Genomic DNA, 72,089 nt, shown 5'->3' on the forward strand with positions numbered 1-72,089 from the left:
TTGGGTCACGCGCGTCGCAATACAGACTCCTTTTTATCCGGCTGACTGATATAGCCGGGTATAGCCGGGTAATAACTTATACAGGCCGCGGCTTTATTTGATGTCGAACCGGCTTTTTGTAGCCACTATTATAGTAATTGCTTGACCATGAACGTTTTGTAATAACTCCTATTTTTCTGTGAGGGATGGACAGTGTTAAATTGTATGATTCCTTTGTACTAAAGATAAAAACTTATGCTCTAGTAGTAACTTTGAATGTAGTACCTTGTTACCAAATAAAACTTTTCTAAAATACCATGAACTTCGTTAAAACATGTACCTAATGATGTGACAAAAAATAACAATTTTGAGCCATTTTATTCCTATCAAAAGATAACTAAAAATCTCCTTCTCCGTGTGAGAGGAGGCCTGTGCCCAGCAGTGGGACGATAAAAAAAAGGCTGTAACAGGTAACAGGTAAATGATAACTTTAACAGAAGGTAATTAGGTATATTCAATGTTCACTGATAGCCATTTCCTAACAAGCTCAAAAGCATTCCTGGAAGCAAAGTTTATTAGTCACAGCAATACTAATACTGCTCGAGGCAAATACAGACTACATATTAATAAATTAAATTACAATGGAAACGGGCACCTTTGATGTCACAATGGTGGATACTAATTTACAAGAATCTAAATCAAATTATACTTAGCTGATATACCTACTCGTTCACACAACTTTAACAAGTTTAGGTAAATAAATGAATAGGTAAAACAGAAAACTTGCTGAACACAGCAACAACCTATAATGGGTCTCGGCTCACCTCTGTCCATACCCCATTAGGCACACGAAACTAGTAAACTACCCTCCATTTGATGGTCGCTCCTTAATCTTACCCACAAGAAACAATGATATCAAATGAAAGGTTGCACCGGGTCACAGGCCACCGTCAAAGGGTTATAATTATGAGCAGTAATTAATGGGCCGAAACATCTTCTCAGAGAATTTGACCAGTGAACTCAAGGTTCTGTAAAATTGAATTAATTTGGTGTAATGGTTTCTTGAGCGGATTTGATTTTAGTGAGCAGATTGGTTGCTTTGATTTCTATTTAATGAACTTTAGGAAAATTATTTATTTAATATAAATATTTTTTTAATGAATAGCTCAAAATGTTTACTCTAATTGGCAAATGTTGCTGAAAAATACTCTGCCGTGTCCTCTATCCTTATTTTGCAAACACAAAGTACCTACTTAGGTATAGTCAAACTAAAATAAATATTTCTAACCTTTTAACGAATTCCCTAAGACAAACAGTAACTAATTATGCGGAATCATACAAAACAAACTCTCATCAAACGCTTTCTAATTCCGCTAGCAAGATAAACTATTCGAAGTAGTACAGTAATAAATTCAGTAAAACTAACTTTGAGTTCAAACACTCCAACTAGGGTTTAACGTCGCGTCCAATTTATTCGTACGAGTGCGGTCGCCCACTGCCCAGTGCCCAGTGTCCAGTGCCCAGTAGTGGGCTTACGAACTGCGACTGTCGAGGACACCAGGTATTATATTCAGTTGAAACGATAAACTTTTGGAAACTATACTTCTAGTTTTAGGGCCGACACGCTAACTTACAGTAGGTACATTGACGTCAATTTTAGTCACAGACCTGCCTGAAAAAGTTTTTCATTCAATTACTTATGATTTTGGACCAAAAAAAAAGCAATGATGAATATAAGCATGGAATTTGATAACATGGATTAAGTCTTATTTATATCTATACTAATATTATAAAGCACCGAACCTGAGGTCCCGGGTTCGATTCCCGGCTCGGTCGACATTTGTGTGATGAGCATGCTTGTTAGCCGTGGTCTGGGTGTTACAATATGTATTTATAAATATGTATATGTGTAGCTATATGTAGTTTATCAGTTGTGTTAGCACACATAACACAAGTTAATTAATAACTTACCATGGGGCTAACCGACACGGTGTGTGAAAAGGTGTCCCGACATTATTTATTTATTTATTTTTATTTGTTTGTTTGGTTGTAATGGATAAACTCAAAAACTACTGGACCGATTTTAACAATTCTTTCACCATTAGAAAGCTATATTATCTGCGAGTAACATAGGCTATGTTTTATCCCGGTGCGGGCAGTAGTTACCACGGGACGCGGGTGAAACCGCGGGAAAACGGTTATCAGTGAATAAAGACATACATAAAATTAATAAGTCCCTACTATGTCCTATCATTACAAAATACATGAATAGTATCATCACAACTGCACAACATGGCTTTATAACCGGCCGCTCCGTTCAAACCAACCTTGTGTCTTTTGTGTCGGATCTGTCTGTGGCTGTTGACAACGGGAAACAAATTGATGCTATATACACAGACTTTTCTAGTGCTTTTGAAGTCAGTCATCCCCTTTTGCTGAGCAAACTTGAATCCCTTGGCATACACGGAAGTCTTTTAAATTGGTTTCAATCCTACCTATTCCAAAGACCACAAACAGTATCAGTAAAGGGGTATGACTCAGAAATATACTTTGCCAGGTCTGGCGTGCCGCAGGGCTCTCATCTCGGACCCACTTTATTCACTGTTTTTATCAATGATATCACAAATCAAATTAAACACTCAAAATTGTCCCTATACGCAGATGATCTAAAGATATATCGAGAAGTAAATTCTACATCCGATGTTGATCTTATTCAAAAAGACCTTGACCGAATTCGAGACTGGTGTCAAAAAAATTCAATGACTCTCAACGCATCTAAATGTTACCACATCAAGTACACAAAAAGAAGAGCTCCTATACACTCGAATTACAATATTGACGGAACAATATTGCAAGAAGTCAATGAAATTAGAGATCTGGGTGTTATTATAGACAGTAAATTAACCTTTTCCTCACATATTAATGCGGCAGCAAAAAAAGGAGCTCGGATGTTAGGATTCATAAAAAGAAATACCAAAGAGTTTCGTCTTATACGGACAAAAAAAATATTATATTATAGTCTTGTACAAAGTCATCTGGAATTTGCCTCTGAAGTGTGGAGTCCCATATATGCTGTGCAATCTCAGAGGATTGAGAGTATCCAACGAGCGTTTACCAGACATCTGGCGTATATCTCGTCCGGAATTTCACATAGGGTCCCATACTATCAAAGACTAAATTTCTTTAAAATGAATACTCTCCATAATCGTCGCAAAATTCATGACATTCAATTCTTACACAAACTCATTAATGGAAAGACAGATTGTAGCGAATTAGTTCATCACATTAAACTTGCTGTTCCCACCAGAATACCGCGATACCCAATCACCAAACCATTCCACATTCCATTTTACAGAACCAATGTTGGTAAACGCTCGCCTATGGCACGAATTTGCAGTGAATATAACTCTTTGTGCGGGAGCTCGGACAATTTTGACATTTTCCATGATTCCTATAATAAAGAAGACGGATCACAATCCATACAAAATTTCCTCACGTCCTATAACAATGTGACGTATCTCAAAAAAAAGATAAAAATGTTAAAAAAAATATGGCATACTCTCTAATTTATTTTTTTCACACCTACATACGAAAAAACTGCTTTAAAGGTGGTCCCATAATCATCAGGTCAGGATCTGATGATGGAAACCCTGAGAAACCCAGGGCAACTTTTAAAAGTTGTAGGCATGCGCAGGATAAAAACTTGACTATGAGGTGTATGTCTGGTAACACTATGCAACAGTGAAGGTTTGGAACTGACCTGATGATGGAGACGAAAAAAGATCGAGGGAACTCAACAACTGAATATGTAGGTAAACTACCTCGTGTTTGGGCTTATATTATTCGAATTGATGAGAACCTTCTACTAAAACGAAAAAAATACTATTCTTAGGTGCATCGGCCTAGAAGTCAGTGTCTAAGTCCCCAACGACTTCTAGGCCGATGCACCTAAGAATAGTTTTATCTTGCTTTTAAGTGTTTTTGGGAGTCGGTTTTATTTTATTGTAAAAAGTTTTTTTTTTTTGGCTTTTCTGTGACAAGCATAGTTGTCACTATCCGGATTTGTAGAAAGTTCTCATCAATACGAATAATAAAAGACCAAATACGAAGTAGTTTACATATTCAGTTGTCGAGTTCCCTCGACCTTCTTTGGTCTCCATCATTAGGTCAGCTCCAAACCTTCACTGTTGCAAAGGTCTATTCAATACAAATAATATAAGCCCTAACACAAGGTAGTTTACATATTCAGTTGTTGAGTTCCCTCGACCTTTTTTCGTCTCCATCATTAGGTCAGCTCCAAACCTTCATTGTTGCATAGTGTTACCAGACATACACCTCATAGTCAAGTTTTTATCCTGTGCATGCCTACAACTTTTAAAAGTTGCCCTTGGTTTCTCAGGGTTTCCATCATCAGATCCTGACCTGATGATTATGGGACCACCTGTGTGGTATACCCTATCAAACAAAAAACATATTTAATAAAATGGTCCATAAATAGTCCTACGAACGATGTTTTCATAACAGCGCCTGAACAATTTTTAAAGCAGTTTTTTCGTATGAAGGTGTAACCGTTCCACGATAACCCTAGGCTGTAAAAATTTTCGTTTTTCCTAAATTATAACTACAATCGGCTTCCCTGAGGGGGAAGGGGTTGCGCCCCTCCTGTTCCGCGCAACCCTGTAGAGCTCGTCTCCTTACTGGTCACTCTCCCACCGATATTGTATGTGGAAATGTATCAGTGCTATCCCGACTTATACAAGCTAGGGGATAGGACTGGAAAGGAAGACAATGAAAGAGAGCAGCGTACAAACACTGGGTAGTGACAGGGTATGTTTGTAAAGCAAATAGTGATAATGGAGGATTAAGGAATGGAAAGGACCTACATTATGTATTATACAGATGAGTACAACGCCGTTTCTGATAACCCAGTTGAAATATAAGTCATTCTTAATGGAAGGACATTTCCAATAAGACAGTATATAAAATAAGTATGGTACTGTAATATCGCCTCTTGTGAATCTATTAATCAAACAGCCGTAACTCACAAAATGTCTTGCATGTGCTCCTGAAGCACGCGAGGTCAACCTTCCAGGATTCCCTAGCCATCCCAAGTCGTGACGCTGCGGCTTTCGTGCTTTCACTTCCGTGCGACCGTCCTTGTCTAACAACGGCGTGGCCTACGGCTCGCATAACGTCTGCTCCGTGATATTTGAGTCACGGTCCCTAGCAGTCTATGTAGGACTGGATATCGTGACGCTGCGGCGCGGCTTGCCGGCACGAGTCGTCTTCATCATACTCCCGTCGAGTCATGGTCCCTAATAGTATTGGTATGATATAGTGAGCCCCCCATCACTGGATGTGCACATCGCGTTCAACAAGTACAACTGCAAGGCATATGCTCGTGACGATCAGTCCGAGAAGTCAAAGATAATGATACGCCTAGGCGTAATTTGATATAGTTTCGTTGGCGTTGTTGTACTTATTCGAGACACGAGTGATAGAGGCATATACTTCGGTAAATCCGAGATGACAATTGTGAGTGTTGGCCGAAGCCCAGTACATTGTACCATTATTTAATGTTAAAGCTGTTGAGTGTGTGAGGGCAGATTGGAACATAGAATGCAAGGTATATAATTGATTCGATCAGCTCGATCACATCATAGTAGAAGTACGCCTAAGCGTCGGTAAGTATTATACCTGCATTGAGAAGGTTATCATGGATACAATGGGTTATAATTTCAGCCTGAGGTAACGTTCATAAACACTCACCCGCACTATCAGCAACACTCACCCAGTCATGCACCATCACTTACTCTTAGATTCACTTGGCTTTCATGACTCACTATTACTTCACAACTTAGCTCTAGCCTCCATGAGGCGTCTCCTAATTTCGGTCAGAGTACTAGCCTACTGCGCGACCTAGGACCAACTGTCCCTGCTTCAGTTCCCTGAAAACCCTTGTGGCCTGCTATCCCTTCCTACATCCTCGCAAGTCCCACCTTCAGCGCTGACTCCACCCTATTCTTAAGGTCCTGTTTCGCGTATTCGTCTATTTGTTATAAGATAGATTTATTAGTCTTTTTGTACATATTCTCAATTGTTCTAAGCATCGCTATCGGGGTCCGTTTGGGATTTGGCACATGTGCACTTCTATTCAATATTGAGTCCTTTGTCTCAAGGTCCTAATTGCCTTAACGGTTGGCAACGGCTTGTAAGTCCTGCTTAGCAGATGTTTGATTGCTTTGCTGTGAGAAACTTTTAGACACTTAAAATATTTTGTTAAGTATTTATTGCACTCCATGTCAGCCGTCAAATATCCCTATCCATAAAATAGAAAGTTAATGTGTTCTTAAGAGGCCCGTCATCGTGGCGCCTTGTAAAATAAATTAATATGATTTGATAATAATTAGGGCTAGGTGACGACTGTCACATTCCCCCCTCTGAAAATCAGACGCGTGACGCAGTACAGCGTATGAGATTTCACAATAGGCCGGAGAGCTCCTAGCATCAGTCAGTTAAAACATAAGGCTTGTCTAACGGAATATTTCCACCAATACGATTCTTACTAGATGCAACAACGTTTTGATGAAATCACTCTGGTTCCGGTCTAGTAGAAAAACCCGCGCATGCTTATAAGTTGATTATACATACCAGAGTTTCTTCTACTAGAGTATTTCATTATGGAGTCGCGTTACCTCCCCTTATCAACATAGCCTACTACAGCTGCTGAACTTAGGCCTCTCCATCGCCGCGAATCAAATCGTGTTATGTCGGTAACTATCGCAGCATTTTTACCCTGGAATAGTTCGCACACTAATTAGAATTTGATTCTAACTGGAAGTTAATCCAAATATTGCCATGCAATTCATTTATAAGAATGGAAAAGTTTGTTCCAACTGGGTGTACCCCCCTCCGATTCTAAGAGGATAGAGCAGGTTGTAAATCAGCCAATAACTGATGATGATGATGTCCTCCTAGCCGATTATCGGCTACGGCGGCTGTTCTCATGTAAGGAGATAAGCCAACTACGCAGGACATATTATAGTGCACGAGCATTTGCGCAGACACAGGTGCACTCACTATTCCTTAACTCTCATAGCCCGATGGGACGGTAATCCGACACGACCGGAGAGAGATCAGGCGCAGGACCGACATTTACGTGCTCTCCGATGCACGGGTGCATCAATCACCAGCTTCCAGGCTCCGGGCTGCTTTGTGAAAGTCTTCTAAAACCCACAAAGCGATTTCGGCCCGACTCGGGAATCGAACCCGAGACCTCGTGCTTAGCAGCCGCACTAGCGACAGCTAGACCAACGAGGCAGTTAATCAGCCAATAAGACAGAACATTGAACTAGCATTAATTTAGTGCACATTTTTTTCAACCGATTTAAGTGCAAATGCCAATATACATATTTCTGTGAGTAAAAGATACACTGTGCTATACACACAGTTGTGATAGCCCACGTGCACATAGATCCAATTTCCACTTGCTGGAATATGATTTAGTAGGATCGATTAACTTAAATAATTTCAAAACTTAGCTTCGCAACTGCATCCACACTAGGGCTACTAGTACGTAGGTACATCAGCCGACGTACGCGCACGACGATTTTGATGAAACTTTGAACCCAAGCGACGCAGAAAAATGATGTCGAAACTGTGTAGGCTCGTACATGAAGTCTGTTAGTGTCCTGGAATTTAAAACAAAACCAGCCAAGTATCTATTTACAGAAGACAGAGGCTTTACAAATAGCCACACAATATATTGATTCCTATGTGTGAAGAAATTTCAAAGATGAATATTTAAATCACACGTAAATACAACCTAGAGGAAGTTGTCGGTTCGTCAGTTAAACTAAAAGTAATTATAATTATATTTTTATGAACTCGTGTAAAAATATAGATTAGTGTATTAACCACACAGACCGAAGCAAAGTGCTAAGGTTGTGACAAAATGATATCGCAATGATTTATCAATGCGGTTCTGCCTTCCAGATGTGTATTTTATAAGCGCATGCCCCTAGTCCACGGCAAATTTGTGGGTGTGTAACTGTATTATTACCTACTCCAGTGTAATTTCTAGAAGGCCTTCTCCGCAATGTAATCGGGAAAATATACGTCGTTATATACTTATATAGAAGCGGGGTTTACAGCCATGACGTTTATTTTCTTTAAAGTACGCTCAGTATTCTTACACTAATTCTATCCTTACGCTTATGCAAATACGCTTATTGCCATTATACAGTTTTACGCTTATAGCAAAATTTCAGAACCAACATCCTACCTCTAGCCATCTGCCCATTTCTTCTATCTTAGTATTTCACATATTCATTTCTTTCATACTTAAAACCACATACATAAATACCTCTAGGCTGCACACTTTTGTTAGGGACTCGAACCCACAACTGTATTTCCAACTGTATTAATCCATCCATAAGGATATGCAGTTCACGCCCTTGGGACATATGGGAATCGAACCCATTACCGTAAATCATAACCGTAGTTAACTCTTAATTCTTGCATCATCTTTCACCTCTAGCCAGAGTCTAGGTCTTCGTTAGGGAATCGAACCCATAACTAGAATCCGTCGTAATTATGACTCGTTTTATACAACACTTCAGTTAGGGAGTCGAACCCGTAACCGTAATCATCGCCATATGAACTCACAGTTCATCACGTTGTATAAAAATCACAGGGAATCGAACCCAATGCTGTTTTATTGCCGTAATGCCTCGTCAAGGACCATAAGTATGAAATCAAATCTACGTTGTGTTTTTGTGTAGTAACCGATTTAGTTCTTTTATTCTCGTTGTACTGAAGTGAATCAGTACATTTAATGACGAGAATCCTGGTCACGCAGCGCCAAATGTAACCGTTCCACGATAACCCTAGGCTGTAAAAATTTTCGTTTTTCCTAAATTATAACTACAATCGGCTTCCCTGAGGGGGAAGGGGTTGCGCCCCTCCTGTTCCGCGCAACCCTGTAGAGCTCGTCTCCTTACTGGTCACTCTCCCACCGATATTGTATGTGGAAATGTATCAGTGCTATCCCGACTTATACAAGCTAGGGGATAGGACTGGAAAGGAAGACAATGAAAGAGAGCAGCGTACAAACACTGGGTAGTGACAGGGTATGTTTGTAAAGCAAATAGTGATAATGGAGGATTAAGGAATGGAAAGGACCTACATTATGTATTATACAGATGAGTACAACGCCGTTTCTGATAACCCAGTTGAAATATAAGTCATTCTTAATGGAAGGACATTTCCAATAAGACAGTATATAAAATAAGTATGGTACTGTAATATCGCCTCTTGTGAATCTATTAATCAAACAGCCGTAACTCACAAAATGTCTTGCATGTGCTCCTGAAGCACGCGAGGTCAACCTTCCAGGATTCCCTAGCCATCCCAAGTCGTGACGCTGCGGCTTTCGTGCTTTCACTTCCGTGCGACCGTCCTTGTCTAACAACGGCGTGGCCTACGGCTCGCATAACGTCTGCTCCGTGATATTTGAGTCACGGTCCCTAGCAGTCTATGTAGGACTGGATATCGTGACGCTGCGGCGCGGCTTGCCGGCACGAGTCGTCTTCATCATACTCCCGTCGAGTCATGGTCCCTAATAGTATTGGTATGATATAGTGAGCCCCCCATCACTGGATGTGCACATCGCGTTCAACAAGTACAACTGCAAGGCATATGCTCGTGACGATCAGTCCGAGAAGTCAAAGATAATGATACGCCTAGGCGTAATTTGATATAGTTTCGTTGGCGTTGTTGTACTTATTCGAGACACGAGTGATAGAGGCATATACTTCGGTAAATCCGAGATGACAATTGTGAGTGTTGGCCGAAGCCCAGTACATTGTACCATTATTTAATGTTAAAGCTGTTGAGTGTGTGAGGGCAGATTGGAACATAGAATGCAAGGTATATAATTGATTCGATCAGCTCGATCACATCATAGTAGAAGTACGCCTAAGCGTCGGTAAGTATTATACCTGCATTGAGAAGGTTATCATGGATACAATGGGTTATAATTTCAGCCTGAGGTAACGTTCATAAACACTCACCCGCACTATCAGCAACACTCACCCAGTCATGCACCATCACTTACTCTTAGATTCACTTGGCTTTCATGACTCACTATTACTTCACAACTTAGCTCTAGCCTCCATGAGGCGTCTCCTAATTTCGGTCAGAGTACTAGCCTACTGCGCGACCTAGGACCAACTGTCCCTGCTTCAGTTCCCTGAAAACCCTTGTGGCCTGCTATCCCTTCCTACATCCTCGCAAGTCCCACCTTCAGCGCTGACTCCACCCTATTCTTAAGGTCCTGTTTCGCGTATTCGTCTATTTGTTATAAGATAGATTTATTAGTCTTTTTGTACATATTCTCAATTGTTCTAAGCATCGCTATCGGGGTCCGTTTGGGATTTGGCACATGTGCACTTCTATTCAATATTGAGTCCTTTGTCTCAAGGTCCTAATTGCCTTAACGGTTGGCAACGGCTTGTAAGTCCTGCTTAGCAGATGTTTGATTGCTTTGCTGTGAGAAACTTTTAGACACTTAAAATATTTTGTTAAGTATTTATTGCACTCCATGTCAGCCGTCAAATATCCCTATCCATAAAATAGAAAGTTAATGTGTTCTTAAGAGGCCCGTCATCGTGGCGCCTTGTAAAATAAATTAATATGATTTGATAATAATTAGGGCTAGGTGACGACTGTCACAAAGGTGTGAAAAAAATAAATTAGAGAGTATGCCATATTTTTTTTAACATTTTTATCTTTTTTTTGAGATACGTCACATTGTTATAGGACGTGGGGCAATTTTGATCCATCTTCTTTAAGCGCAATGTAAATGCCTCATATAAATTAAATTTTGCACAAAATTGACCAATTTGAATAGTACCTTGTCATTTACCTCTATCGATTCTTCTTCTTTTTTTTTATTATTATTTTTGTTATGCATAGTTTGGTTTAGTTTAATTTAAGTTATTTTTAATTTGAACGTTGTGCGCACCGTTAAATAACATATTTACGCAGGACTTATTACAATAGTAAACTTATATATGTGAAAGTATTTGTAAATAAGTTGTTGGTGTGCCTAAATAAATAAATAAATAAATAAATAATTAACAAAAAATGTTGCAGCATTATTAAGGCTTGAAAGTATCATTTAACCCTTCTACAAATAATCATGCACTTGACTAGTTTTTAATCAAGTAACACAAGGAGGCAACCCTAGTAATTTCTGGTCAAAATGTCCTTATCTTTGGGAAAATTTCTTTAAAACCAGTCAAAGGTAAGGAAAGAACATTAGGCAGTTGTGACGTCAGTGAGAAGAAACGCTGTTAAAGGATTATAGGATTACCAATTATTAAAGCGCTTTATTTTTTCGCTTTTCGTAGAATAAGTAATGGCTTGGAGGCTGTGATCAGCGGTATTTAAGGGTACAATTTAAATTAGAGATCGTTAACTTTTTTCTGTATTTTATAGCGAAAATTTCATTTTACGTGGTAATTCTTGCTCATATTATTTTTATTTTTGTTGCTAATTGTGATAAGGAAAATATAAAGCAGGATAAATATATAAGGTTTACAAAAGCAGTTTTGAAAACGATCCCCGTTATTACTTGGAACACTCAATAAGCGTTTGTAAAATAAAACATAACAAAATACATTGGCAGCCGCAACACGTGCCGTTTACAAAACACCTCAAAATTGTTCAGTAATTTTGTATAAAAGGTAATTTAAGTCCGGTCCAATTTGTATTCAACAATATCCTCACGGATCAAGCATCAAAGCTGGCTATTTTTACGCGCCAATTTATGAGTTTTTTTTAACAAAAATATCTACTGTCTATTGGACACAAGGTTACTTCCTCATTTGATTCAAGGATCCTACACAAAATTACTGGCTTTTTCAACCTTTAATTCTAACATAATAGTCTAAGCTCATGCCTGTATATTTTCATCATAAGAGCCGCAAGTTTTGTGTCTCTATTTTCAAATATTTGCTCAACCTCAAATTAGACCAAACCAGCATTTCCACGGAATTCGTGAGCATTTCCAAAGCAATTCAATGTACGATTCCCGTTACTATTGATTCCGTGATTAGCCGCTATCAAAAAGCGTGGCCACACGTCAATATGACGTTAACGCGATTACAGTGTTCACTGGCGGCACCTTTGCCCGTAATCACTGGCCTAATTACCGATCCCGGGTTAATTACACAACATTAATCCGCTGGGAGCACACTAGAAATTATGCTAATTATACATATATATTGTCATTGGTATTCCTGTGGTTCCAAAATGGGGATCATTAGGATTTTGTTTACCGGCTGTCAGGTTATTTATTAATGATACTATGGTGCTATGTTAGTCTGATTTATTACTAACTAGCTTCTGCCCGCGACTTCGTACGCGGATAAAGTCCCTTATGCCAGCGACTACGGGGTCAGCAAAATCAAAGATCTGAACCGTCTGATATTGAATTTTAAGGGCCCGTTGACTTGAAAACAACGGAATACGCATAGCCATTAGAAACGTTCCATATATTTATTTTTTGTACTTCAACGGCAAAAGCACAGCAGACTAAACAAAACGCTGAGAACTGAACCGCAAAAGACGTGACCATAGGGATAAAAGTGGTGATTCTAATTAGTCCGCATTTAAGTTGTGTGTGACAAAAATATTACACGTATTAATACGTTAAAAACCATTAAATGTTACTGAGATGACCAAGTCGTGATGACTTAGTGGAAGTCGTGGTGGTTTAGTGGGTAGAGAACCAATCTCTCAAGTATGAGCGTGCGTCTTTGATTCCAGGTCTGGCAAGTACCTGCCAATGCAACTTTTCTAAGTTCGTATGTACTTTCTACGTATATTTTGGATACCAATGACCGTTATTTGGAGGGGATGTTAAACTGTAGGTTCCGGCTGTCATTGAACATTCTTGGCAGTCATTATTGGGTTGAGCGGGTATCTGGGTTGTGGAGCTCAGATAGGCAGTCGCTCCTTGTAAAACACTGGTACTCAGTTGCATCGTGACTGGAAGTCGACTCTAACATAATTGGGATAAAGGCTCTTGAGATAATAACGACAATAATAATGAGATATAAGCACCGCAGGACATCTGAGGCTGATGACGGGGAGTAGCGACCCCGGTGGGCTATATATACTGAGTTCTCCAGGGAGAGTATACTGTCTCCCATCTCCGGCCGGTCGGAGTGAACCATGACGGGGGTAGGTCTCACGCCTCTGGCTTGGCTTGGCCGTCCAGAGTGGAGTCGCTAGAGCAGGGTTAGTAGCCCTGCTCGGAGGATAGGTGCCTCGTGGTAAGTGACCCACAGGGAGCGCGTAATCTGCGTTTAAAATCCGCCGAGGTATCCTCACACTTCAGCAGCTCATGTCGATGTTGCCCTCTTGTTGCTATTCAGTGACTGATTCCCGGGGGCCCAGTAAGTGAGCTGGTGAGTCTCCACCTGCCATTTTTACCATTTCACCATTTTTACATGTATCTAATACACTGTCATCGGCAGGTGCCATAGTTCCCGTAGTTTCAACATTCCTAGTCCATTAGCATCCCATCACAATAGCCCAAGTAGTTTTCATCAACAGTTAGCAATGGTATAGCACAGAACCGGGATTGTCTTTTTTTAACGACGTCCACCGGGGATTGTCCTTGGGTTCATTTCTATACCTCTAGTGTTTAAAGGAATAATCGTCGGTTTTGTTTCACCGTTTCATTAAAGTTGTCTCAAAAGGGCTTCAGAGTGTTGGCTTCGGCCCCACGTTTGCCTCCCAAAAATTCGGAACTCTGTAGTCCCGAGGTCTGGAAGAGACATACAAAATAATAATGAGATATAACGCAACAAATTCGGAGAGTGGGGGCTCGTGACGCCACGTCTAGGTATGTAAAATTTGTACTAAGCAGTGACTTAACACAAAATTCAAGCGTGTTATATCTTCGTTATTATTTGTTTGTGAGAAGGAAAAAGAAAAAATACGTGACCATTATTTTAGGATTATCTAAAAGACGGACTAATTACTTTTTTTGATTCACCATACCACCTATTTCATAACATTCATTTCTATACATTTCAAGTGTAGTATTGCTCTGGAAGTTCCACATCAGGTGTTCCAGATCTTCGATGTATATACGTCAATAGAGAGTGCTTATCAGGTTGAACCACTTTTGCTAAAACTTCATATCTTTATACGCTATAGTCTAGCTGGGCTCCTGGCGTTCCACATCAGGTGTTTTACATCTTCAATTTTTATAAGTCAACAGAGAGTGCTTATCAGATTGAACAACTTTTGCTAAAACGTCACACCTCTATATGCTATAGTCTAGCTGGGCCTCTGGAGTTCCACATCAGGTGTTTTAGATCTTCAATTTGTATAAGTCAATAGAAAGTGCTTATCAAATTGAACAACTTTTGCTAAAACGTCATACCTGTATATGGTACAGAGAAGCTGGGCTCTTGGGGTTCCACATCAGGTGTTCCAGATCTTAAAATTTATTATCCCAGCTGAAAATGCTCATCATATGAAACAATTTTTGCCATGGCACCATTTTTGTATCTCTTATAGTTTTGTTGGTCTGTTGGTGTTCTGCATCAGGTCTTCAAGTTTCGAAGATAAATTATAGCCTATATGTTGACCAGGTTTAATACTGATACAACAAAGAAAAAATCATTGAAATCCGTTCAGTAGTTCCGAAGATTAGCGTGTACAAACAAACAGACATACAGACATACAGACATACAGACATACAGACATACAGACAGAATTTTTTTTTTGGATTTGTGCTCCATTACTGTTTCTAAACCCCACCCAATTATTATTTTTTAAATATATTCAATGTACAGACACAGTTTTTTTACAGATTTATTATATGTATAGACTAGCTTCAGTTATAGTTCGGCCATTCAGAGAATGCGTTCCTGACACGTCGCGATTGAACTGACGACGTAACTTTGCAATGGCGTTGCAGTTACGATAAAAATATTTTTGCTGGTTGTTTACCGTTTTAACAATTGAGGAGCATTAAAACAACATTATTATATCAATAATCAATGAATGTTATTACGTCGTCAGTTCAATCGCGACGTGTCAGGAACGCATTCTCTGAATGGCCGAACTATAGTGGGTTATATGTTCCGTGGCAATTACTTCGTGCACCTGGATAATAAGTAGCCTACAGCCTTTCTAGATAGTGCCTGACACAAACAAACTCTTGAGCTATTTAATATTTGTATAGATTTTATTATGACTGGTTCATTCCTGTGGTGTCAGAATATGTTGATGATTAGGATTTTGTTTACCGACTGTCACAATGATTTATTAATGAAGAATTTCCGTGAAAATGGACTGTGGCTAATTTATTATTAACTATTAGCTGGTTAAATGTATTAGTGTGTGGAAAACAATTTTGTTTGAACGTAGCTGGATTTTAGTTGAAAACAGTAAATAAGTAGGTGGACAACATCATTTTCATGAAAACAGTTGAATTAAGTTTGAATGTTAACGTGCTTTAATATAGAGTAGATTGATTTCTATGTAGCGAGGACTTGTGAGTATTAATCGGTGCTAATAGATAGGGTATATCATTTACATATATTTTACAAGGAAGAACTTACATAAGGTGTAAAAGAGTAAGAATAAAACTAAAGAGTAACAATTGAAATTCAACTGTTCTTGTCCCATTTACGTCAAAACCCAACTATTAATCCACATTATTAGTACAATATATAAGTAAAAAGTGTCAGTTTTATGAACACATTTACAATAAGCTCACATAATATGAATCCCACATTGTAATCATAGAACATTAATCCGAACGTTTAACTGATAGCTGTAACTTATCACGGTGATGCCGTATTTTAGTTGACGTATAGTCGGGACCCGTTATCATATAGCCAACTACATTAATATGTAGAGTAAAAAATATTTCTGAAAAACATCAACAATGTATAATTTTCTTTTTTACTGCTTTACATTCAGTGATGTCATAGATACTATCAAATTCATCGATTCAGTCTATCGTGCTTTCATGCCATAACTAATAGGGAAATCGATTTATTTACATATAGTCAAATTCTGAAAAAGGACATAAGTACATAGCCTTTTGTTACTCGGTGCAGAAAGTAGTTCCTTCGGGACACAGATGGATCCGCGGGGAACAGCTAGTACGCTTGCCTTTAAATAAGAAAAAGAAAAAACCAAATCGACAGAACTACTTCACTCTTGGCAAATCGAGTACTTGAATCAAAATTCGAATATTCTCGTATTACGTATTCAAATCCGTTCGTCTCCATCAGCACGGCAACTTTGCCCACGAAGGGCCCCGAAGGGTCCCGATCTCCAAGCATTGTTCACGTCATTTTGATTTATTGTGCCCTTCAGACACTGAATTAGCTAAATAGCCCGAGTTTTAGAACGCTTAGTTTATCTTGTCTTATCTTGGGCCGCGAAATATTCAGAGATGAATAGTTCAAGCGGTTTATGGTACCAAAGTTTTGGGTGGAATTTAAAACAAAGGGAAGTTTCGGTTTTATAATTTTGATCTTAAATACTTCCACTTGTACACTCAATCTTAATTAACCTCACTAACACCATACAGCACACTTTATGTCGTCATTCAAAGCACAGAAATCAACACACGACAATAGCTATAAACACATCTTCAACACCATTTGACAGACAATCAATAACAATCCGTTACATCGACGGGCACACACCACGCCACGCTTTGTTTACTCCCACACAACGCAATGCTCAGCGTGCATGACAACAAGCAACATGTAATAACGTGCAAATATTTATGAATCCTATCACATCTTTGTACGTTGAACCCTAAGAAACTTTAACCAACTGGAGACGCCATTGCCGTGCGGTCATCTGTACTTCTATCCTAATATGATAAAGAGGAAACATTTTTATTTTGGTTTGCTTACACCCTAAAGGCTCCAAACCAACTCAACCGATTTTAGAAAAATACTGATGGAAAGATACACCATCCCCGAGAGACATAGGGTCTACATATTTTATCCGCGTACGACAAGAAGTTCTCCTGGGACGCCGATGAAACAGCGGAAAAACAGCCAGTACTCGTATAATGTGGGTGTCTAGTTTATGCTTGTGTTTATAAATATTTATCGTGAACTATCACTATTATTTGCGCTTACCGGTCCTTTCCGTGTAACTCCTGGCGACTCCGGTAGGCTGTATGGTCTAAGGTTGAACCCTAACCAAATAGCGAAGGCGATTGTTGCAGTACAATTGTATGCAGAATGCAACGTTATCCTAGTGTTCAAAACTTCCAGCGATTATTCTACTAACCTACTTACTTGTTTGTTAAATAATAATTCGTGTTCGGTAAACATAAGTAATTACCCTGCCAATTTACATGAAATTATTTTAACATGAATCTCAACATTGTTTATCATATACAGGCTTTTGGGACTGTACATTGTAATTAATGATAGTTCACATAAAATACTAGCTGTTTCTCACAGTCTTACATAACAAGAATAATAATTACAGAGGGTACACTTAGCTCAAAAAGTTTGTTCGTTGGTTTGTTATTCTTTAGCAATAAAACATGTTCAAATATTTTATTATTCAACTATCAGCTGTAAAAAATCACTGATTATTGTCACTCCATATAATTATAAGCGTTATAAATGCCAAGTTTCAACAAAATCCATCGATTAGTTTTAGTGTGAAAAACTAAAAATATTCCGACCTACCTACATACATACAGACATCCATAAATTCTTACAAACTTTCACATTTATAATATTAAATAGGATAAACGAATAAAATAAATAAATTACGAATGTGTACACAGTTTTATTAAAATGTCAATTGCACAAACAAACTTTATTGTTATTATAGTCGTTGATAATTATTATTGCGGCTGAATTCAATTTTTATTTAAATCCTTTTGTTGTATCAAACGTTATATTAATGTTACATTTGTCCCAATATGCGAAGAGCCCTTAATTTAAGGTGAAAAAAGACCTGTAAGTTCTCTACAGTGGGACAGTAGAATACTGATACTATATTCATAGATTCTACAACAGTTTCTCTCTAAAACCTTTTCTAACTAAATAATTTAAATTACAGACACGTCCAAAGTTTTATAGGGTCCGAAATAATTAAGTTACAAACGTACGAACAGTTATTAGCATTAGTTTGCAAATTAGAATTAACGTTATTATTGGGTCACCTCGTTATTACCACACTTTAGGTATAACATTTGTAACTGTTACGGACATAATTGATAATTGGGTTATACGTGTCCAGTTGGTTATTTGATCAAAGTTAACTCGTGTCGAACTGATTGATTGTAATAGTTTGATTTGGTTTGAAAATTAATACGTTTTGTGGGTTGTACAGTAGCGAAAATTGAAATAGAAACACTCAAAATTCAAATTCATATTTGTTAAATCACTGTTAAAATACCTATTCTCAGTTTTGACAGGGTTTCATTGTGGGTTTAGGTAAGGTAGGTGTCTAGGTAATGACGAGGAAGTAGTATGATATTTTATTTAGAAAATAAAATGACAATGGTAAGTTTAATATCGCTAATGACTTTACTTTTTGTAATTATTATACCTACTTGTTTTTGTGAAGTAATGAATAAATAGTCTTAGTACTTATGAATGAGCAACACGATAAATAAATAAGTTTTTTCTGTAAGTTCTATGACTGGATGTGAACCAATTTTGAGATTTATGAAGAAATCTTGATCCTGGAAAGAAATATCAATGCTGCAGATAATCTAAAGTAGGGGCAAGTAACGTCTGGTGTTACTTATCTCAGCGGATCAAAGTTAGCCGAGTACTGTCGCGCACAGTCGCTATCAGCGCCCCGGGATTAGCATCACTGTGCCTGACTGTACCTACAGATAATGGCAGCAGTTTGAGAAATACTTTGATGGGATCAAATAATTGAAGACCGTTTTTTCAATCTTAGTATAACTTTAAAAAATGTAGATGATTGTGAAGCTTAATCACATTATTTGTTAAGTAAATAAAAATATTTTAATTCTGTATGTACTCTTCTCTAATTTCTTAGAATTGAATATGATACGCTATATTAAACTGCAGTGCTTTACGTTTAAAATTTTATATTTACGATTAAAGTTGTCATTTTATACTTTGCAAGAAATGCACTCATGTGGGATTAATTCTGAAATCGTAGAAACGATATACACATTTTTAATTAAAGTAAACGATCAGAATTTAATTTCATACTCATAATTTATTTTGACCACAAAATGATTGATGAGAGGTCGAATCGTTTTTTTTTACTTTTCTCATACAAACTCGAATCTACGAAATGTAGATTTACCCCAAAATCCCATACTGTAGAGAGTATATTAAACAAGGCAGCTCCTATTTCCAAAATATAGTAATAATCCATATTATAATCTAAATTCCTGTAGATCACAAACATCCGGCGGATTATCCAGCATCCCAATTATTTCACGAACGTGTCAGCGTAGCCTCGTAGCGCTGGCTACGGCGTAGCATCTGGGTTTGCGTAGCTGCGGTGCTACGAATGTAGCAGGGAGATTGTTTGCAAGCTAGATAGGTCGGCTAGGCATTGTATGAGCTTGATATTGATATCCATATTTGCAGATTCTATATACGTGTAAAATGTATCTACTAACAGGTTTCTGATATTTCATCAAACATGGTTAAAACAAACAATTTACAGACATCAATTGAAATTGAAGCATCAATTTTGCGTAACTACTTAACATCATACAATTAGCGAAAATAACATGCAATTAAGTAACGTAAAACCGCAAACAAATAATTATTTTGTGAAATAATAATTGTGCCTTCAAATTATGTGGAGTTACAATTTAATTTAAATTATTCTACATCTAAATATGTTACTATTTGTACTAAAGCTATAGTATTACTGACTTTAGTGTCACAGTATCAAGGTTTATTTTGGCGTTTGTAATATCAAATAGTCCAACACTAGTTTCTACCCCGGGTAACCTGCGCCCCGAGAGATCTAATACACGAATTTGACACTCGACAGCTATTTTACTCGAAGAAATCTTAATATACTCTCACCTGATTTTTCCAAAAATGTGGATCTATATTTCAATAGATCTTCAATGAAGAAAAAAATGACATGATGAAAGGTCATTAGGCTGTACCTGTGCGTGTCTTAGCGAACGCGATAACATTCCTTCCACCGCCGGTCTCACAGACCACATTCAACCCATTACGTGACTGCGAGCGCCGGAGGGTTACACTGAACTAATAATCACGTTCGAGCGATAATCTCGCGTAATTCTGCGTGCTATTTACCTGTAATTTGATTACTGGAGGGTTAGGATGTGATTTTAAAGCGTTTAGCCGAATATTCTCTTAAGACTTACAGAGCTATTGTGGGTTTTCATTCTAATTAGATTCGACAGTAGCGTGTATTGGAATTATTTAAACTTTGTACTATAATAATTCTGACAAAAAAAAAACAATAACCATTTCGTTTCATTCACACAACCGTATACGTTTCCAATAGTTTACATCTATTAAAACCGATATATTTTTTTCACTTAAATATTCGGTCAGATTAAATAACCAACGGGCTATTCAATAAATAAATAAATAATAGCGTGTACCGGGAAAATGAACGCCAACCAATGGCTGTACCAAACAATGCTTAGCTGCAACATGTAATCTACGCGCGCCATGTTTGCCGAGCACATTGAAACGATCCCGGATCCGGGAACAAACTACACCGAACGGTCTCACTCCGGGATCCCGGTAACGGAATAATTCCCAACTCCGGATCCGCAGTGAAATTGTTCAAAACATGTAACTGGGGTACATGGCGGAGTTTGACGCGGATTTGCGCTTACCTCTTGTAATATGAAGATAAGTATTGAAATTCGGATTGTATTAAAGTTCGTGTTAATATTTGAGTGTATGTTACGCTGGCTTCGACAGGGTTATTTAATTATACTTTGGAAATGCTTGCATTTTCTTGCTTGTTTCAAATTTCAATATAAACAAAACATTAATGAATTGGCTAAACAAAACACTGGTAAGTTTTCGTAGTAGTGGGTTTATCTATTTACAATCCACACCTCTATCTAAGCAAACAAACAAAAGTTCAAGGTCTCTTAAAGTCCAGACAAACACCTCACCTAGCCAGTTTACTTTGACACCTCAGTACAAACTTCAGGTACTCACGATTTCGTCTAAACATATCTTACGAAACAGATCTATTAAATAGCACTTACAATAATCATCAAAACAAAGATCACGCGTCTATCAGTAGAATAGTTGCTATTCACAGCGCGTCAGAGCACGTAGAGTAATTCTGTCGAGCGTCTTTGTCGCGGCAACAAGGAAGTTTGCAAGCGACAAACTCTCAAATAATACGTGCCCCAGTTGGTGGCTGCTTGCGATTCCGACGGCGACCGGCGTATCATCTCGCGTTACCTAAACTTGTAAGTTGTTCTGTTGTCGCGTGAATGGGGAGCTTTAGCTTTTTGCTTGTTTGTTTTTGTTCATCTGAGTTTGTTATGATTATTATACGTGCTCTGTTGGTCAAGTGGTCGCTAACTCTATTGGTGAGGATACGGTATTAGGTAAACTCCCAAGTTGCGGAAGAAATAGGTACCTATCTGTCAAGTTTATGAATTTCAGTAACAACTTATTCTTGATTTATATCCAACTTGTAGTGATAAGGTGAACATTAAACCTGGTGTAAAAGGACTTAATACCATGTTTATTCGTATTCAAACTTAAAGTTTATCCTTGAAGAAATATCTTAGGCCAATATAAAAAATAGCGATGTTTTCTCAAAAATATGTAGGTCAACCAGGTGCAGTAGAATGACAAACTATTAATATAACTATATGTATATTCTAATAACAAAGAATCTGCCTGACGGACCTAATTACTAGAAACAACAAAATAAGTCAAGCGATCGTTGGATCACCTACGCATATTCTTTTCATTCTTGACATCAATACTTCTTATTTTATTTGCCAACATTATTATTGTCAATTGCGATTGTAATATAAATAAATGATATATTTTTCTTGTATTCATGATATGTTAGGATGTGGGACGTCACAGCTCCATAATATTTTTCTGAAAATATTGAATCAAAAACTATTTTTGTACTCTCCTTATCGTTCATTGCCCTTTCAAAATAATGTATTTTGCTACTGCTTTTTGTATATTTATAAAATGTGGGTAGAAAATCATACTGTAAATGTATTCAGGAATTTACATATAGATCGGATCAGTAATTGGCGTTGAGTTGGAATCCAAAAGCAGAATTTAGAATTCCACAAGAGAGGTACCTACTGCGAAAGCCATGACCAAGGACTGATTAATACCTAACCTTCAACGAAATTAATTTGGTCAAAACATGATTTTGTGATCTGGTTCCCATCTTTCCCTTTCTTTCACTGGAATCCGCACTTCCCGAACCGGAATAAAGTAGTCTGTGTTACTCTGAAATAATGTGACATCAATTAATTGGTAAAGGAATTTTCTAAAAGACCTATAAAAATCGGCTCAGTAGTACCACAATTTTACTGCAATACCTACTTAAATTGCACTGCACAAACTGGATTCTAATTAATCACAATCGATTCCATGAAAACTAATCAATACCCCTATCGTAGAGCAAACGTCTAATTATAAACGAGTCAAAGCGTTTGGCCAGTGAAAACCGGCCTCAACCGGTTCTGGTCGCAAGCACCCGTCGGTCGCTACCCGCCGTGGTCGCGGTCGAATGCGCGCTCTGTGCACTTGACACTGACGCGAGACGAACTAAGCGCGCCATGGAACACAAAGTGACCTCAAACAGTCCACCTGCTTTGTTGCCGTTGAGTGATTGGAGCGCTGATTGAAGCTGTGTTTGGAGGGAGTTTAGACTCGTGTTCGATATGTTTTGATGAATTGAATTGATGAAAATAATATACCGGTGCATAGTTATTAGAGTCAAGATGGATAGCTTGATAATTAAGTAGTCTTTTTCCACTAGGTCAAAAACTCCATAAATGTGTAGTTTGATTTTCCTTTGATATTCTAATTGACTTGTGTGTTCAGGGATTTTTTTTACCAACTAACTTGATAAAATTCAACAAATTCTGAAACTATAAAAAATACCTAAAAATAATCTAACAAGTCACCTAGATATATCGACGAAAATCAAACTCCGCACCACTAGATATTTCCCTGAGAAGTTCGAACGTATCTTCTGCCTTACGTCGGTCGGTAACGAGCGTCGGTCGCCGGTCGCCCGTGCAATCTGAACCAACATTTTTATTTCACATTTTTCATACAAGCCACTCGGACGCTGTGACTGACGGCCAATTATTTCACCATATATACTTACTTTATGTAGTAGATCTAGGTTTAAAAGTTATCTCAAAAGTGACAGCTTGATAGTTCATTCTTGTATCTACGATTGGAGTTTGTTTTTTGCGGTTGGATATTTGTTTATGAAGGAAACGATATGTTTTTGTGTCTAGATTGTGTTAAGGCTACTGAACTTATAGCCTAGGCCTAGATAGTTTGGTCAAGATTTAGCCTACAGCTATAATTTCACACTTGGTAGTTATAATGTGGGTGTAAGTTATTATAGTAACTCTCGTCAGCTTCACACTTTGTGGTAATTTTAGACTTATGAAACTATTTAACCGGAAAGTTACAAAAGCCTTTGTGTACATTTGTATTCAACAGAAGCCATAAAATGTAAGGTCAATGACACACAAGGGTTAATTTCGGTACAAACCTAGTTGATACGTGCGAACATTTTAATAACTCGTTGAAATAATTTAGTTTACTGAATTAAATCAAAATAATGATATTCTGTATTTGTTGGATTTATTAGCGTAAATTGTAATTTTGTTTGCTTTACATAGTGCGTTCTTACTTAGTAAATATGTATATTAGTTAGGTAGAATAATGTGATTTAGTTAATTTAATGTTATCATATCAGTTTGTTGACTTAATAACAGGACAATATTATTTTCAAATATAACAATTAGGTATTTTATTTGACAGCAAACTTGGTCCTTCTGGTCGTTTCACAATTATGTAAATAGGTGAACTTCTGTTAAAGGTTAAAAGTATGGATTTATTCACAATATATTTACATTAATTGAAAATAAAATAAAATAAACTTATATATATATATACAACTTAAAACTAATACAGTGCATCAAAAAATTGTTCCTCATCGCTGTCACTGGGTAATGTACCCAAAAGGCTGGCAGAATTGCCACGTTGGATGGCAATGCTCAACCTCTGTGCGAAATAAAAGCCAGCCTTTGGGTCCCGTGAAGTGTCAACCAGGCGCTGGGAAATATCCTTGGCAAGAAGGCGGGCTCTCGGACCCCACGGCCCAAGAGTTTCAACCCCAAACGGCTCAAACATGTACTTGAATATAAGGTTACTATATTTGCGCCGCTTGAGGTTCTCTGCTTGTGCAGCGGCGGAGCCAGCACAACATGCAGTTCCGGGAAGGTGAGATGGCGCAGGAGTGTCGACGCATGTCGCGTCCCACACTAAAGTCCTACCCACCTTCCACGGAAATAGCGACATGCCGTCTGGTCTCTTGCCATCGTCGCGTGCCAAGCCATTTGGTTCGAGTACGGCTGGCACGCCGACGGCAACAAGAGCGCGACGGATCACGTCGTTTATGTTGGCATGTCGTGGTATGCGGCCGGCACTCCGGCTGCACGACAGGCCGTGGTGACCGAGGCTGTTGACAGCTTCCCCGCAGTGGCAGCGATGAGGAGAGCAGCATGGAGCACCTAGTCGGAGGCAAACGACGAGTCTGAAGGTGGTGTCATCAAACATGGTGCCTGTGTTTGAGGACGGAAGTGCAAGAAGCCATAGACCCGACTCCCATTCACCCACAGCCAGTAGGCGCGCTCGCTCTGCAGAAGTAATTGACGTATCGATTAAACTTTTCCGTATTACTCTGCAGAGCGGCTCATCCCACTGTCTCTGGGAGGACAGGTTGGCGGGTAAGTCGGTGTTCGGGCATGCGACTTTCCAAGCATTTAAAGCCTCAGTCAGGCTTGGCACCTCAAAATTGGCCAGTGTGGTGGGTAATATTTTCCTGATCAATTTCTCAGTGCCATGGACCGAGGAAATAAAGGCTGGTAAACTTACACTGGAAATTTTACGGACGCCAAGTCCTCCCATACGGATGGGAAGAGTCGCTTGAGACCAAGCTCTGTCGTCCAAGGCCACATTTAAAATGGATGATAGTGTATGTCGTATAATTTCGTCGATTTTGTCCAAAAGGCTGGTGTGCTTCCATAAATGGGAAGCACGCAAGTTATACGTAAATTTTGGTCCAAAACAGCAGTACCGTATGATGGTGATGGCTGCATGCATATTAATTTTGAGTAGCCTTTCCGAAACATTATTAAAATTTTGAATTTTCTTCTCAATAAAATCCGAAAATGAATCTTCCAGTATAGGCGATCCAAGGAGGCAAAGAGAACTTTGGTCTATCGGTTTAATTTCAGGAGCTATTGAGAGGAAATTTTGAAGAATAGTCTGTCTGTCAGTCGAGGCGGGTATAAAAAGTTCACATTTAGAAAGGTTGAGGTCGAGGCCAATGTCGTGGAATTTATCTTTTAGGAAAACTAAGTCATTAAGAACAGTATCTCTGTTGCCTCCCAGGGTCCCGTCGTCGAGATACCACACGTTAAATTCAGAATTTAGCTGCCGAATAATTGGGTTAATCGCCAAACTAAAAATCACAGGCCCGAGTGGATCACCTTGTTGACAGCCAACAGCGGATTCTAATAGGTTGTTCCGATATAATAATTTTGTTGGGTATCTATAGCATTGCCAAAGAAAACTGTAAATTTTGGGTATTTCTTTTTTGACTTCTGCCAGCAAGGTGTCCCTATTCACCGAGTTGAAGGCGTTCTTGATGTCAACCTTCAGGATGACATCTCCTTTCCCATGATTTAGATAGGTCGACAGGGCGTGTACGGCAGCCTCGCAGCCCCCTTTCGAGCCGTAACCTAGCTGCAGGGGCTGAAATTTGTCCGAAACTTCCTCACTACAAAATTTAGAGCAGATTTTGGCTACCATACGACGGTAAGTAGTCCCCACGGCAAAATCCACAAAGATCTACAAAGATTAGATTTGCTCATGATTCTTGGATTCTTGATTTTTTATTGTGCTAAGAATCGTTTTGATTACCTATCTCATATTGATATTTAAGATTGATTTACTTTTAAATTTGGAACTATTTATATTATTTTTTTACTCAGTTTCTCTAGCTTTTATTTTCAAGTAAAAGAAAAGCCTCCATACTTGAGGTAAACGTGAATACATAAAAAAAAATAAGTCGGATTTGCCGGCATAATGAGAACAGCAGACTTCGGAAACTAGCAACTAAATCAAAGAGCACTTTTACTATTGCCCTCTCAAGGTACCCTCGCCCTTAAGGCTTACGTAATAAGGACGAAATTTGTTTATAAAAAGAGGAGTTATTGTAAAACGTGGCGGAAGACGGAATGATCTCATTTTCTATTCCATTCGTTTCACACAAACCACACAAATCACTGTAGCCTTGCCGCCACTCGCATTCTGATGTGCAAGCTATGAGAGAATGACATTTGAAAGAATTATTAGCTAACACCGAATGTTTACGTATCTATTTTTAGTTAACTATAACAGTAAAGGTATCTTAAAAAGTAGTTTAGGATGTGTGCTACAACTGTATTTATACGACAGACCTCTTACAATTAGTTACAATCTCAATTCACTTTACAACAGGTAGATAATCTTATTTTGAGAATATATGATGTAAATATATTTGGAAAATCAGGCACGGGAATACACAGGTGCCTTAATCGGTTATCCATATGAAGCGAATGCAAGTGCAAAAACTGAAACTTAACATGGAGAACACAATCTGCAAGATTTTTCAAAACATAAGAATCTTTGCTGTATATTTAACACTATTTTCTTAAACACCGCATTTTAATTTCTTGTGTAATCTGTCAGTAATACCAAGGAAATATTTAGCAACCTCCACTGCCCGCAACCTGACGTTCAAGTCTATTAAAACCAGCATCTTAATACAACGGGGCTTAGTTAACTTGCGTGGGCAAAGTTAAAGACGCTTAAAGAATTACGACCAGTAAGACTACTTTCACTAATCTATTTACTTTAAGATTAACAAGATAAACCTGCCTTTTTTGTCTAATAACTAGGCTTTGTGAATATTCGAAGTTGAGGCTTAGTTTTGATGTTAAAATACTAGAAGATGTTTTTTGTTTAATCTTAAAACGTTTGGCTAAAAATCAATGATTGGCAGGCAGATAGGTAGGTAAAAGTTTATAATTGAATACATTGATCTCGGGAACCACTGGTCCTGTTCGAAGTACTTAATCTTTCAGAGGTCTACTTAGCCTATTTATAGAGGAAGTCTATATTTAGGTGAGCAGATTGTGTAGTTCCCACGGAAGCTAGTGCAAGACTTGTAGCTGTAAGTACATTGGCTATAGAATTTTTTGTCGTGTTAATGACTTATGTGAACATCCTTGGCAGTCGTTACGGGTAGTCAGAAGCCAGTAAGTCTGACACCAGTCTAACCAAAGGGTATCGGGTTGCCCGGGTAACTGGGTTGAGGAGGTCAGATAGGCAGTCGCTCCTTGTAAAGCACTGGTACTCAGCTGCATCCGGTTAGACTGGAAGCCGACCCTAACATAGTTGGGAAAAAGGCTCGAAGGAGAATGACTTATGTAAACGATCAATCAAATCGACTTTTAAATCAAATTGGTTGATTAATAAATAACGTTAACGTACAATTTACTTATACGTTACCAACTGATTAAAATGTTATTTTAATGGCGATGGGCGTACGTGTACAGTCTACCCCATTACTATTCAATGTTCCCCATGCAGCCATGGGTAGGGCAGGGTCGTACTATGATAAATGATGCAGCACTCGAGATCAATCGCTTGATATCATTAATAACTGTTTCAATTTGCAAAATACCGGGGTTGTTAGTAGAATTTTAATTGGCAACTTACCTTTTTTAGAAAAAAAAAAGAAAATATAGTTACATTTTTAAAGAGTCCTTAAAAATCTCCTTCCCGTACAATAAGAGATGTGATATAAATATTGGAAATGTTACAAACCATTGCGAGTCTTAACTGCGTAAAGAAAAGAAAAATTGAACATTTTTAAAATAATTTAATGAAAACTATCAAATGCATGTTCATTAAAATTCTTCAATTAAATTATGGTATCTGGCGTTACTATCCGTACCATAAAATATTAGGAAAAATATGTAGATTCATTAATTCTTCATATTCAACTGTCATGTCGCGAGTCGCTCTTGCTATGCACTCACGGAGATCAACATAGCTTTCTTTATTCAGTCGCGGAGCAACAACACAATCAACTGGATTTAAATAATCAGCACGAGTTTGCAATATTGACCCTGTTGTCCCAATGTAAATATTATCGACTAAAGTTAGTAAAACAGAAATTGTAAAAACTTACTATAGCGATAACCGAACCATTTTCAGTTGCCAAGACGCTAATTTGACCAGTGGACGGCAAGTATATTATATACTTTGGTTGTTGTTAAAAGTAAATGGTGCGAAATCGTAAATTATGATGAATACGATAGGCAAATTGTGTCAAAAAATGATGATGTGTAAAAAAATATATTCTTTTATCTGTGAATCAGCTACAAGAAACAAAATATCTGCAATCATGGTTAAAGTTTAAAAAATGATGCAGGCTTAACACCACAACTTCAATTTATGTGACGTTGTCAGCAAATGTTCTGAGTGCATTGATTCTCACAGGACAACTGACCGTCAGCCCAGCAAGGCTTTCTTGTTTGATACAAAAGTCATGTCATAATGGGTGACATAGTTTGTAGGCTCACGTCTGAAGCCTAGGAGTTCAGCACTAACTTCTTCATCTATAATTCGTCTAGTTTATGGTCTGATGCGGAACCTGCTTGCTTACAAACTTCCGGGTTCCGTAGGGAAATCGAATTTCTATACTTTATTAGTGCACGGTTTGATGTTGCTTGCCCATACGCTTGCATGTGCCTTTGTTACTGGGTCTCTTTTGTTTATTTTATTGTTATTTTTTTCTAGATAAAAAAAGCCTTGATAATAAACAAAAATATCGTTTGGATATAGGTACACATGAATATAGTATACTGTGTCAATTTACAATTGTTTTTCAAACCTACCTAAATGCTAATTAGTACCTAAGGTAATGAAAATAGTCCACATAAAATTATTCTGTCCCACATGTTCACCTATTCATAAAGCTATTATGATCCCTATGAGAAATACCCACTATTTATATGTGAAACTACAAATAAGAATCATTAGTATAACAATCAATGCTTGCTCCACCAAGACGGATCCAATTCCAGCAGCTCGGGAGACGCAAAAACTAAATGAGATCTGTAATTACAGGAAAACAAATAGCTGCAAATATCCCTCTTTCTTTGTGGTACGCGCCAAAAAGTCTATGAGATAGTAATGCAGTCGGCACCTTTGTAATCAGTTTTAGACAGAACACGTACCTATAATGGAAATAAACCATTTACCACCTCCTTTCTTTATGTTTTTTTTTTTACTAGAGTGTTGTTATAGGCAACTTGTATTCTAATTACAAAAGTATATTCATTTGGTTTGAATTTAGAACACTTTAGTTCCCTGCTGCGCTTTTTTTGGTAGATATCTTGAAGTTACATGAACCTTTCTCAACTGTTCTACCGTTAATTTACCACAAATCAGAAAATATCTATTCCTTCTACAAAAACATTAATCACAGTAGGTACAACAACAACATAAACATTGAAATAGGCACAGAAATTACTGGCACAGTTAAAATTTTTGCAATCGACACAATCACGGGGGTGTTCAATGGTTGTTGGTTCACAAACAAGCGCTGCAGCGCTGGACTCGCTGGACGCTGTTTGCTGTATGAAAACAACCGCAGTGCTGCGGCTGGGCGTCCGCGAGCAGCCATTGCACAGGGATGATAGAAGATTAGAAATTAGATATTGCATTTTGTGAATCGTCGTTCTTTTATTCTTAAAAAAATTGTAAGAGTAAGGGTGCTTACATAAAGAAACAGGTTTCCGGTACAGACAAACCTGTACGGGTAGGTACCGATCAGTGCAGGTATAATATTTCAATACAATCGTATTCTTCCCTATCCTCTCCATCTATCTCTCTATTCCTTCTCCTATCCTATAAAGAAACAGGTTGTTTACCTGTTTCTTTATAAGTGAGTGAATAGGATTGTATTGAAATATTATACCTGCACTGATCGGTCCCTACCCGTACAGCTTTGTCTATACCGGAAACCTGTTTCTTTATATAAGCACCCTTACACACAACAGCTTAACAGGCAGATTTCAAACTTAAGCTAATGGATTGAGTCGTATGCACTCAGTGACAGAAAGTAGATGATGCTCCCTGTCACCTCTTCACGATCATTTGTGTTATAGTGTGTGTTCTGTTCACTGTCAACTTAAATCTACTTCAATCAAAATGTCTACCTTAAATGCATATTGCAACAAACAAACAAAACATTCAACTTATTACAACTTCATACAAGTTATTCTCAAACAAGCCATCAAACTTATTTGTATATGTATGATAAAATTCATCGCTGTACGCGGGTAGTTGGCAACTCTTCAGGTTACTTCGAGGGAATTTATTCCAAGTTTGTAAAAGATGTGTGAGTGCAGTTTGCGTTCTGGCAACTGTCGAATAGTTACAAGGTGGGCGATTCAATTTGCATCTTAGAATGTTTGCTTGTGAATCTGGGATTGGAAGTTTTTAAGTTTTAGAGCACAAAAAAACTAGGATAAAACAACTATGTCGTTTTATTAATTACTTACTTCCGAAACAAACTTTTATTGACTTTAACTTGAGGTACCTATGAAAGGTGGCTTTAATAGGTTTTTATATAGAAACTCTATCAATATATACCTAGTTATCGGCACGAATCTTGAGCTCTGATCTACATCTGCGCAGAAGTGATTTATTAGCAAAGAACCAATCCCGAGTGACAGCTATGACGCGATGCACTGCGGGCCAATCACCGCTTTAGCCCGCCCCTGCGCCTCACTTCATACCACAAAAGGGACCCAATAAATTACTTCTGCGCAGGTGAAGGTCAGAGGTCAAGATTCGTGCCGATAACTATACCCACTTTACAAAATACTAGAGTCAGATAAAGTCACCATCTGCCTAGCCTTTTCCCAAGGGTCGAGTCTCTTGTCGTGTAGTAAAGTGTCCGTCTATTAGAAGTTTGTACTTATGTTTTAGAAATAACTATTTCAGAGGAGAAAACTGTCAGGGCCACACAAGGTCGTAACTAGCTACATTTGTATATAGGTATGTATTATATTAACGAATGTAAATTAACTTATTGATTTTAACCGTTACTTTAAATATCGAACTAACATGTGATATAACTCGAAGTTCACCTTTTTTTGTTTTCCGATTTGAAATCATCACCCAAGACTCCTCCCGCTGTTTGTTAGTAGCAGTGAGGGAGTATCAGACTGTTACTGACTAAAACCCCTCATGTTCCTTCGTAGGCCTTTTATGTACCAGAGCCGCGGTATCTCTTTCGAACAATCCCGCACCGGGTTCGAAGTTCACCTTCTGCATAGCGACATCACCTGGCGCCGCCCGCCGCGCTGCCTGTTACTTGCCAACTAATTAGCCGCCCACGCATAGCATTCCTAAAAACATGAATACATTGCGGACAAAGCCAGCTGAAAATGCACGTATAAACAGCGTACCTACCTGAATACGAGCTGTTGTTCGAGTTTGTTCTGGCCGCCTAATGAAGTAGTTTTTCCTCTAAAACATATGTTTTAATATAGGACACGAAATAAACTGCCAACGATAAGAATAAAGCTAGTATTTTTGCGATAATATTAATTCTTAATTCTTAGGATTGTCTACACGAGTGAGCATTAATTGCGTGATAGACTAGTGCCTGAGATAAAACCATTCGGTTTTCCCAGAATAAGCATAAAATGTTTTGGCAATCAGAAGAGCGAGCTCCAATCAAAGCACTCAATATACACGAGGCTTTCGTATCATTGACTGGTTCTTGAGACAACAGAAAAACGTTTACCTAAATAATACAGGCCACATTTCTATATTACGCTCTGAAGAGCAATAAGATGATGTTTACTCTCCTGAGAACGGAGGCGTAAAATTACATACACGTTCAAAGCTTCGAATAGACTCGTAACTATTGTCTCAATATCTGTTTGCACGCCCCACTAACTAGAACAAAATACTCCGAAACGTTACGGAGCGTTCCGATGATTCACGACCAGAATTTTTTCAACCCTCGGCAAGTAGGTGATATATAACGTCCATTCTCTGCATCCCTTCTGAGCTATGACTGGAGATTAAGTGTCCCCCTGTATTATAACGATAAGGAGACAGCCTGTTTCTCAAGGAACGGACAAAAAAACACTTTAAACTTTTATAATTGCTAAACTTTAGGGTTGTCCACGGGGTGAAGCTAGATTTAATTTGGCCTGGAGGGTGAGACAAGGGACGGTTTAATTGGTGTTGATGTGCCGACAGGTCGCAACATGTTGTGTTTAGACCGTCAAGTCTTTATTTATGAACGTCGACAAGTCCCGGGTGCTGGAAACTGCGGAAACTTAAGTTCTTGACATGTTTTTGAAGGTAGGGTGCATTTTGTTGAAATAAGTAGGTGAGTAGCTGTCGTTGCCGAAAAGTAGCTAAGACTTATTCTATATATACTATTATAACATGAAGTGCTATTTACATTTTAAAAATATTGTAATATTTTTGTGTGTGTTGTGTTTTTAATTTTGTTCAATTGAACAAGCGAGAACAGAAAAATAATTTTCATTTTATTAGGTCTTGGTAAAACTGGTGACCTTTAATTTTCCTGGTACTTACCTACCGGGTCGCACAGACCTACTCGTGAGAACTTAACCTGTTCCAAATGTGTTGCCCCTAATTGGTTGATGTTTGTTAATAATAATAATTAAAGCGCCCCGCAGGGCATCTGAGGCGGATGACGGGGAGTAGCGACCCCGCGGGGCTATATATCCGAGTGCTCCAGGGAGAGTATACTGTCCCCCACCTCCGGCTTGCCGGAGTGAAGCATGACGGGGGATAGGTCTCCCGCCTCTTGGCTTGCCTTCATCGGCCGGTCAGAGTGGAGTCGCTAGAGCAAGGTTAGTCCTGCTCGGAGGGTAGGTGCCTTGTGGTAAGTGGCGAGTGGGCCGGTGATGCTGGACCCACAGGGAGCGCGTGATCTGCGTTTAAAGTCCGCCGAGGTATCCTCACCCTTCTCAGCCGCTCATGTCCCTGTTGCCCTCTTGTTGCTTTTCAGTGACTGATTCCCGGGGGCCCAGTAAGTGAGTTGGCGAGTCTCCACCTGCCATTTTAACATGTATTTAATACATTGTCATCGGCAGGTGCCATAGTTCCCGTAGTTTCCCCATTCCTAGTCCATTAGCATCCCATCACAATAGCCCAAGTAGTTTTCATCCATAGTTAGCAATAGTTTAGCACAGAACCGGGGATTGTCCTTGGGTACATTTCTATAGTGTATACGGGGATAATCGTCGGTTTTGTGTCGACATTTCATTAAAGTTGTCTCAAAAGGGCTTCAGCGTGTTGGCTTCGGCCCCACGTTCGCCTTCCAAAAATCCGGGACTCTGTAGTCCCGTGGTCGGTCAGAGACATACAAGTTAATAATTAAAGCTAGGGATTGGTGTTAGGTACGAACAATAATGCTTAGGTTGTTAACAGTAATTATTTCTGCTAATTTTATGTCAATTGTTTCTAGTCTTTGTACCTTGGCGTGAAGAGAATTTAATTTTCTATTTTATGAAATCGTGGTTAGATGAAAACGTAGCATAGTTATTTTATAATGTCATCCGTCAGTGCTTTCACCCTTGTCCCAAAATATGAAAAAACATATAAGCTGCTATGTGACGACCACCAATCTTTTGGCGCTTCGATTACACTGCTAACTTCATCACATAAAACCTTTGCTTGAAGGATTATTCTCACAAGCAAACCTACAAACATATACCTAGTGTAAATGCGCAATACATGATATTTTCTGTGAACATTACAAACAATGACAATATCAGATATCTGGCTAGCGATCCACAAATCAAAGATATGACCACTTCATTACGCATTCGTTTCTACTTTATCGTACCTTTGCACTTTTATTTCAGTTTCAAATACATTTTATTGGATGCTCGAATAGTCTGAAGAGTTCGGTCAATACGGGTAGTGAAAAAATATAAATTGGTTTAAACTTGCAACGTCAGCTATGTATATTATTCAATAAAATGTATTTTATATAACACGTGCAATTTAATATATTATGTACCACATATATTCCTAAAATAATAGTGTAATAGTAACTACTCTTTTGGATCTGCTGGTGCAAATTCTATAAAAGCTTACCTACACTGTATTGAATAGGTCCTATAGCTACAAAGCTATGCTTGGCAAAAATTATACACATCGACCATTTTTAATTCTATTCAAAGTCCCACAAACAAACATACATATTACATTCCCCTTTTGATATATTCGTTGTTTTAGCCAGCCATGGGAGTTGAATGGCCATGTCGTATGGTTTCCCGTTACAAATGGACCTCCATGCGCCCCTCGGGTGTCGTCAGCGGAGTCTAAGGGACTCCGCCTTGGGATCCTACCTATAAGGGTACTGTTTTGAAGGACCGGAATTCTCCTTGCTGTGAGATCTAATAATAGCAAAGGCTTTAAATAGACGCATTTAAGTTATTTCACTTTATCACAATGAACACACGAATTTATAAATGGCAGTTGGGAAATAGTCGTAGAGGTGATCTAAAAAACATTTTACCTAAAAAAAACTGGTGCCTACACACTCCACAGCAACTACAAGCGAAACATATTGCCCCAGATATCTTATCCAGAAAACTAAATCATAAACAAAAGACATATTATAATACACGGCCCATCTTCGTAAAGCATAACAGATGTCAAACGCAGGGCCTCGTCTTACGTATAAATCAATAAGCTAGGCCTATACCGTCACGTCGCCTGCTCTCACGCGCGCGTAATATATCGCGAGCGATCTGTGTCTGATAAACTATCCATCATTACACTGCCTTGTTGCTATTATGATTAATATCGTCTGTCCTAAGCCTTATGTTTAGATTGTTAGCTAATTCATTGTGTTGATTAAACCATTTATTTATATGTATTTGTTTGGTTATAAGTCATTTGTTTTAGCACACATAGTCAATATTAGTCGTATACAATAATGGAATCATTCCCTATTTATTGTAAAAATTGTTTTAGTGGTTTCGTATTGTCACCATAAAAAACTATTGTTATGATTTTAATAGTGGTATTCAAGTTTAGAGGGGGCTTAATACGTGTCACTTTAAAGCGTTTTCAAACAGGCGTATTTTCCGCTAGGTTCAACAAACTCTTACACAAACAATTGACAACTACCGATACGAGAGATGACGATTCGAACCGCGTGACAGTATAGCCTACGCTCGATTCTTTCACCATCTTACTTATATTATACAATCTAGACACACGGCAGTGTGTCCGCCAAGTTCGAGCAAAAAAAAGCGACACACCGGCCGTGGGTTATATTACACGAACCATTTCGGGCCAAATTCGACCCCCCAAAACACCATAAAATAGTTACTTTTTAATGATGTTTACTTGGCAAGTTTTAATAGAAAATTAAATACTTGATTCATTGCGTTTAGTAGGTTTATCACAAGGTGTGTGAAAACTTGCCAAGTAACATCATTAAAAAGTAACTATTTTTAACTGAGGTATGTGTATGGAACTTGGTACTTATTCAGATCTCACTTCTTTTATAGGCGAAGCATTCCCATATTATCGAACTTGGCGGCCTTTCACATTTTTGTTTTGGGTGGGATTCATCTTACACCCTGAACACCATTAAAATTTCGATTCGATCAAAAAACCTATTGACGGATTTCCTGAAGGCACCCTTTCAAAAAAATACTTATAGTTCGGCCATTCAGAGAATGCGTTCCTGACACGTCGCGATTGAACTGACGACGTAACTTTGCAATGGCGTTGCAGTTACGATAAAAATATTTTTGCTGGTTGTTTACCGTTTTAACAATTGAGGAGCATTAAAACAACATTATTATATCAATAATCAATGAATGTAGTTACGTCGTCAGTTCAATCGCGACGTGTCAGGAACGCATTCTCTGAATGGCCGAACTATAGTAATGCAAAGTAAATAGGACATACGTCATTTCCCTTTGCTTCTTAAGTTGATCCATTCAAAGGGTCGGGGAGGAGGGGAGAGAGGTTAGGGAGGGAAATAAAGTGGTGTTCCACGGGAGGGTCTGCGGATATTGCAGTAACGTAATCTATTTGTGGACCATTCCTCTCATTTTATTATTTATGTTCACTGGTTTGGCCTTCGAACGGCTGTTTTTGGGTGTCGATAAGTAAGTTCTAAAACGGATTTTAAGGAGATGTTATGGGTGTTTTTGTTTTTTCTGTAGCCTGCAAAGTAATTAAATTAAATACCTTTATCACTACATACTACATGTCTAGTCTGTAAAATAATTAAATTAAATACATCACGACATACTACATGTATTTAATTTAATTATTTTGCAGGCTAGACATAAGATGTACTGAGGCTACTATAAGTTTCACCATTATTATAATATTGGTATACAAAAGCACACATACCTATACTGTACCAGGTAAGTTCATAGGAGTACATAGAGGTCTGCGAATATATTTGATAAGAGAACGTCATCTCTATGTAAGAGAACACAAACGTCTTGGATCAGCACTAGCAGTTCCTGCTAGTAGTATCTATGTGAATGTAGTAGGTACCTATCTATAGATGTACATTGCTTTAAACTTCGTCCAAAGTAATAGGATTTCTAACTACAGTACTTCGAACAAGCGATGTATTTTGTGCTTTTGGAGAATTGCAATCATCAATGTCTTTTAGTGCACCAAGTAATTGAAATTCTTCATAAGATTTTTAAATTAAATATTTAAAGGTGGACAGACGACCTTATAAAGGTCGCCGGAAGACTGGATGCAGGTCGCCTCCAACAGGTGGAGATCTTAGGGAAGGCCTATGAGCAGCAGCGGACGTCCTATGGCTGAGATGATGATGATGATGCTGATGACGATAAGATTAAATTATCACATGAAACTTAACCAAAAAAGGTCATCAAATTGAGGGCCTGAAACTTGTGTTACCTAATTATTAAAGTGTTCTTAATAAAATATGCAAGTCTTTGTTTAAGACGATGATTTAAACCTTGCACTAAAGACGGTACTTTTTAAGACCACGTTTTATAACAAAATGATCTAGGTCTTCAATTTAACAGACTTTTAGGCGATCAAATTCTGTCAAAATGTGATTAAAACAAAAACTGGTATTTTATCAGTTGATTTTAAAGTTGAAAGTGAAACTGTAACGTAACATAACTGTGACCTCTCACAGTGGCACATTAACCATCAGCGTGCAATTAAGCACATTAAATTAATGACGTAAAATGAAATCACGGAATAACGTTAGTTTGCACTGTAATCTGGGTCACTGTGAACTTGCCACCAGCTTAACTAACTGACGAATTTTCTAACGAAATTATGTTATGAATTCTATTCGTTTTTGTATTCTTTAATTAATATTATTTTTTTATCATACCAAAAAATATGAAAACTTTAAATTCACATTTTGTTTCCCCTAGAAAATATTAAAAAGTAATAAAAAAAAATGTGATGTTTTAAATGACCTCGTGCGACTTTGATGACCTCGTACGAGTTTGATGACCTTGTACGAAACTGATGACTTTGGACCAAGACTTAGTATAAGTGGTTCTTCAAAAGTAAGTTCATTTTGTCATCGATGCTTAGGTACTTCGAACACTGTATCCCGAAAATTAAAGCTCTTAATAAAGGTGAAATTTCAGCTCGTTCATATACTATTACCTAATCATTTTAGCCAGATATAACTAGGTCACAGTGAAATCCTTACCGCATCATATTAATATGACCGTGTGGTTTCAAACTTGTATTTGTTATACCAGATGAAATTATCCAGTATGCACTTTGCTAAAGTAGGAGGTCAGGGCTCAGAGCTCTATTTCATACATTCATTTAATTTTTGAGAGTACGTATATTATTCATAGATGTCTGCAGATATAAGGTTATGGCACAGTATAGCGGCACCGCAACAGCACGGCTCCGCACCAGCATTAAAGTTGTCATTCAATTTAGAGCAGGTCAGGTAGGCAGTCGCTTCTTGTAAAGCACTGGTACTCAGCTGAATCCGGTTAGACTGGAAGCCGACCCCAACATAGTTGGGAAAAAGGCTCGGAGGATGATGATTACGAAATATATTATAATATACACGATTTAATGCACTAAATTGAATGACAACTTAAATGCTGGTGTGGAGCCGTGCTGTTGCGGTGCCGCTATAATGTGCCATAACCTATAATGTGCCATAACCTATAATGTGCCATGTCCCATAATTACATAGTTTTGCTAGCACCGGCTTAGTTGTACTGATGAATGGACAGAAAATATTTAAGACAAACTTAGCCAACTTCTTGTAATGCAGCTCAGTACTTTATCTTTAGTAAGAATTCCCAGAAAAGGAGGACGTTCGCAATTCGGATGTCTATTTTACTTAAGTTAATCTAAAGGTTCTTAGGCCTGGCCGGATAGAGTTATTCTATCCAGCCAGGCCTAAGAAACGTATCTATCCACTATTCTAAAGCAAAAACAATTCAAAAAATAAACCTACACTTAAACTACCATAACCTTGACCTAAAACCGTGTGACATTATTTATATGGTAACCGCAAAGCGTTGCGTCCCCTCTCCCCTCCCATACATTACTCACCTATGGGTCGACGTGCTCTTGTCAAGCTACTATGTTTTTGAAGGAGGTGGAACACATCAAAGGGAACTGTTATAATCCTCGACCATATACTACAAGATATTCATTTGTGTGAAGTACCTAGAACTATTTCCATGTAGATAACTATTACGACAATTATAAGTATAGATAATATTAATGTGATGTGTGTGAGTGATGAGGAAACAACAACATATACTGTAAGTAGTTTCACTGTGTTACTTTTTACGATTTTCTAAACATGCGGTTTTTACCTTAAATGATTGCCGCACTATGATCTGTTTTGAACACGAAGTAGGTATTTAGGTTTATAGTTGTTAAACCTTAAATAAATTATGCTTTACGATAAAGCCACTGAACTAATGATCAACATTGAACGAGAAATAGATGGACTTCTGATAGTTCCACGCTTATTTTTATCCAGTTAAATAAAATACTTTCCACAGCAAAACCACAGCAAACAGCTTTCATTTAAACTACAAAACTTACAAACTAGTCGACGCAAAAGAAACTTTACTATAATTAAGCCTTCTGATATTTCCTGTTCGAGTTGTTTGCAACTCGGCAGCTCGGAATGAATTCTAAACAAGAAGGTAATCAGGGCAGGACACTGCAAGTGTTCGCAAAGATTGCAGTACGTGCACCGAACACTCAATATTTGACACAGTAAGCAGAGATAAGGATATGCAAGGCTGTGTAAAACCTGCAATATTGTATACAATGAAGTTTAAAGGAACTATTTATTAGTATTTAAAGAAATACTAGCCGTTTCACCTGCGTATCGGGGGTTCTTCCTGTAATGAGATAACTAATATAGACGCACACATTGGGATAGTGTAGCTGTGATATAATTTTTCGAATCGGTTAAGCATTTCCGGATAATGACAATTTTGGAATAAAAGTAGGTATTTCAGTTTCATGAAGTCTATTATTTAGGTTTTTTTATTTTATAATGTACCTAATCCGAACGCTATGCTTTCATGTATCGTATTTGTACCGTATGAATATAGAGTTGTCATATTCCAATAACATTCTCGCAAACTTGAAGCACCTTCCATTTCACAATAGTTCTCTAACAAAAGCAAAGCAACTGGCGAGCAATAAAACTGGGATCAAAAACAGTTCAGTTTGCTCAGCGACTGATTACGCAAACCTGATGCAGATGCTGCACAGATCAATGGATGCTGCGACCGTACGCTCTCTTATTCATTGTCACGGCGGATCTGTGAACTAAATATCGCTCGGGTTTGCTTTTAATGAGCGGTTTTTGTACACTTGAGGACATGCTATCCGGGTCAAATAGATGTGAGGAATTATCGAATAATTGTTGGTGGATTTGTTATCTTGTACGGTAAAGTGTTTGTTTGAAATCCTGTTCTTCTAAAAAATAACATTTTTATCACGCTTTTGTGGCGAATTGACTTATAGAAAAGTTCAGAGAATCAGGTATACTGGGACTTACAAAAATGTATTTAAATTATGGCCCATTTAAAGCCTGAACCCTGGTATAAATAAAATTCATGATTTCGTCGTTATTTTACACTTGCATTCTTATGTTAGGTATATTATGTTTCTGGGGGTCCTAAACGGTACAGATTGGCTCTCTATAGTCATATTTCAGAAAACCAGGAAAATTTAATCATAATTATTTGATTTCATTTATAATTAAATTTTCCTTATAAACAAAGAATTTATTTGACGCAGATTTGAATTAAACTGATAGTGTACATCGCTGTAAACGAGGAAGTTTCCATAGTAGCTACTTTATCGCACACAATGTTTTTAAGGAACTATCGAAATAAAGTAGTTAAAGTGGCTTTTTACGAGAAGTACACGTTCTTTTTTTAGAAGTAGTTATTTACACTTGCATTATTTAATAAATCGCACTTGTGTATAGGTACCTACCTACTACTTATGTAAATATTAACTTAATGGAAAACAACATACCAGTGACAAAATAATCACACTTTATTACAGAAACCCACCTGAAACAATCCTTAGAAAGAAAGAAAATACATGGCGTATCTAACACATACTTAAACACACAAAAATACAACTTAACAAAAACATACGTGAAAAAGGAAAATACACACACACACACACACTGCGTGTGGAGTATTATATTAAATTAACAAAATATATAATTAAACAGTCGTCGAAACTCATGCTGATTTGATTTATGAAATCCGTGATGCATCAGACAGAATTTAAAACATCTTTCCCTCACAGCTTCGGTATCTACTATCTACATTGTATTTTACACCTTAAACCGTTAATATAGGGTACATTATAGCTTGTGGTCACAATGGGTAGTAAAAACTTTTATATGAAATCATCTGTAATGCAATTCAGTCATTTGGAAAGTGCATGTTAAAAATGCAGAGCGCTGCTCGTGAAATGTTCATCTGTAAGATTAAAAGTGTTGCGGTTTTATACCTAACTTTAAAATTTCAAAATTAATTATTGTTTGTTTTTGACAAATCCAAACTCTAACATCTACAACATTTTTCTAGTTACAATTACTGTTTTTGAGATCTCTCTATAAAAATCACTAGTATAGGTATCAAAATTGGTAAATGAGTCTGCACTTTGCACCTCATCATTTAAAATCATTACACAGACTAGCTTTCTGAGCGGGTTTTCTCGCTTCTTGGAATACATTGATCTAGTGGTCGCGACTGCTGCATACGGGGTCTCGGGTTCGAATTATTGCAAAGCAGCACGGAGTCTGTAAGTTACCGATTGATACATCCGTGCATCGGCGGATATACAAATATGTCATGTCATGTGATTCACATTTTTCCTTATTTTTATTGTTTTTATCATGTCTATTGTAAGTAGTGATTATACTAATTTTAATCTAAAAAGTGATGATAAATAGAATTGATTTATCTTATCATGATGCGGATGGTATGCATCGCTACTACTTATACACCGACATAGCGGATCTTGCACATAATCACGTTAGTACAAGGGGATCATACGCTGACAATGTGAGTGAATTGATTTATTATTTCTTACTGAGAAACAAAACTTCATTAAATAAAACCAACTTCTAAAAACACTAAAGCAAAGCATATAAGCACGGACTTCTAGGCCGATGCTCCTAAAAATAGTTTTTAGCAGTCGTTTAGAAGTTGCTTTTATTTTTTATTTTATCTTTAGCTTTTAAATTCTCTTCAATGTGAATATAATAAGCCCAAGCACGAGGTACATAGTTAACACATACCGTCGCAAAATTCCCTCAACCCTCTCTTGTGTCCAAGGTAGGAAGGATCAATCAAAAAATTATTTTGCAAATCGTCTTTGAGCAATCGATAAACATAAATGCAAAATAAAAGACCCCCACGCATTAGGGCCTATTAACTTTTTAATCGATTTCCCACAAGGCAAAGGAGGAGGTTCTCAATTTTACGCATACTGTTTTAATTTACATTTTAAAAGTCTATTAGAAGAAGTAGCATAAATTGAGGATAACAATATTTCTAGTAAAGTGCGAGTTGCCTCTGGTTGGTGGATTCATTTCATATAGATCATCTGAAATGGTTTATAGTAATACCGTGAACTTTCAGCATGAAGAGCTATATCCTGGTTGCGCTGTTAGCGGCACTGGCGAGCTGCCTGGACGCGGCGGTCCTACCGACGCCGATCAACGCACCCACCGTCGCGGGCGAAGTCCAGCCGGGAGACTGGGTCATGTTGAGGTGAGCCAGAGTCCCGCCTGCAGTCCGTCAGGGTTGCACATGGACTGTACAATATTCGACAGTTTTAGTTTGCAATGTTACGTTGGGGACCGACTTACAATACTTATCGTAAGTTAATAATATCGGCAATTGTTGGTGGACTAATAGTGGATATTGTGTATTTTCAGAGGTTGGATCAGGAGTTCACCATCTGCGAGCAATCAAGCAATCACCAGAAGGTTGCGCTACACGCTGAGCGAATGGTACCAGGTGAACTCTGTCTCCATCGTGGAGGTCGGACCACCTCAGGGGGGAGCGCCGGCCTTCGTGGGCGGATTGGGGACCAACGTCATCGACGTCGTCCTGGTGTCCGCGCGGGGCAAGGGCTTCGAGTACAACATCGAGCTGTGGGGACACGACACCACCGGCGCCTACCCCGGACCCAACCCACCAGAAGTCCTAATAACCGAACTCTAAATACAAACTACTATAATAACAATAAAGTTTGTTAACAAGCTTAAACATTGTATTATTATAATTCATTGCTAGTTGTCGCCATTGGTGTCAACTTCTTCCAGCACTCGGATGAAAAAGGTATTTATTGTCATGTTTCATCAAATTCCAATGAGTAGTGTTTGCGTGTAGGTAAGAGGAAAAATAAGAGCGCCCACACACTTCAAACGGTACACACAACACACTAGTCGGCCGATAGTTGTTACGAGCTCGTGGTATTTGTTCGGTATCAGACCGCTTAAAAACTTTGATTTTCTAAAAAAAACCTTAGATTCTAGAGTGCACACGTGATGACTAGGATAACAACTACATGATAATGATATTTATTTTGCAAATTGATAAAAAATATTACAACTATCAAGTGCTTAAATATAAAGCGTCTAAGGCATCGTTCAGACCAAACGTATTGTCGGCCGCTGACTGTGAGCGCGCGTTACGCAGTTTATTGCTTTTCCATATATATTGAAATTGTTGTTCACACCGAACCGACTATACGCTATTACGTCGTCTGTTGTCGCTGACTCTCAGTGGCCGATTATTTTACTACGCGACTATGCACGGCGGACGCGGATTGGCTACGCGGACGCAGTTACCGAATAGCGCCGCTCCGCCGCTCGAGAAACAAACTTCAATGAGGACAGACGAGACACGTGACACCTCGCGATGTTCGACACCGAAAAGTTTATTGCAGAAGTACATTCTAGAGAATGTATTTGGAATGCGAATTCAGAAGAATCTAGTGATAGAAACTTACGAAGATGCGCTTGGGAAGACATAGCATCTGTTATGTATGAAGATTGGGGGGTTCAAATACTGAGCTCTTTTATGTGTAGAATAGTCAGCCGCTCAGCGTACGCATCTAGTGTGAACCTGCACGAGCTTTTGTTCACACATGTAGCGAAACGTAGTAGTAGTAGTACGCGTAGTAAACGATATTAGTATTATTATTGCTAGCCTATAATGCCCCACCGCTGGGCAAAGGAATCATCTAGCTTCCACACTCCCCGATCTTTGGACCGAGTCCACCAGTCTCGACGACAAGCGTAAAGAGAGCCTAACCTACTTACTGACTATGGAAACTTCCTCGTCTACATCGATGTACACTATCAGTTTAATTCAAATCTGCTTCAATTAAATTCCTTGTTCATAAGGAAAATTGAATCATAAATGGAATCAGACAATTTATAATTTAATTTATCCTGGTGTTCTGTAGTATGACCATAGACAGTCTACGGCTTCGATACTACTAAGTCAATTTAAAAAATCTCTATTTGAGAAGTCACACTAACATCATGTGACTGACAGGCCATATTAACTATACGGATACAAAAAGAAGTTCCCCCGTTGTACAGGTGAAACCGCGAAAAATATAATATTTCATATAGCTTTCATAAAAAACTAACAAATTGTTCCTTTAAACTTCATTATACACTATCTCGCAGATTTTACATAGCCTTGCATATCCTTATCTCTGCTTACTGCGTCAAATATTGAGTGTTCGGTGCACGTACTGCAATCTTTGCGAACACTTGCAGTGTCCTGCCCTGATTACCTTCTTGTTTAGAATTCATTCCGAGCTGCCGAGTTGCAAACAACTCGAACAGGAAATATCAGAAGGCTTAATTATAGTAAAGTTTCTTTTGCGTCGACTAGTTTGTAAGTTTTGCTGTAGAAAGTATTTTGTTTAACTGGATCAAAATAACATTCAGAATTCCATTTATTTATGGTACAATTAAGTTTAAGTCCATCGTAATAAGTTCAGCATAGTTGTCATAATAGTTAGGTACCTGAAAATAATGGCGTCCTAGGCCGCTTTCGGCAACGGCGGCTGTTCTCATATATAACGAGACAAGACATATTATAGTGCACAAGCATTTGCGCAGACACAAGTGCACTCACTATTCTTTCACTCTCATAGCCCGATGTCGATACGACACGAAAAGTTCCCACGAAAAGCGGTTGAAACTAATGGCGGAGACTGTAATATAAATGAAAGTCCTTGATCTTGGGTTACTTGAGTTTTATTTCACAACACACATTCACTCACTGTACCACAGTTACATAGTCGACCCATACCAAGGATATAGAAAAAGACAGATGACAGATCATAGCGGAAGTTATTATATTAGTGACGTACTAATTAGTATTACTAATTAGTGATGTTACAACATCCCCCCTGTTAAGTTTAAATTAACCCTTGACAAACAATAGACTTAAGACTATGGACTGACTTGACAAAAATTGACTTTATTATACATAGTTATGATAGACAAAGGTTTTTACTTAATTATGACTTAATTTAGATTACAATTATATACTTAATCTATTTCTTCTATTAGCCTACGAGAAGGCTTTACAAATCGACCTGAACGTGTGACAATTTGACTACTTGAGGATTGAGATGAGAGTTCTTGAGGTCCAGCCTTCTGACTGTCACCATCCTCTCTCCCCTGCGACGATGACGACGACGACGACGAGTTGGATAGCATAGGAGAGTACTTATGCCTTAAGTGAATTCTATTTCTCCTATACCTAACTCCATTGACATCCTCAATGACATATGACCTATTATTTGCCAGCCTTTGCTTGACAATGGCATGTTCCCAATTATAATTTGGTTTTCTTTTAAAGTAGACATGATCATTAGGATACAACAATGACAAAGGCTTAGAATTTCTATTATAATATGTTGACTTATTGACATTATTCTTGTTTACACATTCTTTGTAATCTTTAAATTTTACAACCTTTGGTTTTAATTTTTTATATGACTTTGGAACATTATCTCTTAAATTCCTAGACATTAACAGTTGTGCTGGGGATGGTAAATTATTTTTAGGTGTATTTCTATATTGTAATAAGGCTATATAAGGATCAGACGAATTTTCTTTACATTTTTTCAACATATTTTTTACAATTTTGACTGAACTTTCTGCTTGACCATTTGACTGTGCATGATATGGGCTAGTAATACTATGTTCTATGTCCCATTCATGTAAAAAATTCTTGAATTCTAAAGATTGGAAAGGAGGTCCACCGTCAGACACTAATGACAAAGGTATACCATGACGGGCAAAAATAGACTTTAAATGTGTAATTACATTTTTGGCTGTACTATTTTTATTTAACAAAGCTATCTCTATGTATTTAGAATAATAATCTGTAACAATTAAATAAGAAAGGTTATCAATATACATTAAATCAATACCAACTTGTTGCCATGGATACTTATTAATCTCAAAATTTTGTAATGGTTCTTTTTGGTTACAAGGTTTGAATTTCGCACATATAAGACATTGTTCTACTAAATTTTTGATATCACCTGACATGTTTGGCCAATATAAAGAATCTCTAGCTAATTTAAGACATTTGTTTATACCTTGGTGACCTTCATGAATTTTATCCAACATTTCCTTATACATAGACTGTGGTACTATCAATTTTGAACCTTTGAACAACAAATCTTTTACGACATGAATTTCAGCTTGTATATTCCAATATGGTTTGACTAATTGACTGACTTTACTTTTACTTTTTGGCCAACCTTCATAATAATATTTCTTTAACAATTGCAAACTTTCATCTTTATTAGTATGTTGTGACAATTTTGTGCTGTAGTCTTTAGTGACTGCTAAATTTGAATACATTAAATTGACATGACAAGTTATTTCTGCCTCATTTTCTGGTATATAATAATCTTTTAAGGCAGCTCTAGACAAGGTATCAGATATAAACATTTGTTTACCTGGGACATGTATGACTTTCAAGTCATACTTTTGTAAAGTTAACATCATTCGCTGTAACCTAGCTGGTACATCATGTAATGGTTTATCAAATAAGTAGACTAATGGTTTATGATCTGTATGAACTGTGACTCTATGACCATATACATACTGATGAAATTTTTCACAACCAAATTGAATTGCAAGCAATTCTTTCTCAATTTGAGCATACCTAGACTGAGTTGTGGTTAATGTTTTTGAACTATAAGCAATGGGTTTATTATTTTGTAAAATGACTGCTCCCAATGCTGACTTAGACGAATCTACTGACAAGACTAATGGAATATTGGGGTTATAGTGAGCTAAAACCGGTGACTTTGTAATTTCATCTATTAAACTCTTAAGACATTTATTATGATTTTCATCCCAAGACCAGACTGCATCTTTTTTCAAAAGATTTCTTAAAATTTGAGTTTTTTCTGACAAATTGCTAATAAAGGGACCTAAATAATTGATCATACCTAATATTCTTTGCAATTCTTTGACATTTTGTGGTGTAGGCATATTGACAATTGCTTTTACTTTTTCTTGGTCAACCCTTGCACCATCTTTACTAAAGACATAACCTAAAAAACAGACTTCAGAAACTAGAAATTTACATTTGGACTTGTTAAATTTTAAATTAACTTGACGAGCTCTTTGCATTACTTTATGTAATCTCTCATTATGTATAGACTCACTTGGACCATAGACTAGAATGTCATCGATGAATATCAAGACTCCTTCTAAATCACCAAACAAATTCATCATAACTCTTTGAAATATTTCTGATGATGCATTTATGCCAAAAGGTAATCTTAAATATTTATATCTGCCAAATGGTGTTTGAAAGGTACATAAATTAGAACTATATTCATCTAATCTTAACATCCAAAAACCTGAAAATGCATCTAAATGAGAAAAACAAACAGCTCCTACTAATTGAGATCTTATCTCATCAATTGACTTTATTGGATAAATTTCCCTTATGATATTCTTATTCAAATTTCTAGGATCTAAACAAATTCGTAACTGACCTGAACTTTTGACCGTAATTACTATGCTATTCACCCATTCTGTAGGCTTAGTGACTTTTTCAATGACTTGCATGCTCTCCATGCGATCCAACTCCTCGCGTAGCTTTCCAAGCATCGCAAATGGTACTCTCCTGGGAGGATCCACGCATGGTACTGCATCAGGTTTGAGTTTCAGGTGACAGACAGGAGGTAGACAGCCAAGACCCTGAAAAACATCATTATATTGTGTTAGAATTTGTTGACAAAAATTTTGTTTAGATACTGAAAAAACTCTTTTAATTATTCCTAACCTTTCACAAGTAGGAAGACCTAGGACATTGGGACATACTAAATTTGCGACTATGAACACTATATTTTCACTGACAGTGTTATTATTTAATATTAAATTGCATTTAATATTGACTTTTCCCATAATGGGTATAGACTTGCCACAAAATCCTGTGACATTTATGTGACATTTGACAAGTGACATTTGACTTTGTTGACGTTTTAAAGAATCAAAAGTTTGTTTTGACATTATGTTAAGATCAGCTCCTGAATCAATGATACAATTAAATTGTGAATGACCTACTTTAACATTTATGTTCCAAGACTGTTTACTATTGTTAATGTTATGTTTATGTTTTGACTCGACTGTATTGACCTGACTAAATGATGATGTGACTTGTTGACTGTGATATGGTGATGTGACTGTTGTGATTGTGTGAGGTGATTCCTCAGACATGTGTCTGTACTCATCATTAAGATACCCACTTTGACTATCACAACTTTTATTTGAATTATGACAATATGACTTGAGAATTGATTTCTCTGACTGGTGACTGCTTTCATCACCGAGGTACTTTTCAGACCTCTCAGACATGACATTATCACCATTATCATCATTGAAATATGACTTGAAAATTAATTTCTCAGACTGACAATATGAGTCTCGGTGAGATCTCTCAGGAATGACACCAATGTCATCACCGGAATCATTCCCTGACTGTGACTGACTATGTATGTGTGTAAATTGTGGTGGTGGAGACAAGTGGTCCAGTGAATGTGTGCTTGCTGACTTGACATGTTTATAGTGACTGTTATATGACTTTAAATGACAATTAGACTTATGACTTTGACTGGAGCTATGACTATTCAAAATTCCAACAAAATAATCTTGATTATTATTATGACTATGACTTGAATTAAACGACTCTAAATGACTGATATTTTTATTTTTGAAGCAATATTTAGCAAAATGACCAAATGATTTACATGACCTGCATTTGACTCCTTGCGCTGGGCACTTGTAGCGGTGAGATTGCCCACAGCGGCTACACGTCCTCGAGCGCCTTTCAGGGTTGGGAGACTTCCCTGCGCCAGAACCCTGCTGACCGACTGGTGAAGCTCGCTGTCGACGATCCCCTCGACTACGGCTCCTCCGACGTAGATGCATGACATTTTCTGACTTTTCAACGTTGGAACTACTGACCATTTTTTCAGCATCCTGCTGTGCGACGATCAGTGTTGTTGCCAGTTCTCGCATCTTCTGATATGTCAGATCAGGTTCCTGGAGTAGTCTCTGACGTACATGCGCTAAATCCATATGCAGATTTGCAATGAAAATATCCCTGATGAGCGATTCCCTGAGTGTTCCAAATTCACAATCTTGGCTTTTGTTCTCCAGATCTGCTAGGAATCCTTCGATCGACTCGGATTTCTGTTGCTTTCTGGTGAAGAACATGTGACGGCACATGGTTATGTTCCTTCTGGGCTCAAAAAAAATTCTGAAATTTGGACTTGACTTCGGCAAGCGTGGTCTTCTCAATGGTGAGGTTGAAAGTATTGAATATATTTAAGCCCTTTTCACCTATGAGATGTAACAAGATAGCTATCTTACGCTTTTCGGGTGCCTTATCCAAACCCGTGGCCAACAGATACAGCTCCAACTGCTGCCACCAGCGTTTCCACGCCTCCGCATTATTATTTGTGGAATCTGACGAAATTTGCAGTGATTTTATTTTGCTGTTAAGGCCTTGGACGCCATTATGGTCGCCCACGCCGCATGGCTCGGAACTCGACTGGTCCATTTTCGCGACCGACTGTCTTCCAGACTTCGACTTTTTTGACTTGAGTTCTTCTTGACTTCTGACACCATGTAATATAAATGAAAGTCCTTGATCTTGGGTTACTTGAGTTTTATTTCACAACACACATTCACTCACTGTACCACAGTTACATAGTCGACCCATACCAAGGATATAGAAAAAGACAGATGACAGATCATAGCGGAAGTTATTATATTAGTGACGTACTAATTAGTATTACTAATTAGTGATGTTACAACAGAGACTAGCAATAAATTAAAAGAAAACAACGTTTAAGCATGATGCCAAAGTTTATTGTTATTGTAGTAGTTTGTATTTACAGTTCGGTTATTAGGACGTCTGGTGGGTTGGGTCCGGGGTAGGCGCCGGTGGTGTCGTGTCCCCACAGCTCGATGTTGTACTCGAAGCCCTTGCCCCGCGCGGACACCAGGACGACGTCGATGACGTTGGTCCCCAATCCCCCCACGAAGGCCGGCGCCCCCCCCTGTGGGGGACCGACCTCCACGATGGAGACAGCGTTCACCTGATACTTTTCGCTCATCGAGTAGCGCAAATTCCTGGTGGTTACTCCATTCGGAAAGCCTTGAGTCCTGAACGTAGCACTGAAAATACACAGTATGTACCATTAGTCCACCAACAATTTCCGATACCTTTTATGAACTTACGATATTGTAAGTCGGTGTCCAGCATCACATTGCAAACTAAAACGATACACTGTTTGAACTGTTGAATGTAGGTAGGCGATACAGACATTTGTCAATTAACCAACTAAGACCATCTCACATAAAAACAAGTAATAGCAAATGTAAGCGAACTATACGATTGTTTAAAACATTTGAAGTAGTCGGTTAATCCATGTGCATCCCTGGGCGCATCTGTCATCGTGATTTTGACGCGACAACATTGTTTAGTTTTGCTCCGGTATAATAATTATTTTATGTGAGTTTGTGTAAGTTTTGAAGTGAGTGACTGTTACTACTAAAACATATTATATCTTTGGACATAATTATGGTGTTTGTGTCACAAATTACCAGTGATACAACCATTTTTCAGCATAATTTCTAAATAAAATTTCAGCTTATTTTAATTGTCAAAGTTGGCATTTGTCATTTTTTTCTTCATAAAAAAGTTTCTATAAATAATGGAAAGCGGTTGCGACGAGGAGGACGGTAGCAGCTGTCATTCTAGCTCTGTGACCTTACGAGCTATGATACACAATACTGATGGTACGTCTGATTTAGAAGAGGGTGACACTGAAAGCAATTTGAAAGTTGGGAATAAAAGAGGCAGAGATGATTCAAGTCCGGATGATGATATACAGAATGGAGAGTTCATTACGGTGGGAAAGCGTGGTAAGAAAGCTAAAGTTACTACACCGCGTTCTGGATTTTCTCCAGGAAAATCGTTCGTGAGTGATAATCCTGAATATGTTGAAGTATCGGTTATATCAAAAGAAGTCCTTCCGAAACAGATTACGCTAGCAAAATTATTAAGTACTGAAAAAATTCCGGAAATAATGAGGATTGTTTACAAAAGTCCATACAAAATTTTGATTAGATTTAAAAGTAACTATGCTGCAGATAAACTATTATCTTCTGCATCTATCAAACAAAGAGGATGGGTCTGTAAGAAGACTAATGAGGTAAATGTTTCCTACGGCTTAATTAAAGAAATAGACCTCGATCTGGATGACAATAGCATTAAGGACATACTAGAATGTGAGGTTGATATTTTATCCGTAAAACGTTTAAGCCGGAGAAACGATGAAGGCAAATGGGTTGCAAGTGCGAGTATTCGCATTTGTTTTCAAGGTCCTATTTTACCTCCGTTTGTTTTTGCGTACGGTATGAGGATGGAAGTATTGCCTTTTAATTTCCTTGTTACCCAGTGTTCAAAATGCTGGAAATACGGACATATTAAAGCATTTTGTCCTAATAAAAAGCAGATTTGTCCGAAATGTGGTGGCGAGCATGACAATTGTGAAACAATTAATTTTCAATGTGTTAATTGTAAAGGAGACCACATGTCTATGGTGAAAAGCAAGTGCCCGGCATTTTTACGTGAAAAAGAAATTAGAGATATAATGTGCAAACATAATTGCACATACAAAATGGCTCTTATTAAAAATAAAGAAAATAAGAATGTAGTAGTACCTAGTCCGAATTTATTTACTGTCGATGAATTTACTAGAGCCGAGGTAAAGGCTGGAAAATCCTATTCAGATGTTGTCAAGCAGTCATTCCTGCCTACTGAAAATTCGGATGAAGATAGAATGTCTCCTATTCTGAATTCGAATAAACTTTTGGTTCGTTCTAAGAAGACTCTCAAAAATAAAATTACAAAAGTCAAGAAAGGCAGGCGTAAAAAAATAAGATGCCCAGTTGAGGATGAAGAGATATCGGAATTTTTGGCAGAAAATATAGAGAATACTGAGTCCCAATCAGGTGATAAATCTCGTAAAAAGCATGATTTCAGTCTAAAACGATTTTTGAAGAATATAAAAGAAATTTTTAGTGGAAACAGTTGCATGGAAGCCAAAATAATAGCAGTTATAAAATATTTTACTACAGAATTAAAGTCATTCCTGAAGAGTTTTCTGAGTGTTGATTTTTTGCTGGAGGTACTAGGGTGCTCTAACAATGGATAAGAACTTCAACACAAAAAATAGAGTTGTTACCATTCTACAGTGGAATGCGAACAGTTTAAGCCCTAAAACAGATGATTTTCAATGTTTTTTACTACGGGAAAAGATACACATTGCTGTTGTAAGTGAAACTTGGTTATCTTCTGACAAATCTTTAAATATTAGTAACTATAACATTATCAGAAAGGATAGATTGGATTCCTATGGAGGTGTATGTGTTATAACGCATAAGTCAATTAAAGTCTTGCACAGAGATGTTGTACATCCCAATTCTAGTATTGAGATGATCATCGTCGAAGTTTTTAATGTGCCTGGAATAAAGAACATTATTTCAATTTATTGCCCCCCCTCATCTATTACTAATCAGTCCGACTGGCATTATATTTTTAACAGATTTGATAAAGAAACATTAATTGTTGGTGATTTTAATGCGCATCATATAACCTGGTCAAATAAGACTGATCGACGGGGAGAGATGGTATATGACGCTTATTTTGATAAAGATTATTTGTGTTTGAATGATGGAAATGCTACAAGAATTAAGTCTGTTAATGGATTTTTACAACAATCTTCTCCAGATGCTTCATTTGTTTCTACTGATCTAGCTACAAAAATGTCTTGGGAGACTACAAATGAGTCACTAGGCAGTGATCACATCGTAATCAAAATGAAGTACGGTTATGAATCTGTAAATAATTTCATAAAGCGACGTAACTTTAAGCAAGCTCGGTGGAGTGAATACCGCGAAAAATCGGAAGAAGCGTTCGCTAATGTAGATCTTTCGTTGAGTGTTCAGGAATCTTATAACTTATTTGCATCCAAAATTGATCAGGTAGCTGAAGAGACAATTCCATGGATTAAAATCTGTCAGGATCCTACAGCAAAATTTGTACCGAAACCTTATTGGACTTCAGAGTTGTCTAAGGCCGTAGCCGAGAGACGCTTGGCATTGGCAAAATTAAGACGTAATCCTATTCCAGATAATTATGATATGTATATGGCTAAAATAAATACAGCCCGAAAATTGGTTGGCAAAGCTCGTTCTACGGGCTGGAAGGAATTCTGCACGAGTATTGATTCAGAAACATCCGCGTCAGAGATGTGGAAAAGAATGAGATGGGTAAAAGGTGGGAGGTATGGTAACCGTTGTGTTGATTCTGACAAATGCAGAGAGCTATTACAATCCTTGACACCTGATTTAGCTTGCGAGGAACCACCACTTTTTATGGAGGGTTCATGTGCCATGGAAGAAGATATAACATTGTTTGAATTGTTAAATTGCTTGAAGCACAAAGATACGTCGCCAGGCGTAGATAATATATCTTATTCTATGCTTTTCAATTTGTCTGTTACAGGTAAAAAGTTTTTGTTACATATATATAATTTAATACTACAAACTGGTATAATACCAAACCAGTGGAGAAGCATAAAGGTAGTTCCGATTCCTAAGCCCGGTAGAGACCCCAATAGTTCTAATTCCCTGCGGCCTATTTCCCTAATGTCTTGCCCATGTAAAGTATTTCATGGAGTTTTACTGAAACGTCTTGAATGGTTCGTAGAGAAATCATACCTTTTGTCTCCTTCCACTGTTGGTTTTCGTAGGTCACGCTCGTGCTTGGACAACCTAACACGGTTAATATCATCCATTCAGATTGGGTTTTCTAAAAATATGGCCACTATTGCATGTTTTGTTGATATAAATAACGCTTATAATAATGTAAATATTAATAGAATGATTTCCTTGTTAAATAGAATTGGGGTTGGGGGGAAGCTTTGTACATATATTTTTAATTATTTGAGTCAAAGGTATTTACAAATCGATACGGGAATGGATGGTATCCTAGTAAGACAGGCAAGTGTAGGTTTAGCTCAAGGTGACCCATTATCTCCTCTCCTGTTTAATATTGCAACTATGAATATTTGTAAATCAATCACTAACTGTAATGTATCACAGTATGCAGACGATTTTGTTCTCTATGTGTCTTCAAGTAAACATAATTTAGATTCAGCCATCAGTCACTTGTACACAGCTTTAGATGTTCTTGTTAAAAATTTAGGTGAGATGGGATTATTTCTGTCGGAATCAAAATCAAATGTTTGTCTGTTTAGTAGGTCTAGGTGCTTAACGAATGTCCACATTAGTATTAATAAAAAGGAATTGAAAGTTGTTGATAAAATTAAATATCTGGGGTTGTGGCTTGATTCATCACTTCGTTGGGGAGCTCACATAAACGAGACATGTGAGAAAGCTTACAAATATTTAAATATTCTTAAAACTTTAGCTGGGAAATCTTGGGGCATTCATCCGAAACATTTAAGGAGACTGTACATCTCACTTGTTAGAAGTCGAATTGATTATGCTAGTTTTTTATACGGTAATAGTGCTAAGACGCATTTGTATAAACTAGATGTTTTACAAAATCGTGCATTAAGAATTTGTGGTGGTTTCATTCGTTCAACACCTATTTGTGTGATGGAGAGTGAGCTCTGCGTGTCACCACTATTTGTGAGGAGATATTGGCTAGCCTGCAGGTATTGGCTGAGGTTGAGCTCCTTTTCCAATGATGCAACTTTATCTTTATTACAAGAACTATCTGTTTTGTGCACCAATGCATATTGGAGGAATAAGAATAAACCCATTTTGATTGATATTCATAATAAGTTCAATAACCATATTGTGCATAAGTCCCCTATATTAGACATGTATAGCTTGGATACTTGGGTATCAAATATTAATATTCGAGATTGTGTTATTTGTAATGTTGACGAATTAGGTGTACCAAAGCGTTCAATGAGTGTGGCAAATTTAAGAATGTTGATTTCTAATATGTTTAGATGTAGATACGATAGTTATTATTTTATATTTACCGATGGCTCTAAAAGTGTTCATGGTGTTGGCGCAGCATTTTTTGATGTCCAAACAAACACTAGTATGAAATTTAAATTGTGCAATGACGCCTGTATCATGAGAGCTGAATTAACGGCTATAGTAGAAGCTTTGTCCTATGTTCACAGTTTGCCGTATAAGAATGTTGTGATTATGACCGACTCCAAGAGCGCTTTACAGCATTTGATTCGTTGTGTATCCGGAGTTCGAGGCATGCCGATTGCATACGAGGCATTAAAGAGTATACAATTTCTTCAGAAACAACTTGTAAATATTAAAATTCAATGGATAACTTCTCACATAGGTGTCCCGGGAAATGAAATGGCTGACAAGCTAGCTTCCGAGGCTATTGCTGATGGCATAGTTATTCCCGGTGACCCTTATTTTACTGAGCTTATTCCTCACATGAAAAAGTTTTGTCATAATTTGTGGGAGGAACATTTTAGTTTTGTTACAGCAAGAAAAGGTCTGTGGTACAGAACTATTCAGCATGATCTGCCTCGAGCTCCTTGGTTTGACGTGGGTAACATGCCGAGAGAACTTTTAGTGTTAGCATTTAGAATAAGGTCAGGCCATGTGCCTGCTAATAGGTTTCTGCACTTGATGGGTGTGAAACCATCCCCGTTATGCAATACCTGCACTCATCAAGTAGTGGACGACTTATACCACATTCTGTTAGAATGTTGTGCATTCGACGACTTGAGGCTACAGCTGTGTACGGCGATCGGTAGCGATATGTATAGTGGTGGAGTTAATGTTTTGCTTGGGAGACCTCTCTCGGAACAGAGTGTTGCTATCTATAAATTTGTAAAAGATGTGTTTTTGAGGAGAGATTCTTTTTAGTTCGTGTATTTTATTATCAGTTTATTTTAATTTATTTTTTCATTCAATCCTTAGTTAATTTTTTATATTCTGTTTCGGGTTGTCTCTCAAGTAAGGCGTGGGATTTGTCATTGTGCATGTCGCCATCGATTATATCGAATGGCTCTGGCATCGAGTCTTTGAATGCACAATATTTAATTCAATGCACTAAATTTTTTATTGATTAATTTGTATATCGAGTTTATTATGTGTTTTTTTTAATTTAATTTGTGTAAAACCTTACGAGGCTGGCATAACGCAGCAGCGTTTAAGCCTCTAAAAATAAAAGATTAAAAAAAAAAAAAAATCCCTGGGCGCCTACAGGCGGGTCTCTGGCTCACCTCAACACGACCCAGTCTCCCGGCTGGACTTCGCCCGCGACGGTGGGTGTGTTAATCGGCGTCGGTATGACCGCCGCGTCCAGGCAGCTCGCCAGTGCCGCTAACAGCGCAACCAGGATATAGCTCTTCATGCTGAAAGTTCACGGTATTACTATAAACCAGTTCAGATGATCTATATCAAATGAATTGAGATCTTCCTCATTTTTAATCAACTTCTCAAAAAGGTGAAGGTTCCTAAATCGTCGGGATCTTTTATTTTTCACATAAGTACAAGCTGTTGATTTGTATATGTTTACCGGTTGCTCAAAAACGCCTGGACGAATTTGCAAATTATTTTTTGGTTTGCTTTTTAGTGTTTTTAAGTAGTTGGTTTTATTTACCAAGTAAAAGTTGTGTTTAGTCAGTTCGAAATAATAAATCAATTCACTCACATTGTCAACGTATGATCCCCCTGTACTAACGTGATTATGTTCAAGAACCACTAAGTCGGTGTATAAGTAGTAGCAATCCATGCAATCCATATTATGATAAGATAAATCAATTCAATTTATCATCACTATTTAGATAATAATTAGTATAATCACTATTTACATGATAAAATAAAACCGGCCAAGTGCGAGTCGGACTCGCGCAGCGAGGGTTCCGTACAAATCCTGTATAGATAAAAAGTGAGTTTCGCGCCAACCGTTAAGTTTAGAACAATCTTAGTTATGGTAATTTCGTGAGGGTCAAAATAGTTAATATTTTTTATTTTATAATATAACTAAAATAGTAGGCCAGTACCTTGTAAAAGTTATTTTATTAAAGTTATTTATATACAACATTTTATAGTCAATATTCAGAAATTTGATTGAAAATAACTAATTATGTCTTAAAGGTCATTGGGCATATCTGACCCGCTTTGTAAAAAGTGGCGGACATGAATCAAAGTAGTTTTAAATCGTGGAGAATGGTATGACGTTTCTTTGAATATAATATTTTATTAAAATTCTATGGAGACGAATGTCCAGGATCGTTTGAAAAATATAAAAGACAAGCAGTTTCAGAGGATTGTACAGGTTGCAATGCTAGTTTTTATTGTTAAAAAATTTATTTTTATATAAATTTTTTTTTATTGTTAAGAAGGAAGATGCCAATTCGGATAACCAGGATCTGATGAGGATCTGGAAACCCTGAGAAATCGAGGGCAACTCTTGAATATTGTAGGCACGCATCGAGTCATAACCAGACATGTGAGTGTATTTTTGAGGGTACTGGTAAACAGTGAAGGTTTGGAGCTGATTTGATTATGGAGACTACAGAGAGTCGAGGGAACTCCTAAACGGTATGTTGCAACTACCACGTGTTTGGGTTGATTTTATTCGTATTGGCGAAGACTTTCCACATAGATAGGTTTGACTGCCATTGTAGGATCGATAGCAAAGATCAGATATAGTTATGGGAACTCCTTTACAATTTATAACGTAACCTTGTGTTGGAGCTTATTTTATTTTAGGTGACGAGAATTCACTACTAACTTGGGTTAAAGCAGCCATTGCAGGAATGGGATCTTTTATTTTTGAGGGATTAATGACCTAACGAGCCCCAGTTTCAGGTTTTTTTCGAAACCGCCTGACGACTTGTAGCTGTCGAATTGTAACAACGACCTCTAGAGAGTAGGATTCGGGGCTGCTGGCTTTACGTTTCTAGAGCCTTGACAAAAGTATTCTGTCCCTTTCTTTGCTTTATAAAGTCGGCTTTATTTTGTAGCATTTTACAAACAAATCCAACTTCAAACATATAAAAAAGCAACAAAAAAACAAAAGCAAGAAAGAAATTAAAAAGATGTTAGGTGCATCGGTCTAGAAGTCGGTGTCTAGAGGATGCATCTATATTTATTTAACCACCGAGATCTAGACCGATGCATATAAACAGTTTTCTTGTTGTTTTTAGAAGTTGTTTTTTTTTTTTGTAAAAAGTTTTTATTTTTAACTTTTGTGAAAAGTTCTCGTCATTACGAATAATATAAACACGACGTAACTAAAAACATACCGTTAAGGAGTTCTCTCGACTTTCTCACGTCTCCATCATCAGGTAAGCTCTAAACCTTCACTTTTTTTTTGACATTTTCTGGGGGAACTCAACTGATCGAGACATAGCTTTTAAGGCTCAGAAAAGGTGCCTTAGATCCATGTTTAAGCTCAAAAGTACAGACAGTTGTGTGCCCTATTTTAAGCAATACAAAATCCTGACACTTCCATGTATCTATATCTTCGAAGTAGCTATGTTTGTTAAACAAAATCCGTCTCGTTTCCAACGTCTAGCTGATGTATGTCCGAGGAATAGACGAGACAATAGCAAATTATGCATTGTGCCGTGTCAAACGAGTCTGAAGCGCAACAGTATCTATTGCATGGCCCCAATAATATACAATAAGTTGCCAAATGCCTGGAAAGACTTAAGCACACCACTGTTTAAGAGTAAGTTACGCCAATTTCTGAATGATAAAATTTATTATACCATATCAGATTTCTTAGCAGAAAAAATATAATTGTATAAATATAAAATATAAATAAAAATATAAATGTATTAGTAGTAAGCTAATTGATCTCATATCATATTGTGATTATAAATAGTAGATTAATAGTGTTTATAATGTTTAAAATAGTAGGTAATAATGTTTGCATGCCGAATGGTAAAATATGGCTGAACTTTATAATTATAAGACCTTTTGTATACCCATATTTGCAAAATAAAAAAATCTATTCTATTCTATTCTATTCACTGTTTGATAGTATCACCAGACATACATCTGAGAATCAAGTTTAAATCCTATGCATGCCTACAATTTCTGATAGTTGCCCTCGATTTCTCAGGATTTCCATCATCAGATCCTGACCTGATGACAATGGAAATAAACGGCGAGTATACTCTTTCACTACAAAGAAATGATTTCTCAAATCCGTCAAACGTGGTCGTTTAAATTCCCCATTGAAATGAGGAAAATATTTGATGTTTACACCTGATTTTCTCTAGATTCCCATGGTTCACATTGATGCGACTAATGCCATAGTAAATCAGAGCCTTTATCATTATACTGTGCTATATTTCGTTCGTATCCGCCGTGGGTATGGTTTCCATACTAAGGTGCCCAATGACCTTTGAATGATTTAAAATTTTTCACAGTTTAGAGGCCATTATATTTAAGAAGTGTTTGATATGAATTTCACTTTTTATCAAAACTTTAATATCTCTACGCGTTCATGTGAAAAAGGGTAAGTAGTAAGTTTATAATTATTAAAAAAAAAATTATGTCATGTAAGCAAAAATAATATTATTTTAATATTTTATGTAACTTCAAATTTATCATTTTCGTAATTTTTCCTTTATCTGTACTATATAACGTTGCTTCGTGCCGAATTTCAAGATTCTGAGTTCACGGGAAGTACCTTGTAGGTTTTGATTCCCTAGCGTGTGACGGAAATTCGTCTAAGGTGTCGGTAAAACTGCTGTATCTTTTGATCGCGTTAACTTAGAAGTTTGATTTTTTCATTGCTTAAAGGGACAATAGACCTAGGTATTTGGTATAAATTTCAATTTGGTACCTTTATTCGTTCGTGAGAAATAAGGTAGTAAGTTTCATTTTATTAAAATATTTTTATTATATTATATAACAAAAAAAAATGTGATTTTCGCAATTTTTCCTATATTTGCATTATATGACAATGCTTCATGCCAAATTTCAAGATTCTGAGTTTACGGGAAGTACCCTGTAGGTTTTGATTCCTTTGCGAGTGTCGAAAATTTGTTGAAAATATCGACATAATCGGTTGTATCTTTTGATTGGCTTGGCTTAGAAGTTTGATATTTTCACAGCTTAAAGGGACAATAGACCCGAGTATTTCCTGTGAATTTCAGCTTGATACGTTCACGTGTTCTTAAGATAAAGGGTCTTGACAGACAGACAGACAGACAGACAGACAGACGGACAACAAAGTGATCCTATAAGGGTTCCGTTTTTTCCTTTCGAGGTACGGAACCCTAAAAATAAGGAAAAATTGACACAAGGGGGAAACAGAGGCATATCTATGTATTTCGATCTCCGTAGCGCCTGATTCCACTGCACCTGTGTGCCAAACCTACGAAATGTTTTTTTTTCCAAAGTGTTCGTGTTTCAACACTTTGCACTTTCATTGCCCGATCACCCGATGTGACGACAATCCGAAACGACTGGAGAGAGATGCGACATTCATATACTCGCCGATGCACGGGTGTATCAATCAGCAACTTACAGACTCCGTGTCGCTTGTCAATAATTCGAACCCGAGACCCCGTGTTCAGCAATCGTATTCCAAGTAGCGAGTGACATCCACTGTGAAAGCTAGTCTGTGTAATAATTTTAAAGGCCGACGACTCTACCAATTTTGATCAACTAAAGTGAATTTTTATAAAGATAAATTTAAAATGTTAACTATTTACTGTAAATAGGTATATTTGTTGTAGATGTACACTTGAGTTTAGATTTGCCAAATTAAACAAACAATAATTAATTTTGAAATAAAGTTATAAAACCGCAACACTTTTAATCTTACAAATGAACATTTCACGAGCAGCGCTCTGCATTTTTAACATGCACTTTCCAAATGACTGAACTGCATTACAGATGATCTCATATAAAAGTTTTTACTACCCATTGTGGCCACAAGCTATAATGTACCCTATATTAACGGTTTAAGGTGTAAAATACAATGTATATACCGAAGCTGTGAGGGAAAGATGTTTTAAATTCTGTCTGATGCATCACGGATTTCATAAATCAAATCAGCATGAGTTTCGACGACTGTTTAATTATATATTTTGTTAATTTAATATTCTACTTCAAACGCAGTGTGAATTTTCCTCCTTTATGTATGTTTTTGTTTAGTTGTATTTTTATGTGTTAAGCTATGCGATGTATTTTCCTTCTTTCTAAAGATTGTTTCAGGTGGGTTTCTGTACTTCCTGCTGGAATTCATAAAAGTTATACATGGCACTACTATAACATCATATAAATCTGCTCCTACATTGAACATTCAGCCTCTAATAAAACTCAGTTAACTCCAAACCACACCACTATTACAAAAACAAACACTAATAAATGCACAGGGAATTCAAGACTAAGAATTCAGAATCCTCCATACTCGGTTGAACACACGTAGTTTCACAATACGTTCAAAGAAAGCCAATACCATCACTTTTGTCACACTCCTATGTTCCCACGGCAAATACTCGCGACTGAGGACTGCCACGGCTACACTACGATCATATTAAAGTTCCCAGTATGTCGCGGTACAACGTTATTTGGTGCTTCATATAAATGGCGGATTTTCTACGGAGTTTACTAAGAATGGATGCAGTTTGAATTGGATGCTCAATGTTCATGGTTTTGTGAATGTATTCTTTTGTTGTTGTCGGTTGTGATATTTTGAAAGTATTTTTCTGAAAATACTGAAATACTATTTCAGAGCGATACACTTTTCCAACAACTCAAGAATCACTGTCCTTTATAACGAGGCACATTTACCTAATCTTAAGCAAGAATCGTCTTACAGATAATTAATTAAACACACCTACGATAAATTTAACTTCAATTACATTTATATTATGTTCGATGGGTACTACAACTTTACGAAGCTTATCTGCTGTTTGCTATCAAACGTCGGCTGCTTCCAAACTGCCATTCTATTATAATCTCTACCTACTACATAACTAAGCCATCAGCCTGTATTTGATAACCACCATACATCTTATAAGCCATGTCATACAATCTGCAATCCTGCAGAACCCCTGGATTATATACAGAACCCATCAATCGCCCCACAGACAAATAGATTAGGACCAAAAACACGAGTTGATAATTTACCAAAAAGGCTTTAACTAAATAATGTTAGGCTTATTGAATTAAAATGACTTTTAGCTCGTTAGTACCGAAACAAGAGAACGGACTACATTAGTGAATTAGTTGGGAATAATTGGTAATTTGCGGGTATTTTGTAATTTATTTGTTAGTTGTCCCTAGTATGACGTGAGGGGAATTTCGATAAATGAAGTAATTTTGTTTGAGAAAGTAATTCTACTCATAGTACTCGTGAGTAATATAGTTTCTAATTAAGACTACAGATTTATTAAGTAAGGTATTAAGTAAGTTTTCTCTTCATATGTGTTTCTTTGATATTTGACTCTATAATGTTACCGTTAGCAACAACATAAATAAAATAACCTTTGAACTTACCATTATAAAGCGAGAATTTAATAAATTTCGTGCTTAGCTTCAGCTTACGTTCAAAATAAAAATAACAGTACAATTTGAGATTTCTCCGACATTCTCAGTACTATAGACGTTCCGTTCCACGCGAAGTTAAGAGCCATACTTAACGGTAACTGCCGAGTCCATAACCCATCGTCAGTAAGTGCCACTAACTTCAGCATCCGAGCATCGAACTTGGACACTTATACCTGCCACCTCTTCATAAGGTCATGTAACTTTATGGCTTGTATAGGTTTATTGTAGTTCCGAATATATTTACTGAAATACCGAATAAATATCGCAGGAAAGTACCAGAAGGTTCATCAAACTATCATTTTCTTTTTTACATTTATTTCTGAATGTGTCTATTTTGGCGATCATTTGTGGACCTCTGCCATTTGCTACGTTGAACCTATATTCGACCAGAAGTTCTCAAGTAACCAAAGTACCAACCCCTTATGCGTTAGAAGTTATCAAGTGATCCTAAGAACAAAAGAACGCTGACACCGTGGGTATGCCTGAATACATACCTACTGTAAGCCAATTGTCGAACTGTAATTGTATTTATTGATGATCTTATTATAGGGAAATATTAAAACTAAGTATCAAAATATTCATCCGCATCGCTGTCAGCTGGGATCGTGCCCAAAAGGCTGGCTGCATTGCCACGCTGGATGGCAATGCATATCCTTTGACCGAAGTATAGGCCAGCCTTTTGGTCACGAGTGGACTCCACTAATCGCTTAATACTTATTGTCGAACTAAACTTACAGATGTCAATCATACGATATACGTTTCGCAGCCTTCTAGCAAGAAGTATTTTCCTTTTATTTTCATTAATATGTATTTTATGTCATCATAGTTTTGATTCGGTGCTTCTGTTTCATCTGTCCGTATTTACTGATCCACCTTACATAAACTGTTATGTATGTAAATATGAGCCAAGTTTGGAATACGTGGATTAGGGTTACTGTACTCTGGATCATACTCCAGATAAGGGGACCCTGAGACGTTTTGTGTATCAATAGTAAGCTTATTATGGAGATTATCGATTCAATACTTGTGACATATGGAATTTATATAATTGATGGTTTTGTAAATTATATTATAATGAGGAATATGAGGTACATGAACCTTCTTTATCACGCAAGACAGGCGTGATGTTACAACACGAGTAGGCATCTGATACTTAATATAATATTACTCCAAAATAATGAGGTCGTGTCATTACACGCGAAAATATTCCATCAAGTAAATCCAGCATCTCGTTACCGAAACGACTGACAGACGATATTCTGTATAATAGCAAAACATTCATATTGACTGAATGGAAAATATCTTATTTTAATCATTTATACACGAAGGGATTCTGATCGTTTTAGCTTCGCAATTGAAGTGACCCGGTGGTACGGAAGACAAATAAGGTTGGAATGAGTGTTTTACTTGACCCTCACATGGTTGGGTGCTCTCGAACCTCTGATTAGAGGCCTTCTCACCATCCTTTTATTTGGCGACCCCCTGACGTCGCCGGAGGCTCCGACTTTGATTACAGAGCTAGGAAACGTCGTGATCGACTGCCGTTTGAATGTTGCCTACTAACTTGCATTTATGTAGCTCTAGGATTAAGGTGGAATGTAGAAAGTCCGTTTGTAAAATTGTTTTCCTTTTGTTATTTTCATTTTTTTTTCATGGTCGGATTTTACCTTTAAATGAAAGATAAAATATTTTCCATACTACACTACATACGCAAATCCTTACAAACGATGTGATTTACAAAGTTTTAAAACAACAAAACCTACCTCATACCTCGATCAATATAACCCTTTATACAGCAAAAATATCTACAAATAGAATACACATTAATAAATACTTCAGTATTACATTTCAAGCTCAAAAAACAGACACAAAAAAATCTATCTACATCACAAAAACAGAGTGGTATCGTCCCAAAAAATATGATTTTAATTACTTTCATGTATCTTGAATAAAACATCAAAGAGATGGAATAAAACGTCTGAGTTTGAGTCTAGACCGGTGTATAGGATAGCTATTAGAGTGTAGGTCTAAAGTCTAAAGTGGCGGACGGCAGGCAGCTGGTCTAATTACTAGGCCAGTAATTGACTCGCCATAGACAGGCGGGCTCCGCTCTTATCGCGACACTTCAGCTGGATTTTAGGTTTACATAGCTCTTTAGTGTCTTTGATCGATGCTTCTAGATTGAGTTTTAAAATGTTGACAACTTTTGTTAAGTATTTGGTCCTTTGAAATATGTTTCGATATTACATGATAAGAAAACATAGGTATTTGTGTGATTTGGCGCTCGGTAAGGTTAATAATTTAAAATCAATTATAAATTATTTAATTGATCCTTTTAGTTAAATGATTATGAATGTTGGATATGACACACGCTCTGGAAATAAGGAGTTTATGCATTTATTACTGGTTTCTCTATTTAAAATACATTTTAAAGTGGTAAACGATTTCACATAAAACTATGATAATATGTATTATGCCTGGATTGTTCATAAATGTTAAAGGTATCAAACAAAAATAAGAAGAACTTCAATTTTGAAATAATAATTTTCAGTCTAGCCATTCATCCGATCATTCGAGAGCTAAATGCCAAATTCAACGTTTGGTATCTAGATGATGGGACCCTGGGAGGCGATGTAGAGACCGTATTTCAGGATTTCATTCATTTAAAACATAAATTTCATTCCATTGGTTTAGAACTAAATTGTACAAAATGCGAATTATTTATTACTGACACGACTGACAGACAAATGACAATATCCAAATTTCAATCATTAGCACCACAGATTAAAATTATAGATAAACAGTCTCTCCGCCTCCTTGGGCTCCCATCCTAGACCAATCTTTTTCTACATTTATTTCGGAAAAAAATGATAATTTCAACGATATTTCGGTACGCCTACAGAAAATTACAATGCATTCGGCCATCACAATTATTCGACACAGCTGTTTTGGTCCTAAATTTACATATTACCTCCGTTCTTCTCATCTCTTTAAACATAGACACCTTTTGGACCCAATTGATAATATTATCCGCCATACCCTCAGCTCCATTCTCAATGTGGCCCTGGACGACCGAGCTTGGCAGCAAGCCACATTACCCATCCGGATGGGAGGTCTCGGCGTCCGCAAAATTACCAGTATTAGTTTACCGGCATTCATATCCTCGGTTCACGGCACCGAGAAGTTAGCCAGGAATATTCTTGCTTCAACACTGGTTGACTTTGAGATGCCGCACATAGCCGAGGCTATGGATGCATGGAAAATTACTTGCCCGAATGAAAATCTACCCAGCAACCCGTCTTCCCAGAGACAGTGGGATGAGCCGCTCTGCAGAGTAACCCAGAATAATTTAATAGAAACGGCAATTACTCCTGCTGAGCGAGCGCGCCTACTGGCTGTGGGTAGATGGGAGTCGGGACTTTGGCTGCAGGCACTACCGTCGTCAAACATTGGCACCATGTTTGACGACACAACTTTCCGCCTCGCTACCTGTTTACGTTTAGGAGCACCGTGCTGCTCCCCTCATCGCTGCCACTGTGGTGAGGCTGTCACCAGCCTCGGACACCACGGCCTGTCGTGCAGCCGTAGTGCGGGCCGTATTGCGCGGCACGCAAATATCAACGACATTATACGTCGGGCTCTTGTTGCCGTCGGGGTGCCAGCTGTACTGGAACCAAATGGCCTGGCACGCGACGACGGTAAGAGACCAGACGGCATGTCTTTATTCCCTTGGAAGATGGGTAGGCCTTTAGTATGGGACGCAACCTGCGTCGATACTCTTGCGCCATCCCATCTTCCAAGTTCTGCGTGCTGTGCTGCTGCTGCCGCTGCGGCTGCGGAGAACCTCAAGCGGCGGAAATATAGTGGCCTTGTCGGCAACTATATTTTCGAACCGTTTGGGGTTGAAACCCTCGGGTCGTGGGGTCCGAATGCGCACACCCTATTTAAAGACCTGTCTAGGCGGCTGGTTGACGCTTCTCGTGACCAAAAGGCTGGCTATTACCTCGGACAAAGGATCAGCATGGCCATCCAACGAGGTAATGCTGCCAGCCTCTTGGGTACGCTCCCAGTTGACAGCGATGGGGATGAATTTTTTGACGCCTTTTAGATATATATATATATATATATGTTATGGACCATGTGATTAATTCGGGCATTATAAATAATGCCCGAGCATTATGAATAATGTCTAGCTTTATCGGGCCACATGATTAATAACTATCTTAACTTCATTATTTATCACATTGCACGGGCATTATTATATTGCTACATGACAGTTGGGCAATTTGATAAAAAAGCTATATTTTACGCGGTGATATTTTCATTTTACTTTTATTATGAGAAGATATTAATTATGCCAAATAATAAGTCTATTGCTTAAACTTTAGTTTATTTTTTTTGTAATAATAAGTAATTTCTATAAAACAATATTTGTTGTAAAATATTTGTTTTTTTAATAATATTTTTTGTTATATTTTTAATATGACTTTCCTTAACTTTTAAATGCAAGAACTAGTAAATTTTTAAGGCAGAAGTCCTCCATAATTAATCCAAATCATGAGGCTGATTATTTAAGTGGTTTGATATTTCATCATCTCAGCCATAGGACGTCCACTGCTGAACATAGGCTTCCCCCTTAGATCTCCACAGATACCTGTTGGAGGCGACCTGCATCCAGCGTCTTCCGGCGACCTTTATAAGGTCGTCTGTCCACCTCGTTGGTGGACGTCCTACGCTGCGCTTGCTAGTCCGTGGTCTCCACTCCAGCACTTTACGACCCCAACGGCCATCTGCTCTGCGAGCAATATGGCCTGCCCATTGCCACTTCAACTTGCTAATCCGGTGGGCTATATCGGTGACTTTAGTTCGTCTACGGATCTCCTCATTTCGGATTCGATCACGTAGAGAAACACCGAGCATAGCCCTCTCCATAGCTCGTTGAGCGACTTTGAGCTTTGAGATGAGGCCGATAGTGAGAGACCACGTTTCGGTGCCGTAAGTCATCACTGGTAGCACACATTGGTTGAAGACTTTCGTCTTGAGGCACATACCTCATGTCGGACGAAAAGACATTGCGTAGTTTCCCGAACTCTGTCCAGCCGAGTTGGATTCGGCGGTTGACCTCTTTCTCGAAGTTGGACCTGCCTAATTGGACTACTTGTCCTAGCATAGCGTTTGATACTTAGTTTATTTTAAATTAAATGGCAATAACAATAAAAAAAATTGAAATTAAATATGTTTGTACTACTTTGCCCAAACGGTCACGGGCAATATGTATAGCGCCCGGTCAATTTGATTATTTAAATAATTGTTATCAAATTGCACTCTCATATTGGGCATTTTTCATAATGACCGGGCATTATGTATACTGCCCAATTTATCACTTGGTCCATAACATATATATTTTTTTTTGTTCTACTAGGAAAGTTTTTTTTTGTGTTGTAAATATGTATATAAATTTGATTAACGCGAGTGATGTAATTAAATAAACAACAAGACTCATTTTGAAGTTGGAAATTATTGTTAAAATTATTTCTAAGCTCTTCAAAGTTGTACGAGTATATCAGGTATACAACATAGAGGGTGCTCTAACTCGGAACTCATAACGAACATTCCAGAACTAGGAACAGACGCACGTACCAAACTTATTAATTAACTATTTATACATCTGTAGCCTTCTAATGAGTTTCTTCATTTCTTTTTATAAAATGGAGGTCGATAAATTCGTTTTGACGAAATCTATAGCTAATACCTACCTAATATTGTAATGCTCAAGAGTTTGTGTTAACCTCAGGAACTGCTAATTTGAAAAAAAATATAGTAACCCATATATCGAGTAAAGCTAGTGGCTACTTTTAATACGGGTGTGTTACTTAAATCTAACACGAGACACGGTATCAATCATGTATTGCTGGCCCCGACTCGTACCAACAAATACATAATGCAACGACAGTAAAACCATACTCAAAAACCTCGTACATAAAAGGACGGAACATAGATCAACACTCTTTGTAACTGCATAAGCGATTCTCTCAAATATTTTCCTTATAAATATTTAAATCCGACCTAAATACGGGCAGAACTATACTTAGTAAGTTATATTAGTGAGATAGCGACAAGCTTTCGCGTGCCATAATGAATGCAAACAACATTAATCAGCGTCACCGCTCTAGTTTTTCGTCTTTTATTTAACACTAAAATCTTTTGCTCTAAAAATCTCTTGAGAGCACTTAACATAATGTTTTAGCGTTTTGAAATTAACATTTATATTATATTTGAATAACGTGTTGTATTTACTCGTGTTAAAGTAGATGTGGGTTATTTTAAATTCTCATAATATAAAGCCGTTTCAGAACAAGTTTATTTTATGAATAATGTCTACTCTTGTATGAGGATTTTCGTTGGTTACTTTGGGAAAGATAGGTATTAGTTTTCTAAGAACAAATTAGTTGTTCCAACATTTGAAAGAACAATACTTATATGTAGGTAATTCTGCTTTCTATCTTGAACATCTGGACGGCGGAAATCTTTTGTCAAGAAGTGCTGATTTTCAGCCTACAATCAATAATAGTTATTTGTTATACAAGAGTGCAAAGTTCCTTTTTAACCGCGGGCTCAATTTTGATGACCGAGCAAGCGAAGGATTCTAAAATTGAAACACGAGCGTAGCGAGTGTTTCAATAATTAGAATCCAGAGCGATAGCGAGGGAATCAAAAGAGCACAAGGTGAAAAATCTTTGCACTCGAGTGCAACACGTAACTTTTCATCCCACCTCATCGAGGAAATTACTAAATGCAAAAAAAAAAAATGGCGCGCACATAATGAGTATCAAATTAAAAAGAAGTACCTATTAAAGTTCATTTAATTGAAATCTCAGTTTAAAAATTAAACGAGGCTAAAAATCGATGTAAAAACAATAATAAAAATTACTTAATTAATTGAATAATTATTTTAAGCAGTATTTTATTTGTTTAATATTTATTTGTTTAAGGGCCGATTTTTCAATCACGATTTAGCTTCTATCTGAGGAATAAATATAGCGGTTCGACATAATTTCTTTATACAAAATCTGTCGAAACGTCAAACATATTCTTCAGATAAAAGTTATATGGCGATTGAAAAATCGGCCTTAAAAAGTCTTATCAAGATTGTCACAAATGGAGTATTGCACACGATGTTCTAAATTCAAATCACTTTGCCGCTCTAGAGGATAAAAACGACTTTTGCACTCAGATATCAAAGGGTAAAACTACTCTTTCCGAGATGGTGGGATGAAAATGACTTTTATCTATCCAGATTAAGCTTATCTTTATATTTGTTTATCTATTCAGATTAAACTACAATCTTGTATCAAAATATGGATAAACAAGGAAAATGATTTAACGAGTCATGTAGCTGATTAATGAGCCGCGATCGTAATAATAAAGATGATCGTCAAGAAATTCTGGGACAAGCTTGAATGTAGTAAAATAATTATTATCCACTTCGTAGTGTAAAAAAGAATAATACTTATCATCTTATGATCCGTACACAGTAACAAAAATTGGCTTGCTCATCAATAGTACAAAGGAAGCTATTGACAGACTAGATTTTTCATAACCAAACTCTTATCTCACTCACTTCTCCTACAAAATAAACCGGCCAAGTGCGAGTCGGACTCGCGCACCGAGGGTTCCGTACAAATGCTGTATAGATAAAAAGTGAGTTTCGCGCCAACCGTTCAGTTTAGAACAATCATAGTTATGGTAATTTCGTGAGAGTCAAAATAGTTAATATTTTTTATTTTATAATATAACTAAAATAGTAGGCCAGTACCTTGTAAAAGTTATTTTATTGAAGTTATTTATATACAACATTTTATAGTCATCATTCAGAAATCTGATTGAAAATAACTAATTATGTCTTAAAGGTCATGGGACATATCTGACCCGCTTTGTAAAAAGTGGCGGACATGAATCAAAGTAGTTTTAAATCGTGGAGAATGGTATGACGTTTCTTTGAATATAAATATTTTATTAAAATTCCATGAAGACGAATGTCCAGGATCGTTTGAAAAATATAAAAGACAAGCAGTTTCAGAGGATTGTACAGGTTGCAATGCTAGTTTTTATTGTTAAAGACATTTCATAAAGAAGGAAGGTGCCAATCCGGATGACCAGGATCTGATGAGGATCTGGAAACCCTGAGAAATCGAGGGCAACTCTTGAATATTTTAGAGAGTGAGTGTATTTTTGAGGGTACTGGTAAACAGTGAAGGTTTGGAGCTGATTTGATTATGGAGACTACAGAGAGTCAAGGGAACTCCTGAACGGTATGTTGCAACTACCACGTGTTTGGGCTTATTTTATTCGTATTGGCGAAGACTTTCCACAAAGATAGGTTTGACTGCCATTGTGGGATCGACAGCTAAGATCAGATATAGTTATGGGAACTCCTTTACAATTTATAACGTAACCTTGTGTTGGAGCTTATTTTATTTTAGGTGATGAGAATTCACTACTAACTTGGGTTAAAGCAGCCATTGCAGGAATGGGATCTTTTATTTTTGAGGGATTAATCACCTAAAGAGCCCCAGTTTCAGGTTTTTTTCGAAACCGCCTGACGACTTGTAGCTGTCGAATTGTAACAACGACTTGTAGAGAGTAGGATTCGGGGCTGCTGGCTTTACGTTTCTAGAGCCTTGACAAAAGTGTAATTCTGTCCCTTTCTTTGTTTTATAAAGTCGGCATTATTTTATTTTGTAGCATTTTACAAACAAATCCAACTTCAAACATATAAAAAAGCAACAGGAAAACAAAAGCAAGAAAGAAATTAAAAAGATGTTAGGTGCATCGGTCTAGAAGTCGGTGTCTAGAGGATGCATCATCAGTTTTCTTGTTGTTTTAGAAGTTGTTTTTTTTTTTGTAAAAAGTTTTTATTTTTAACTTTTGTGAAAAGTTCTCGTCAATACGAATAATATAAGCCCAAACACGACGTA

The 72,089-nt window shown here is 37.4% G+C and overlaps 3 protein-coding genes across 4 annotated transcripts; 1 reads left to right on the forward strand and 2 right to left on the reverse strand.

Annotated features, from left to right (window-relative positions):
- Positions 1 to 41,910: 41,910 nt before the first annotated feature.
- On the forward strand, positions 41,911 to 43,201 carry LOC124629882. Its single transcript, XM_047163539.1, has 3 exons — positions 41,911 to 41,989; positions 42,569 to 42,700; positions 42,868 to 43,201. The coding sequence occupies exons 2-3, from the start codon at positions 42,570 to 42,572 to the stop codon at positions 43,154 to 43,156; spliced, it is 420 nt and encodes a 139-aa protein (XP_047019495.1). The 5' UTR covers positions 41,911 to 41,989; position 42,569; the 3' UTR covers positions 43,157 to 43,201.
- Positions 43,202 to 45,195: 1,994 nt separating this feature from the next.
- Positions 45,196 to 50,315, reverse strand: LOC124630010 (uncharacterized protein K02A2.6-like). 2 transcript variants are annotated; one of them, XM_047163712.1, is made up of 2 exons: positions 48,281 to 48,949; positions 45,196 to 48,195 (listed from the first exon to the last, which is right to left on the reverse strand). In XM_047163712.1, the coding sequence occupies exon 2, from the start codon at positions 48,103 to 48,105 to the stop codon at positions 45,511 to 45,513; it is 2,595 nt and encodes an 864-aa protein (XP_047019668.1). In that variant the 5' UTR covers positions 48,106 to 48,195; positions 48,281 to 48,949; the 3' UTR covers positions 45,196 to 45,510. The 2 variants fall into 2 exon arrangements, with proteins under 2 accessions (XP_047019668.1, XP_047019669.1); XM_047163713.1 differs by having other exon boundaries at positions 45,298 to 48,195; positions 48,281 to 50,315.
- Positions 50,316 to 50,348: 33 nt separating this feature from the next.
- Positions 50,349 to 57,399, reverse strand: LOC124630011. The gene is made up of 3 exons (XM_047163714.1): positions 57,242 to 57,399; positions 56,811 to 56,942; positions 50,349 to 50,679 (listed from the first exon to the last, which is right to left on the reverse strand). Exons 2-3 carry the CDS (start codon positions 56,939 to 56,941, stop codon positions 50,394 to 50,396), a joined length of 417 nt encoding a protein of 138 aa, XP_047019670.1. The 5' UTR covers position 56,942; positions 57,242 to 57,399; the 3' UTR covers positions 50,349 to 50,393.
- Positions 57,400 to 72,089: the final 14,690 nt, after the last annotated feature.

The sequence above is a fragment of the Helicoverpa zea genome, chromosome 4 (genome assembly GCF_022581195.2).
Source record: "Helicoverpa zea isolate HzStark_Cry1AcR chromosome 4, ilHelZeax1.1, whole genome shotgun sequence".
Taxonomy (NCBI): Eukaryota; Metazoa; Arthropoda; class Insecta; order Lepidoptera; family Noctuidae; genus Helicoverpa; species Helicoverpa zea.

Excerpts from the sequence above, each read along its gene's own strand:
- LOC124629882 (XM_047163539.1), top strand. The coding sequence starts at position 42,570 with ATGAAGAGCTATATCCTGGTTGCGCTGTTAGCGGCACTGGCGAGCTGC. Across the intron at positions 42,701-42,867 it reads GGAGACTGGGTCATGTTGAG|AGGTTGGATCAGGAGTTCAC; the intron begins GTGAGCCAGAGT and ends GTGTATTTTCAG.
- LOC124630010 (XM_047163712.1), bottom strand. The coding sequence starts at position 48,105 with ATGCTTGGAAAGCTACGCGAGGAGTTGGATCGCATGGAGAGCATGCAA.
- LOC124630011 (XM_047163714.1), bottom strand. The coding sequence starts at position 56,941 with ATGAAGAGCTATATCCTGGTTGCGCTGTTAGCGGCACTGGCGAGCTGC. Across the intron at positions 50,680-56,810 it reads GGAGACTGGGTCGTGTTGAG|TGCTACGTTCAGGACTCAAG; the intron begins GTGAGCCAGAGA and ends GTGTATTTTCAG.